At 34.4% G+C, this 72,089-nt stretch overlaps 2 protein-coding genes and 1 long non-coding RNA gene across 3 annotated transcripts; 1 reads left to right on the forward strand and 2 right to left on the reverse strand.

Annotated features, from left to right (window-relative positions):
• Positions 1-12,318: 12,318 nt before the first annotated feature.
• On the reverse strand, positions 12,319-18,427 carry LOC117685289 (fucolectin-like). The gene is made up of 3 exons (XM_066087477.1): positions 18,286-18,427; positions 13,032-13,259; positions 12,319-12,688 (listed from the first exon to the last, which is right to left on the reverse strand). Exons 1-3 carry the CDS (start codon positions 18,425-18,427, stop codon positions 12,474-12,476), a joined length of 585 nt encoding a protein of 194 aa, XP_065943549.1. The 3' UTR covers positions 12,319-12,473.
• A 6,912-nt stretch (positions 18,428-25,339) lies between these two features.
• Positions 25,340-32,149, reverse strand: LOC136274064 (uncharacterized). Its single transcript, XR_010712350.1, has 4 exons — positions 31,801-32,149; positions 29,498-29,552; positions 26,575-26,688; positions 25,340-25,453 (listed from the first exon to the last, which is right to left on the reverse strand). It is a non-coding gene; the product is annotated as an uncharacterized lncRNA (long non-coding RNA).
• A 10,284-nt stretch (positions 32,150-42,433) lies between these two features.
• Positions 42,434-42,913, forward strand: LOC117685268 (uncharacterized). Its single transcript, XM_034459593.2, has one exon. It carries the CDS (start codon positions 42,434-42,436, stop codon positions 42,911-42,913), a length of 480 nt encoding a protein of 159 aa, XP_034315484.2.
• The last annotated feature ends 29,176 nt before the right edge of the window (positions 42,914-72,089 follow it).

A 72,089-nucleotide genomic window follows, 5' to 3' on the forward strand; every position in this document is an offset into this window, starting at 1 on the left:
TACAGTAAAATGATTATTCAACAAGTTGAACCACTGCTATGTGAACTTGAGTATTCCCTCAATTAAGTACAGACAACCGTGATCGTATCATGGCACATTTTAGTTTAGTTTAGTTTTAGTTTAGTTTTACTTGGCATGCATACTAAACCTACTATAAAGATGGTGAAACAAATAAATTAAACATCCAGATTACACCCTTTAACGCCCCCCCCCCCCCCCCCCCACACACACACACATTCAGTATGTGCATTGGTAGAGTACCCAGGCCACGTGCTGTAAAGCTTGATTAATCCTGCATTGTCTGGCCAGCGCTGTCGATTTCAAAGTAAGTTGGGAAGTCAGTGTGTTTTTGCAAGCTGATAAGAGAATTCCGCGTGAAAAAAGTGTAAAAACATTTGACAGAATGTACATGTATATGTACGGGGTATTACAAGATCTACCGTCGTATATTATTTTAGATTTAGCTTTAAAGAGATATTACAGCGAATTCTCTTCATCTTGGATATTTCCCTTTTTACACATAGTTAGATAACAGAACAGAAGTCGCGCATATACTGAATGGATGAATCTTTTTACAGAAAAAAAGCTCGCAATTGCGTGTTAAATATTTTCCCGAAATTCTAAATTTATATCTCTAAAATTTTGTTTACACCACAAGTAAAATCTGTACAAATTCGTAATATTTTCATCCATTGCAGAAAGTCACAACGAAATGTTCACAGTTGATGCGCTAAGCTGTTGATCAAAAGGCTGAGCTAGCAATATTTACTTTTTGGACCGCCTGAAATGATTAGGTCAACGGTAATTTTGAGCAAAATGAGCTGTAGCGTCTCTTATATATAAATATTTCATCTCCATAACTTTTTGAAACGCTTAAAAATATATTTGATCACTCTACAATCGAAACGTACATTCTGCAAGAGAAAAAGAACAACAACTATGCGAGATTGAGATCATGCATGGATTACCTACATGTAACATTAGGGATTTTTATGCAGGAACGATTTTTTTCATATGAAAAAAGTTCACTGTTCAAAAGTTTTTATTGATTATATATAAAAAATTATAGTATATATTGTGAATCATTAGGTATAGTACTAACTAACAAAATATTTTGGTTTTTAGTAATTTTGTTTTTGTATATTCCATAAAGGAGCATGAATATGTTAGCAAAGTAGTATCTGTCCTGTAATATTTAGTATTGCAAACAATTAATACTCTAAACCTTCTATACATTAAAATTTGAAGAAGAAAAGCCATTATTATTCTTGGGAGTTGATTTTTATCAACTCTCCTATGCAGCCACTCTGGCAAACCGGAAGTGAAACTGTGTTTGGACCTAACCACAGATCATCGTCGCTGACAAGACCTTGTTCTCGAAAATAATAGATGAATTCGATGTAATGCATTCTGAAGCATTAAATATCATTATAGTTAAATATTGCTTGGATCCATATAATTTTCCAGAAATATTTACATCACTGATACATAGTTTGATGGAATTTATGTTATCTTAAAATATTACGCAACATGATTCATATTATGTTTTCCTAGAAATCTTAAAATCGTTCGGAATCATTAATGGTGTTTTTACGTTAACAATATTGCATGTGCGGTAATCATTGTGACGTCATTAAAACATTGAACCCCGGACAAGCAGTATTGGGTCCCCAGAACATTTCTTTTATTTGTTGCCTGTGTTTTTATATATATGATCACGTACATTAATCAGACATTAATTATGATATATACAAATGCACAGACTTCGCCTCAGCAATAGAACATATAAGTCGGCAATTAATCCATCTGTATAAATGAAATCGTTAGAAAAGATATAGATCAACATAATAGTTTTGATTGCAATATACTTTGGATAACTAAATTACTTTTTTTCCATAAATTATACGTCATATTTATGAATAGTTCTTTTTCATTGCTAAAATGTCCCTAGATTGACCAAACTTTGAGAGTCTCAAAGGTCTAACTCTTATTACATTGAAACTACTTTACTTAAATGTCACCGGCAATAAAAATTGAACTTAGATTTTTCGGTGAAAAATAGTGGATTGTACTTTAAATAAGGTGTTTACAAGTTGCCAGCGCGGTATCTCGACTACACACGGTATGAATAACCTGTACAAACTCGAAAGGTATCAAAAAATAGAAAGAGGAGGTGTGGCTGATTTGGAGCGATCTGTTTGGTCGTTTAACCTGTGACGTCATATCTACCATAACCTAAACTAGACAATCGTGAACGAAGGCGAAAACAGCGTTAATTTTATCGTTATCATGGCTGGAATCGTCGTGAACCCCGACGGAATCCAGTTTAAAGTTCAACCTTACCAGTTTGAGCCACATCGAGGACCAAAACAACCCCCGTCATCGTCAGAATCTTCAAGTGAGAGCGACTCTGAGCGAGATTCTGACATCGACGCTGTTGCGACTGATGAATGGTATGTATTGTTTCTTATTTATTTATTCGGCAATGAAACTTTAGAATAATAATACATTTAATTAAAACCTTTTATTGACTTAAACAAAAAATAAATAAATCGGTTAAATGAATCAATGTAAAGGAGCTATTCTTAATCCCATTTTTGGTCCACATTTCGCAAAAATTCCCAATTGAAAGTTGAATTTAATTTAAAAGTACAATCAAAGATCAAAGATCTATTTAATAAGTCCATGGTTGTAGTAATAAAACTGATAGTTTACATGCTCAAGCTAGTTAATTACTTTAATTATACCAACCATTTGCGTAAGATAGATACGCTGATTGTATAAATATGGACTAATTATATTTGATAAAAAAAACGGACGGAGAAATGAGCAGTTGGAAGTGGCTACAAAGAAATAAAATTATTGCATACCGCCAATTTTGTTTGTATGTGTTTTGAATATTGTCATTTGTTTTTAGTTATGAATTAGTTGCAAAATTGGTCAGAAAAAATAATTACCGAACTTTAACAACTGTAACGCAAAGTCACACCAACTCATACAAATTGTTTTAAGAACATTGCACATTTGTTAAAAAAATTAAAACATTTTGTGTAATTTTGTGTCTCAACCATTTTACTGTTTTCTTAATTTTTTTTTACAATTATTATTTTTAGGTGCATCTGTAATAACTGCGTTGCTACAATGTATGCATACTGCAACAGAGAGAAGATGCTGCCAGAGCTTTGCAGTTTGCCAGCCAAAACTAGATGAAGCCAGGATAACCTGCATCACAATGCATGAAGCCTTACAAGTCAACTGCTTGAATCACCACGTCCTTGAGCTCTCCTTCTACGAGTACCTAGATTACAATGGGCCTATTGGAGATGAAGAACCAGTCCATGAGTAAGTTTGATATTTACTGATTGTCAGTATACAAGATAACTCTGTATAATTAATTGGTAAATGATAAGTAATATTTCCAAGAAAAATGTTCTATAATGATTTTACAACAATAATCTATATTTGTTAAACTTATTCAATGTCATTGTGTTTTTTCAGACTCTATCGGTACATCGCTTATCGCAGATATACCAGATGGTTGTGGCATCGCCTGGGGAAAAAGACTAGGAAGGTTATTCCATCATGTGTAGTGAGTGCCATTCGCACCAGATTTCCATCTGACGAGTACACAGGATTTATGTATCTTAGAGACTACTGAGAAAAAAGAATTCATCGTAAAATACCACGAACGAAGAAATGTGACATGTCTCAATGGATTTATTTTGTTCTGAACAATATTAACTATTGACTACAAATATGTTTGTGCATAAAAGTATATCAGGACATTCAAAATGTCTATATGCATCAGTTGTTAATTTAAATAAATATGAAAAACATCAATCTTGTTGTAGTTTTATACATGTAAATACATAATATTGATTTATATATAAACATATATAGACAATTAAAGGAAAAATACCCGGTACTGCATCTTATTGAACCAGATGGCATTTATAGACATATACAATGTATGACATACATGTACAAGTTTGCAAACAGGTCAATGGTTTATAAAACTGCAGATTTTTACATCACTTAAGTATCACTCGTCAATGTTTTCACTGTTTCTGATGTCAGCGGTTGAAACGTGTCCGGTATCTCCTCACTGCTTCACCTTTGTCCACTCGATTCCCAAAAGCAGCCATAGGTGGTGGGCATTCTTGACGGAAGGTCTCTTGTGCAACTTCATATGAAGGATATCTTCTCCTAAATCCAAAGATTTCCTCCATCAATCTGTCCACATGCTCTAAAAAAACATAAATAAATTACAGAAAATATTTATTACGCAAAACTTATTTCATCTTTTTGTCAAAGATTACCTTTTCAGTGTCTATGTGAGAATTACATGGAATTTTTTTATATGAAGGATTTTTTTTTCGTAATGAAACAACTATTACTATAATTCAATGCAACATTAATTACCATATGAGCAGGTATCCATCACAGCTTTTAGGGTGTGGTCCCCTTCTTTGGTTGAGGATACAAAACACTTTTCTTCTGGATAATAGAGTATAGACTAAGATATGAGACCAATGAGATAATGTGTAATGGTTCAACTTACAATAACTAAGAGCAGCTTTGTAATTTTTATAAGAATATAGATGGAAGAGTTTACCTTGCAACTGTAGTTTCCAAAAGATTTCTCCGAAATTTTTGGTTCAATCTATATTTGTGGGTAACGAACCCGATGATATATTGTGAATCTTAAAATTTCGTTCGTTTTTAACATAAACATACGCACACACACAAGAATAGTAATAAGTATATTTTTGTACAAATATTCATCTTATCATTGATAACAAGCTGGCGAGATATTAATTATATATGCTTAAAACTTCAAAAAATATATTTCTCCGAGATTTTTTTGGCTCAGTCTGTATTTGTGGGTAACGAACCCGATGATATTGCAAAGTAAATATTTTCCCACAAATAAATTATACAGTCAATAGTTAAAATTTTCAAAATTGTACTGAAAAGTTGCTTACCACAAAGTAGGTCCAGAGGTTTGCTTGGGTGAATTCGCACGGCGCTCGGATCGCCGATTATTGTCACTTTCTGGAGGTGACACGCAGTTACGTAAACGTCTCTCACCTCAGCAGAACGAACCTCTATTTCTCTGCAGGGGAGAGTGCATCTTCTTATTGGGATGGAACACGTTAAACAAACCGTAGAAAGGCAGATAAAACATATGAACATAACTTTGGCCATGTTTGACTTCATCATCTGGGGTTCACAATCTCCAAATTAGTGTCATGAGGGTTGACCAATAAAAATCACGGTTTTATCACCCCTTTACCATAACTTTGAGCCCTTTTTTACTTTATCTCATCTGGGGCTCACAATCTCCTAATTTGTGGCGTGAGGTTTGACCAATAAAAATCACGGTTTTATCATCGTGATGCTGAGGACTATGTTAGGTAATAATAATACAGCGGTGGATCAAGGGTTTATTTTTGTAAAGGGAGGGCCCGGGTTCCAGTATTATTATTTTTTGGTTTTCAAGGAGGGTGTGGAGGGCTTCACTCTCAAAATACTTTATTTTTATCCTGTTTTGGTAAAATTTTGTATATAAATGTAGACACTAAATCTGTGTTTAATTAATAGCTTTGGACATGTTCAGACAGTAATAATAAATACAGTTGTTATAAAACAGTATTTATCTGGTCACATTATACTTCTGCGCAGGTATGTCGTGACAGAGCGGTGTTTTTGAAGTCAGAATAAATTTACCGGGTTAAATTAAAATGAAACCTAAGTCATATGAACATGATTAATTAGGTTAATTACATATGCATTGTACATGGTGTACCGTCACTTAATTAATGTCACCTCTTAAATTCTAAGGATATTTTATTTTTAACATATCAAATTTAAAGGTTACCAAAATGAAAAACTCATGCAAGTTATTTATTACCACCTCCCGGAAAACCCTTTTCCTCCAATCACCACCTCGAGATTTTCCTCTTTGGAGGGTATAAAGATGTGAAGGACTGCGGTCAATACACATCAATGACCGAGATTAAAATCAACATGGGTGATGAGTACCTTGCGTTTTCGTCAGTTTCTTTACTTATTTATAACAATCGTTTTCTGTTTTTAAAAGCAAAATTAGTTCAAAATCTGAATTCCTTCATTTTGTTTTGTTGTAAACGCATTACATGTAGTTTGATGCATAGCAGATATCCGTAGCTTAATATGTGCACAGAAATGCAAAACCCTGTCGTTCTTATAGCCCTAGCGTCCACAGCTGTCATTCCAATCAAATGTATTTTAAAACAATTTGACTAGTTTTATTAGCTTCGCAGGGTAAAATATTTTGTTTATCTAAATTTCATTTAGGGGAAATTTTAACACGTTCAATCGAACGTCTATTCAAAAAAAAAAATGAGCGCCCATGACGAAAATTTATCGGTTACATTATTCGATTGGTGAATAATGTAAAGTAAAGTTAAGTTAGGACAGAAGTCTCAGTTCTATACGAAAATCAAATGCCTGAAGGGCCACAATGGCGTCGAGTTGAAGTTAATTTGAAGAGTACAAACCTGAACAACTTTTTTAAAAAGTCAAAATAATTCATAGTATTCCATCATTGATCACACATACACTTGATTAAAAAAAATCCTTAAACAAATTATGATTCTGTAACTCTTAAGAATTGTATGTACAATAACATGAGACCAACTTTTCTTGTTGTTTTGCTGGAGATTAATTTTTTTTTTAATTGAGTCGGGCGGTCAATTAACACAAATAAAATTTAATATAGATTTTAAGCAGTCAACTAAAATAATAAAAATATCAAAATAAACTGCGATTTCTTTTATTATCAAAAACCATTTTAATTTGGTTATTGACCATTCATTTAAAAATTGGTATCAATTATACTTCCTTTTTAAAAACAAATAAATTAGACAAAATACATCTGTCGACTACTTTCTGATAAATAAAAATTATGTTTTTATCACAAAATTAATCAAATTTCAATTCATTACAAATTGACTCACCTTACTCCTAAAAAGTTTTGAATGTTACTTTAAAGTTTTAATAGAAATATCCTTGGAGTTAAAACAATGTAGATATTTTTTTTCTCTATTCAAATAGAATTTATAAGAATTAAAAGTATGATTGTATTTAATTCTATATATTGTACATTGCTGATAAAAACTCTGTCTCTTATTATCAATTGATTTAAAAATCACATGGGTCCAAATTACCGGACCGAAAAGATCAGGGGTAGATATAAGAAGGCACCCATTCATATCGTTTACAGTTAAAACTGAAAGTAGACTAGTTGGTTTAAAGTTACTTTTTGTTGTAGATATAGTTCTGTGCAGGAAGTTTTTTGTTTCTAAAAGATCAAGCATGTGTACATAGTCAACATTCGATATGGAATCAAATTAATCTGTTTGGCAGGCAGGTATATTTTATAAACAAATTGAGTACTGAGGCCTAACTATCGCAAGTGTGTGAAGTATTCATCCGCTGAAACCAAGACATATTGTTTACAATAAAATATGAACATTGTCAAAGACATCAACTATTTCTTTGTCTGCCAACTTGTTATATTGACGTACAGTTCTGTTCTAAATGGGAGCAAGTCTTCTTTTATTCCTCAAATACGAAAGAAAACGTTGCACTAATTTTTCGCGGATTCATTGATAGCATGTGTTGTTCAGCTCCTTACACTTCCGGTGGACGTACGATCCCTAGATGGCTTTCGAGTTTCGTTCGACGCCATAAAAACCATGATTTCAAGGTTTTTTAGAAATTAAAAGAAATAAAAATATAACATTGTTATGATGATAACAGGATAGAAATAAAATAGTTATTTTCATTTTATTTTGCTTTGATAGTAGTGATGAAACAGATTTTGAGCAGCTATTGGGCAGTTTTGATGAATTTACAGCACAGTAAGTATTTTGTAATTGCATACCTACTAGTATGTTGTAAGATCTCACTTAATTTGTGTGTGTTTAAAACGTTCTTTTTTTATACGCTGTTTTCAAATCACTTTTTTCTTCAGTAGAAAAAAAAGTTAACTTATTGTAATTTTATTATTAACCTTTTATCCTTTATATTATTTTTTTATCTTAAAGGTCTTCCTCTACTTTTTTTTAAAAAAGAAACACCATCTGATGCAAAACCTACATCAAAAGTGGAGACTTTACCCACACTTTCCCTCACTAAAAATAATAGCGAGGGAATTAAAAAAGAACTACCTTTCAAAAGGTTAGGATATCTTTACTCTTTGTTTATATTTTACTTAAAGAGTATCAATGATAAAAATATTTATTATTTGAGGTAATATATCTTTGAATATATATTTAATATTTAGTTACGCAACAACTACAAGTACCTTTAGTGGCTCAACATCGGGACCGGTGTATGATGAAAATTACCCCCCTCCTCGACCAGAAAAAGACACAGTGATTAATGTAGAGGACTCCATTCTTACTACACTTCGGTAAATCATATATATATATAAAAAGGATATACTCATGCTTTCACTCCCATATATTCCTGTTTTGTTATTATTTTTTAACCAGTCTTCTTTTGAATTTCTTTTTTTTTTTTAAGACAGAAAAATGATCAGAAGTTAAGAGCATTGGAAAAAGATTATTTGAACCAAACGTGGCTCAGGTAGTTGCGTCCACGGAGTTCAATGTCCTACAAAAGTTGCAGAGGAGGATGGCTGATGATATGGAACAGAGTGAGATAATAATGAATTATCTATGGTGAACCAGAGAAGAAACGCGTAAAATTTTCAACTCTGCAATAAGGACAAACTATTCATGAAAACAGCGCCTTGGAAAAATAGATTTACCCAACGACAAATCGTTTGAGAGTACTGGAGAATGACTTACATCACGTTTGCTGGTTCAATAATACAATAAATTTCGTAAAGAGTTTTGTAGTATTTTGTTAGTTTCTCTGTCTTTTAAGAATTTTGAATGACTGATATGAAACCGCCTTATATCAATCTGTACAGTATTGTTGACACGTATTCGTGCGTAAATCTCGTTGGACTGCGGGTATTTATCCACATATAGACAGGTTATAGGGCTATCTGAGTTGACGTTAGGTCTCAACATGCATTCCATTTGATCATTTTTTCTGTTTCTAATGCAAAACACTCATCACAATACACAGAGAGGCTATGATTGTCTTTTAAATATAATAATTTAAAGATAGTAAAACAGATACCTTAACAGTATGGTTTTCTCCAAGTCTCCTTTGGATCTCGGATGTCCCTTACCTCGGTTTTATATGTATGAGACTAATAATGACCTTATACTGTCATTGGTACTCTCAGACTGTTTTGACCTCAAACGGTTTGCCCTTGTTGTATTGACCTTGACGATTAGCCCTCAGACTGTTTTGACCTCAAACAGTTTTGACCTCAGATGTTTGTGACGTGACATTGTATTGAGTACATGACCTACTTTAAGACCTGACCTTGACCTGATTTTGACCTTGACCATGCCCTGACCTTGTGGGGGTCTGACCTTGACTTGACCTTGTGGGGGTGTGGTCCATATGACGTCACTGCCCCTATAGCCCACAGACTATACCCCTTACTACTCTTATCGCCCATCGTATTTTCTATTAACTGTTCTGTGAATACCAGTTTAGGATATTCACCGTACGAAATTGTGTTTTTAAGAAGACCAAAGTTTCCCTTAGTAAACTACCACAGTGAACCAGGACTTGACAGTTTTCCAAAGCAATAAACTCCGGGAAATGAACATAATTCGTACGGAAATACTCGACAATGCTCAGAGAGCAAAAGACACTATGGTTGAAAATGCGAATTCAACTCTACGACCGTTGACGTTACAAAAACATGATTATGTTTCCTTCATAATGAAAATGTGCATAAGTTGCAGAATCAATATTCTGGACCATTTGTTGTACACAACATTCCAGTGCACATACAGTTCTTTTGAAGGATCCAGTGACTAACAAAATATTTGACAGCAGTGTTCACATCAACCGAGTGAAAAAGCTATTGTTAGAGAACCGACCCCATCGGATTTCTTTAACGTGGTGTCATCGCGCCAGATAGCACAAAAAGACCAAAGTTGTCAAACCAAATCCGTTCAATTGCAAAATCAAACATGTGACTCAAAAACACGACCTCAAAGACACAGACAACCGCCGATTCGGTACCGAGATGGTAATCATGTAAATCCAACAGATGTTATTGTGTGTGATCGATCATCAGACTCTGACGATTGTCACAAAATTAAAAAGGTGATAGGACAAAAATATTCACCCCAGGGATTGCAGTATCTAATACAGGTTGTCGATGAACCTGCAGATAATGCGTTTTGGGTTACCCCTGCATACCTAAATACCAAAGCTCGCGAATCCATTAGGATCAGACCCCCTCCATTTATTCATGGGTATCCCAGATTTAGATAATTATCTTTTCTGTAAATATACACGTTTAATTTTCTTTTATTTGCGCATATTATTTTTTTAGGTGGTGATTTTTAATTTGTGGCTGGTTTTATGATTATCTTTTGCGGCAAAAGGTGTTTAACATGCAATGTTTAGTGCAGCTGTTAGTTGCGAGATAATTTCAAGACCTGTTTAATTAGCGACAGTGAGCCTCGTGTGCTGAATACTAAATACGTGGTCAGTCTGTAATCTGAGAATCTGTCTGTTTACACTTTGTGCGGCTAATTATTCAGTAATTATCTTTTGATAGCATCTATGCAATGCTGAAAGCTGCTGTGTATCAACAATTTTTTTAATGCATTATATGGTATGATGCAATATAGGGTAAACTAGTTCCGAGATAGTAACTGTGTGTTTACTTAGGACATGTTTTGTTACAAACGTGTTTCAATATGTATTTGCTTTTGTAAGCACATTAATACGGAAACCGTATGTCTCAGTTTTTATCTGATGAGTTTTTTGTAGCAAGTGTGGTTTAAATGTTTTGTCATGTGTTATTCTGTGTGTTTTATTTACATATGTGAGGTTAACAATGTATGCCTTTATAAGCACAAATACATAAACCGTATCTCAAGGGGTTTTTTTTATATGATGAGGATTTTGTAACAAGTGCGATTGGAATATTTCGTTATGTGTTTTATTGTGTTTTCAAAATATTTTTTTTCATTAATTAACCCTTGTTAAAAGGTACACCTGTTATTTACTACGGACGGATGTCATGTTTATGTGTAATAGGGTTTATAAATGACAAAAATTATTTATTATAATTTGTAACATCTGTACTATATTATGCATCGGTCTTTTCATTTAGGAAATTCTAAAGTTGTAATTGGAAAATAATTAGTTTACTCTGAACTACGGAAAGTTGCATTCACATATGTTAGTAATTTCATCTTGACATCTCCCTTCCCTGAATCTTGGTATCAATGTCATTATTCTTTAATTATTGTCAAATTAACGGTCAGATCTGAGAAATACGTTTCTTTGATTTATTCATGGTTAAAATTACGGTTTCCTGTCTTCCATATGTGAGCGTTGTAAAAGTTTGCCTGCTGATGCAAATTTATCTGAAACTGTTCAATTAATTCTATTGGTCAGTTAAGGTAAGAGTAGGCGGAGTTGTCAAAGATGAAAAGCATGCGAGTGAAAATTGTGTCTTCTTCTATTCCCGACCTTTGTTAAATTGAGTTGTTCTTTTGTATGTAATGTGATTACTGATTTTCGGACTTAATAAATTTTGGAAATTTTAAAAACGGTATTTATTATTCAACATCAAAGTGAATACGTTACAAGATAAGAGATGTTTTGAATGTTTAATTGGATTTTAACGTTAGTGCCTTTCATTCATTTACATGTATTTTGGATTTATTAAGTGATTTACATTTGGATTATATCTTATCTACTTTTGGATTTTAATAATTATATCATGGGAAGGATTTAATTACTACCGGAATATTATACTGAGCTTTACTTTACGCTACATAAACATAAGAAATTAAGTAAAATCGATTAAAACTCGGAATCGCGCAGAGCTTAGAAGTATCTTTAACCTCATAATACACTTGTTATGGAAGGAACTCTGAACAATTTGTTGTTTGGATTTAATAAGATCCGCAGTTCCTGTAAACAACACGGATTCGAGGATATTTGATGACGCATGGAAGCTCACTCGATCATTGTCGATTAAATAAACGTACGACGAATATTTTATGAACGAGTTAATAAATTGTAACTGGAAAAATTTAAACTAAATTTTATTAATTGACACAATTTTATTAATTGACACAATTTTATTAATTGACACAACATTAATAACACAGAAGAAGTCATATGCAATCTAACCACCAAGTGCATATATGTGGTCACAGCTGTATAACACAAAGTTTTCACAAAGGTTCATAGTAATGTGATTTAGAAATGAATAAAAAATCAATTTTCCAGGATGCGCAAACATGTTTCTATATTCTATACATAGGATAATGATCCAGCTAAGTATTCATTTTTTTTATTTATTAGATGGCGACGCCAAACACGTCCACTTCACAAAGAGTAAGTGCCTCAGTTGTCTTGGAGATTCTTACGAATCTCCCGTTTGGTGATGTCGGACAATCAACGACGACCAGCTGTGACAGAGTACCGGGACCAGCAAAGAATCCACAGGGAGTGTTGATGTCTGATTCTTTTAGACCTACAGTGACGGTAACATCCCGCAGCCAGTGTGACACATCTAAAACAAATATCAAATATTATAGTGTTAATAAGATATTGTAAATAAAACAGCACTTATTAATAGAACTGCATTTTTTTAAGGATCATAATAGATTTTGTATGCATAGTGCTTTTGTACATTAATCAGAATATGAACTACTCCATACCGAAATATATTTACGACTAAAGAATAGTTTGTGTAAAGTAAATTTTATTTGGGAAGATAAAAGAGTAACAAATCAGATACTTCGTTTAATTTCAATAATTAAGTCAACTTTATGGCTTAGAACATCAAAATTAAAATAACAGTATTGTCTCCACTATTATATTTCAATAAAACTGTGGTTACTTTGGACGCTTACCTATTCCATTTCTGTCCATCCCTCTATTGAGTATTCTGACAGATGTGATGGAGTACACAGCCACCAGATCCACCATCCACCAGGGATTGATGTCGTTTCCTCCTGTGTGTGCACATTTGTCTTCAAAAAGGTCTGTACCTCTGTTGCCATCTACTGCATACTGGGCATAGTACACATCAAACGTTGATGACTGAATTGCCGGTTTATCCAATGCAAGTTCAAGCAAAACTGTCAATGATATTACCGAGCTTTGAGGTAATACAATATAGCTTAGAGACTTTAGATGTCAACGATATTAGAAATTTTAAACATGCAAAGTTATAGTGATAATGCAACTGAAAATGCAATAGTCATCGCAAAAAAAATCATTGATAGCAAATAGCTCTTTTTTTAAACTATACTAATCTCAATTAGAAGACGAATCAAGTCCGATCATGAATAAATACATTATTTTACAAGGTAGAATCTTTCACAGTATCGTTTATTTACCCTATAGGCACTAATGATTTACAAAAGAAATTGTGCAGGATCCAATCCAGTTGATTTCAACATCTATAGTTTTGAAATTTATATATGAAATAAAGTATTTTTCTGATAACGTATTCCTCTGCTAAAAGCAGCAAGAATCATGTTTAAATGTGAAGAGTTTATTCGGCGTATATTTCTATGATACGGATGTTTATCATCAAGGATTGCTATTATTGAAAAGTTTTAAAAAAAAATGTACACACTGTAGTAACAAGATAAAAAAAAAAGAAATCCCAAAACACTAAAGAGTATATAATGGTTATTGGGACATTAACATTCTTCATTTAATTGGATACAGGTAGATGAATGATATAGATAACACGGTTTTTATTTAAGCAAACTGCATTTCTTGGTGTTTAATGTCGAAATTGTTGACATCACCTCGGTAGTGGGTGATGTATTTTTGTTTTGAAGAATTACACCTATTTTCAGAGCCTGAAATAAAAAAAAATAAAGTTTTTTCTGTTTGTTTAATGTTAAATACATTGTTCAAAATGGAATAACTACAGGCATCAATATTGTCAATCGTTAGGATCCACAGAAGGAGCAGCCCATTTTCCTACACGTTAAGATATTAAATAACTAATTTATGTAGGAAGTTCAAGTTCAGTTTTTGTCATTCTTATCAGATTAGGCTTGAAGACTGAGTCTTTCAACTTTAAAGAGACAGTACGGCGCATCTTATCAAAAACCCGACTTGAAAAAAATTTCCGATCGGGATTGGTATTTTTGTACTACTCATGAATGTATAAACTTTCAGAAAATTATTGTCAATCAAAGTCCACGTGGTACAAATAAACGATATAAGATTATTCCGGTTAGTACGACCCTTGAATTTCCGAAAGCTCTTAATTACGTTAATTAAGTGAAAGGGATTTTCATGTATTTCAACTACATGTATTACAATAGTGTTATTTCTTACTTCCTAACTATACAAAAGGTAAATCTGATGTTATTACAGGCACGTAGCATCGTTTTTGAAAGTGGGGGGGGGGGCAGACTCATCCAAAAATCTTGACAAGCAAAAAAACAAAACAAAACAAAACCAAACAAAAAAAAAGTTACTTTCCAAAATCCTGAAAATCCCCCTGGCCCCCCCTGATGCTACGTGCCTGTATTAACACATGTGTTTACAGCTGTACTGTCTCTTTAATTTCCAAACGGGCTTGAGAGATGTGATTTTATTTGCAAGGAAGACAATATGGAGACATGAATATTGATAAAAACAGTTAAATTTGACGTAAAATTTACCAGATGAATGAATTAAGAATTTATCGTATGTGTTAGGGTAGCTTGGTAAATACTTTGTTGTATTTGATAACCTTTAGTTGACAATTCTGCCCCCCCCCTAAAAAAAATAGTCTTTTAGTTTCAGTTTTTGTTTTAAAAAATACTAACTGATCTATAACAGCAAATGATAATAGGCTTTGTTTGTTAACAATGATGCATGTCGTAGAAAATATCCGTTCAGATTGTATTGATGTATCTGGTATTGATAAATATTGTCTTACTAGTCCAGCGAAATTTGAGAACAGAACTTAATTTTTAAGACTGCCATAGTTTTGCATTTCTTTTTTAATTCAATATTTTTACATTTCACTTTCCGATTCGCTTAGCTTGTCTTGAAATGCTGCCGGAAAGTCCAACGTTTGTTTAGCTTAATATTTTTTTGTTAGGTGGAGGGGGTTGTTCCTTCACTAATGGTCTCGAGCCACACGCGTTCAATGGTAAATCATCCAGCAGAAACGGGAATGTGATTTTGAAACTGTCAGTATATATCTAATGTTCCTTTCACACGTAGTTGTATTGTGTGGTCTATACGATGTGGACTTGTAAGATTTTCAGATTTCAAGAATGAAGCATCCACATATCTAGCATTATCATATACAATAGAAACGAATTTCCCTTCAAAACAGCGACAGGAAGAATATTTATAATATCAAATAGCGATTTCATAATCATCCACGCATGATTAAAAAAAGGTGTACAGTAATGACAATTTTGAGGTGTTTAAACAGTAATTTTCACATTTAAAGCCGCAACATCTATACTACTATATTAAAACGAGATGTTTGTGAAACACTAGCGCATATAAAAGCGCAGTCTCAGAATATGCGCATTTATCTCAGTATACTTTCCATGCTCATTCCGGATTTATCCGGGTTGCGCATGCTGAGTTCCAAAATAGTTTTTTACTAAGTGCTTTTCTATATTACGTCATATCCTTCTTTTCAATCTTCACGTCATACAAACTGGTAGGTTAAAATTTTCTCTGTTGAATTATCATTATTTGCCTAAAAATTTCTTAAAAACCCACCCACCCTCCCCTTTTGTTTTTTAAAATTTGTATAATGTTATCATTGTTTTGTTGAAATCAGATACTGCTGTCTCTTTGTGTTAAATCTTCGGGTGAAATCCCAAATCTGGACTTGCAGCCATTCAAAGTCGCGGTGAACACGTTGAAACCTGGGGGTGAATGTGAACCGGCGCTTTCGTCAAACCCCACCTCAAATGGAACAGTGTTTTCTAAACCGTGTATCATTTTTGTGGCGCAAATAGCGCTTTTCATCATTGCAACTTTGATACATGCAAATTATTATGTTTAATTATACAATTGTGTATTAAATGGGATATTGACCCATTTAACCTTATTGCACTTTAATGCAGCTTTGATTGAACTTTGAACTCTGATTGAACTTTGAACTTTGACCATATTGCATTTTAAGTGGCGTTGTGCATTTGTGACCTACCCAGTGCACAATTTAGCCCATTTTGGGGGCGCCACACTTGATTGTTTGTAGTTGGGGAGACGACCCTGCGGCCGCTCCCAAATTTTGTTCCTTATGTCACCGCGACCAAATAAGCCAATTACATTAAAATAAATCTCACCCAAATTTTTATTTACTTTGTGTCTTATATCTGTGATAATTTGGATATACCCCCTTCCCTTGGAAACATCCACGAAGAAAATGAACGTAAACTGCAAAGAATTTTTCTATGTCCATGAGCCATTACTCTAAAGAAAATTGCTCGAACGTACTCAATATCGAACTTGACCTAGATATTATCATGATAAACCTGTATACCAAATTTCATTTCAATATGTGCATCTTCTGCGAAGAAAATGAGCGGAAACTGCAAATAACTGAATTTTTGTACGTTCAAGGGCCATAACTCTCTTGAAAATTGCTCAATCGTACCAAATATCGAACTTGATCTAGATACTATCATGATTAGCCTGTATACTAAATTTCATTTCAATATGTTCATCCTCTGCAAAGAAAATGAGCGGAAACTACAAATAACTGGAATTTTTCTAGGTCCACGGGCCATAACTCTGTCGAAAATTGCTCGATCGTACCCAATATCGAGCATGACCTAGATATTATCATGATAAACCTGTATACCAAATTTCATTTTAATATCTTTATCCTCTGCGAAGAAAATGAACGGAAACTGTTGGTGGACCAACCGACAGGCAGCAGCAAAGCAATATGCCCCACACACCCCATTCTTCGAAGGAGGACATAATAATAGCCTCGAATTTTTGGGCTTTAATACCGATAAATCGGAAGAGTACTGTCTTTTGTTTTATATATTTTTAACATCATTGGTACTTTAAGTTTACCAATTTGTTTTTGTTTCTCAATTAAGCTTCGCTAATTAGTCAACAAAAATTCCTCAAAAGATCCCGGAATTCATCTGGATTTTTCGGATTTTACAGTCTTGCGCGTGCGCAATACATTCATGCTAACGGACTTTTTAGTTTATGTTTCCAAAATACCATATTTCCCAGAACAAAACTCAGAAACAATACGCATACGTGAACATTTTCGTTGGAAATGTTCTTTGTTTTCTGTTTATATATATTTATGATTTCTTATGAGAGATATTATAAAATAAAACTATATAAATAGTGCCTGTTTAGGGGGGGGGGTAACATTGAAATTGACACCCTGAGAAAACCATTGTCAACCGACGCGAAGCGGAGGTTGACAAAGGTTTTCGAGGGGTGTCAATTTCAACTGTTATCCTACCAATCAGGCACTATTTATTTTATTATACTGAATGTCTTAATTTTAAAGAAAACTTTTCTGCTTTTACATAGGAATAACGTGAATTCTACGGTGAACCGTACGCGCATAATTTTCGCGCATGTAACATTTTGTAATGTTACCCGTTGCCAAGTGCGTTGCTAACGCTGTGGGTAATAGAATGGATTATGATATGCGTCTAAACCAATCACATTTCAGTATTTAACATGAAAGTATAACAATTATACATATCAACTTAGAACTTACTTTAGTCTTCGTGATGGCAAAAAAATAGTTGATTCTATGCAGAAAAATTCACATTGTATTTCTTAGGAGTGAAGATAGAATGTTTTATCGTTAAAAAGATAAATATCCTACGGACCTGGTTTTAAGATAGAATGCGTTCAGTAATTTGTCTCTGTTGCAAATAAAATACGTGTACCTTGGTGAAAAGGTGTAAAATTCTTCCATTATATGGATTAAAATTTTAGATGAAAGGTATTTACAATCTCAAAAAAGTTTGTCATGATAAATTTGACTGTTATTTTCAATGCAAATTCAATTTTCTGTTACATAACGGGTATATGGATGGAATTCTAACTGTGGTGAGGGCCTTTCCCGAGCCACATATTATTCTAACTGAGGACAGTGTAGTAAAATTTATAGTGTGACCGTCAGACCGGTTCGAATACCGGTGCCAGATAGCTCAGTTGGTAGAGCACCTGACTTGAGATTCAGTGTTCGAATCCCGGTCTGGTCCGTCATTATTTTTCCCATCCCGTTAGATTTGGTGCCGTGACCAACCCCTGGAACTGACAGATTAAATCCTGCCATGGGAAGAGCCTAGGGTGATCTTCAAGGGCAAAGATCATTTAAAGGGGAAGGAAAATAACGGTCAGACCGGTTCGAATACCGGGGCCACATAGCTCAGTTGGTAGAACACCTGACTAAAGATTCAGGGGATCCGGGTTCGAATCCAGGTCCGGTCCGTCATTATTTTTCCCATCCCGTTACAATAGCATTATTTTAGGTTTATAGCTTATGTAGATGTCAACAATACGGTGTGTCGCGGGTAGATACTTGGATCGGACATCTATTAATACAAAAAAGGTAATAAATAAAACGGAACAATTAATGCGATTTTGGGATTAATGGAAAGAACTTTCCAGAATGAGGTGGTCAGAAACGGGTTGACTAATTGCCATCGTGGCGGAATGTGTAGGACGAGTTAACCATCGGCAAGATACTTTAAATCTTAAAACTTTGGTTAAAAATATGCATGTAAATTGATGATAATTCAAAACATAGCGTGTTTTAATTTCATGATACTTTTTTATACCAAGACAGATTAGTTGTAAACCTTAGACATTAAATTATGAACAGATAATTGTATTCTACGTCTATGAGTTTAATGGTACCCCCCCCCCCCCGATTGTTTTTTTAAAAAAAGTTCACCCCCTTATGAAACCTATTGATCTGTCTCAAAAGAGTACGCATTAACTTTTGTTATATAATTGATCAATTCCTAGCTGTCTGATTGGCTCAAATCCAACTATGTCGAAAAAACAGAACGTTAATTCACCTGCACGTAACCTATGAGGTCAATATAACATTTGATGTTCTCTACATTGGACTAAAAAAAGATAGTCCAATGAAACATCGCATTTCTCAATTTGTTCTGCTATGGTTTAAACTAAAACTTTGCTTGATAACAATCCATTAATATATGTCTGTATCAGTTCGTCGATGAATTATATAAAAAATGATTATTGCTGTTTTTTCGATCAATACCCTGATTTAACTTCCCGAGAAGTACAGTATTCACCTCGCCTCCGGCTCAGTGAATATTGTACTCAACTCGGTGAATATTGTACTCCGGCTCGGTGAATATTGTACTTCTCGGATAGCTAAATCATCGTATTGACCTCAAAAACAGCAAAAATATAATGTTCAAGTTTACAAGTCATTTTTTTTAGAAATACGATATTAGGGATTTCTTTTTAACCCTTATCGTACAATACCATGATAATTATATTACAGAAATCAGCGCATGTGTCACATCGGAAAGGAATTTTATATACATGGTTCAGTTTAAATTATACCTCAAATATTTTCTAAAAATAATGCCGGTATTTTCAATAGAAAAAGTTTCGTTCATTAATAACTTAGTGCAACAGTTTAGCTGAATATAATTTTTTTCGTCCATTCTGGCGAATACGGCATGTCTTTTCCCCGCAGCAATGCAATTGCCATGCAAGGTCATGTCAAAATTCGACAAACTTGTAGACTTTACATTTGTCAACTTTTATCACATCTGATGTGTTATTGCCGAATATGAAGTTTCAAATTCAGAAACTATGGATTAAATGTGTGCAGAGTTGAAGGTTTAATTTACTAATGAAAACAATAAAACTGCGAAATGTGCATCATCTCGTACGTAGGAACCGAGTAAAATCTTCCATGTGTTTATGCCCGAGTTTTATAGGTTACACGATCAGAATTACACACATTCATACTCAGGTTTACACACCAACACGATTGCAAATTCGGATTTACAAGTTAACATCTCTGGATTATTTTGCCTTCCATATTTTTTTCAACGAAGCCAGGGTTATAATAAAATGTGTTCAGTTTAAATACATGTGTACTTATAATAAAAAGCATGCATTACTGTTAATTAAGGAAACAATTGAACATAATTGATGTATTGTTTGAAGTTTTAGTCAAATGATTTAAATAGTTTTTAGAGCGAATAATCTCCGTAGAGGTCAAAGTTAGGGTCAAATTAGTCTCAAGTAATTCAAAGTAATTAAATTCATGTGTTGACAACATTTGTGTTTAAATAATGAAATGCCTTCTGTGTTGTTGATTACAGTGTGTTGTTTATTACGTGCTACTTTCCCAATTGTTGGTGCGTTTAGAGTGCTCTCACCACGCTCATCGGAACTCCAAAATGATAGGATCGGTCTTTGCTAGTCACAGCAAATGAGAAAAGAGCCCGAGCGAAAAGGTGGAAACTTACATTAGACATAAAACATCATTTTAAAAAGAATTTAGTAATAAAGTACACATTTCTGAGCAGGCAATGTCCGTTTTTAGTTGTTATTTGTTTATGACTTTAAGAATTAATACTTCAATATGTTTGTTATCATTCCAATAAAGAAGTCATTTAATATATGTTTGAAGAAATATAATGCGAATAAATGATAAAAAAAGAAGACAGGAACGTTTTCTTTAATTAATACATTCCTTGACAATGGTATTCTCGGGATGTCAACTTCAACTGTCACCCTCCCAAACAGGCATTATTTTCATGATTTTTGTCGATTCGAAAATGGCGTATGTATACATGTTGACAGTTACTGTGAAAATTTTAAATTACACAATACATCGATAAATTACTACACAAATATATTTATTGATTCATTTAAAGACTCCTATCGTTCAAAACGGAAGAATTCAATCTACGAACGATTCGATACATAATAGACAAAATTATGAATAAGAAACGGGCGTTGTATTTGTGTACTTTTCACAATTCATTTAATTCATCTTATGTCCGAACACAAACATATCCATTCTCGACAATATACTGAACAGATCAACTTAACAAATGTAAGCTTACTAAAGATGCGTGTAAATTTATAGATTAGCAATAAATCCAAACGATTTATCTGTAAATGCGATGTGTTCAAAGTGATTTATAAAGTAGTAATAATTTACTCGAATCGTGTTTACATAATTTACCGAACAAATCAGTCGATTACCGTTAAACTCATTTAATTACTATAATTAGGGAAAAAATGATGTAAATTTTGTTTAAAAGATAAAGGAAAGTCCTGCTTTATTTGTTATTCAACATTTATTTAATGTAATTGCTTATTTGTTAATTTACGTAATGGTTTACACTTTACGATTTAATATTCCCGATGCACAGATGTTTAAGTTACCTCGTTCAAACTAGTAGTAATTAAACATTTTTATTATTACATTACTGGATTATTCGTTGATAAAATTATTATTGTCTTAAAGTTGGTTTTATTTAACTATTTTATTCCTAAACATAAATGGTATCATGGTGTAAGATAAAGTAGGATAGATATTATGTGCAGGATAAGATGTAAGATACAGGGTATAGGATATGTTAGGATTGTTTGTCAACATAGCAGCACTTTACATATAGTTTAGTAGCAATTTCTTTCCTGATTAGGGACGAAATACAACCTAAGGATAACCCGGGGCACTCCAAAAAATTCGTTAATCATGCTTTCACAAAGCGTTAATAACATATTGTTCACCGTGCGTTCACCGTTTACTTTCCGCTCCGCGTTCGCTCGTCGTTCACCGTTATTAGTGCTCACCTAATTCCGTTTAGCGTGCGCTTACCGTTCGCTCAGAGTGCGCTTACCGTTCTCTCAGAGTGCGCTTACCGTTCTTTCAGAGTGCGCTCACCGTTCATCCACCGTTCAAGTGGGAAAGTAGAACGTTTCAGGGACTGTAACGGTCTTTGATTCTACCCATGTTTGAAAACCCTTAATCATCCAGATTTTTTTATTTGTACCATAAATCTGCCTTTTATGTAGACCGACTTTTTTAGTCTTCTAGTGCTAATAATACGATCAGTTATTCAACGAAATGATTGGCAATTGTTCCACGGAGATCGACTACAAATAGATAAAGGGATCCGAGCCGCCGCCGGATTTATATACAATGTCTTTATTTGTTTATGTGATCGCATTATATCCATTGAGAAAATTGCAATAATTTTATAAAATGCTTATGTACCATTTATATATATCTTAATTCGATTTCATTTATAATGTGTGAAGGAAAAATTTTAAAAAATAAAATGAAAAGATACTGTGACTAAGGATCTATCAACAGTGTAGTGACAGCAGAAGTAAAAACGATTATTTTTTAACATTATAAAACATTTTACTAAATGATTATTTTGGCATCGCATTCAAAACCATTTGACAGTTACGGTTAAGGGCTTTATGGTATTTCTAATTATAAAGGATATATCTACCTAGGGTCAGCGAACGGTATTTAAAAAAAATAAGCATTGTTATACCCCCTCTCCGAAGGAGAGGGGGTATACCGTTTTACCCCTGTGTGTCTGTCTGTCTGTCCGTCCGTCCGTCTGTCTGTCCGTCCGTAACAACAATTTCTGTCGCATTTATCTCAGCAACTATTTATTGCAGATGCTTGAAATTTTAACACAGTGTTTGTTAAGGCATGCCATATTGTGGGATATATTTTTGTACCAATCGGACGTCATCTTCCTGTTAAATGACGACTTTGTTTATTTTTAGCCAAAATTTTCAAACAAATTTTCCTCAAAGATTTCTCAGCAGCTATTTATCGCAGATGCTTGAAATTTTTACACAATATTTGTATAGGCATGCCATATTGTGGGATATATTTCTGTACCAATGAGATGTCAACTTCCTGTTAAATGACGACTTTGTTTATTTTTAGCCAAAATTTTCAAACAAATTTTCGTCAAACATTTCTCCGCAGCTATTCATCGCAGATGCTTGAAATTTTAACACACTATTTGTTTTGGCATGCCATATTGTGGGATATATTTTTGTATCAATTGGACGTCAACTTCCTGTTAAATAAGGACTTTGTATATTTTTTGCCAAAATTTTCAAACAAATTTTCGTCAAAGATTTCTCAGCAGCTATTTATCGGAGATGCTTGAAACCTTTACACAGTGTTTGTTTTGGCATGCCATATCGTGGGATATATTTTTGTACCAGTCGGACGTCATCTTTCTGTTAAATGAGTAGTTTTTTTTTTTTAGCCAAAATTTTCAAACAAATTTTCCTCAAAGATTTCTCAGCAGCTATTTATCGCAGATGCTTGAAATTTTTACACTCTATTTGTTTAGGCATGCCTTATTGTGGGATATATTTCTGTACCAATCGGATGCCAGCTTTCTGTTAAATGTCGACTTTGCTTATTTTGCATATTCACATCAGAGCGGGGGTATCACTAGTGAGCATTGGCTCACAGATATCTTGTTTACACTAACACTATCTTCATGTTTGTCTTGCCCCGGAATTAGAATCTCTATCCCGGGGATCATGAAATTTATAATTGTCTTGAGTGCTGTATAGTCTTTCTTAATGGGGCAGAGTCACGATTTTGGTGAAATTCTATTTTTCTGTTTTTATTAGTCTATTCAATGCTTTAGGGATGCATTTTCATAGACCAAATAAAATTGGAGAGTCAGTAGTGAAGTTGTAAGCAAAATACAGGGCTCACAATTCTTTGTCATGTATACAAGGCTCGTGCCCTGTTTTTGTTTACAATAGTTCAATATACCGGTCAAGCTGATTTTTCCATCTTATTATTCATTTAAAGCATGAATTAAGAGATCTTAACGTTAACTACATTCGTTTTCGGTCTAAAACTGGAGTTTTCACTTCAACGTTCAAAATGTAAACAAAAGCTATGATGTCATAGCAAAGAATTGTAAGCTCTGTAGCTTGCTTATAACTCAAAGAATGACACTTAAATTTTGGTTGCCTTTAAAAATGCCTTACTGAAGCATTGTAAACTTTAAAATCAGGAAAATAATTTTTGACCAAAATCCTGACTATGCCCATTAAATATGCAGTCAGTTTCTACTTATTGTCAGCAGAAGAAGAAACCGATTTTTTTTACATTTAATACATGTATGAATAAAATCATTCTATATCAGCATTTTACCCTGACTTGGATTATTAACCCTAAACCCAGAGGTCATAAAATGTTAAAAATTATGTATAAAACTTTGTAGTCTTTCTTAATATACAGTCAGTTTCTACTCAGTGTCAGCACGTGAAAAGGAGATTTTTCAACAATATATGCAACGATACTACACTAGCATTTTGCATGGACCTAGAGGTGAAACCCATAAATTTGAACACATGAAATTTACAATTCTGGTAGAGATATGAATGCACTATTTTAAGTAGATTTTCTTAGATACACAGAGAAAAAGTAAAATATTATAAATGGTCAAACTTAGCAAATTTGGTCCTGCCCATAGGCAATCGTAGCAAAGAGTCATAAAATGTACAATTTATGATGCATCATATCACATTTTAATAGAAACGGCCAAAGTAATTTTTATTACGAAGTTATAAATAGGCAAATGTTAACGCACGACGAGCGTCGCATTAACACGGACGGCGACGGTGAAATACTAATTCTAATAAGTAATCAGAGTGCCTCAAGTGACCTAAAATTGAAAATACCTGATGTACTTTACAACAGTTCCTTTTATTGGAATGTTTGAAAATAAGGTATAATTACAAATACGTCAACATCAAATAAAGCATATTAATTTGTAAACCTTCAAAAAATTAGATCTGACTTCTTCTTTGCAAAGAATATAAACGTCAAACATCCCTGTATTGATATAATAAAGAAACTATATCCAACAAAAAGAAGCTACAAATAACAGTTTATTTCTTTATACAAATAGAAAAGATATAGTTGTAATAACATGTTTGTATTTAAAAATACGAACACTGTAAAGATAAGTATCCATTTAGAGAGATAATGACAAACATGAGAGAGGAAGGCAGATACACAGAAATAGCAATCAGAGTAGATAAACATCAACTTAAATTAAGTCGGAAAGAAACACAGAAAAAGAGGAGCAAGGCATACATATTTATATTGATAGAGGGAAAAGAGAAATATACATTATTATTGATAGAGGGAGGAATAATAATATATTTTTACCTTCATTACAGAGTGCCCCTGTGAATCCACCAGCGCATGTACACGTGAAAGATCCATCGCTGTTGCTGCATGTTCCTCCGTTTTGACAAGGATTGTCAAGACATTCATTGATATCTAAAAGTTATGATTTTTACCTGTTATATCATCCATAATAAATACTAGAAAAACAATATAACATCAAAACTTACAATAAAAAAATACAACACAGCAACATCAATTAATACATTAAAATGCATGTAATAGTCCTCGTATTTAAAGCTGACATGAATTCATAAATACGCATTATTTCTCTTTTATCTCCGACTACCGCCATATTAGTTGTGTCTCATCGATACACACCCCCTATATAACTGCATTCAGGCATTTCATACACCCGAACCTTGGACGAAAAGACGTGTAGAAAAACGTATTGAACAAAAATAATATGACAACCACTAAACCCGCAAGGTATATCTAAGCGAACAACGAAGTAGACGGACTGAAACCAAGGCACAGATACTTAAAAAATCATCGATAATTGTAGACCGCTTCCTGTGATGTTTCTGCTTAAACATCGCATGTGCGCAAACCACACACTATGGCAGATCGAGCAATATCAATAACAGGATGGATTTTAGAAACTGAGCTTTTTGTAGAAATCGATGGAACGATGTTACGTGTTACTTTCATGGATTTACTATTATTTAGCTACCGATTTGGATGTAGTTCCGCCAGGGTTTTCAAAAAGACGCATACGTTATGCATTCGTATGAACGGCAGACATGTTCGATATGCATAAGGGAGCGCAATCTGTGCAAAATGATACCTTGATACCTGGAAAATTCGTTTGAAGAATAAATAAAACTTGTATTTTATTGATTGTTGTTTCCTTTATTCTTTATCACAAACATTTTACTACAATGTGTAGTTCATGCATTTACAAGTCCGTGCAACCTCCATGCCTCGATCGGAAAGCAACCGACCGTAACTTTCTCAACTACTGTAGATACCCCAGTGGCAGTAGAGGAGCGATCGAAACTAATATGGCGAACAAATGTTTTATGCATTCATGTCAGCTTTAACGTATAACAATTTTGCAAAGGAGAATTTGGTTTTAAGTTGGATTTCAAAAATTATCCTTATTTTAACGGAAGGAACATTTTAACATTTGCTGCCTCCACAACTATAGACGTGCTTATTTTACATTTGATTTTAAAAAACAAACGTGAAAATTTACGCATTTTATTGTCGTTTACCTTCATCACAAACTATCCCGGTCCATCCGGCGTCACATGTACAGTTGAATGAGCCGGATGTGTTCGTACACGTGGCTCCGTTAAGACATGGGTCATTCTGGCACTCATCAGTATCTTGAAATGTATGAATGTTGAAATTAACTGGACGTGATTCATTATAATCATTTTGTCTCTTTTAAAAAAATAAATAAATAGGCCCATGGGGCCACATTGCTCACCTGAGAAACAATGGGCGTTAAAAGATATTGTGCCATATAGCCCATCGGTAAAATAACAAACAAAAAATATTGTAATGTATTGGAATTTTACACTTATTTTTGCATACACGTAATATTTGACATTGTACCTTCAATGAATACCATTTTTACACAGAATAAGAAAATCCTACGCAAGAAATAAAACTTAACATTTGGTAAGGGTTCACCGTTAACTTCATATTCACCATTATTTTGTTCTGCTCCCCCTCCCCCACTTTATAAAGCGATCAGAATATACGAGAGCAAATGTGACCATTTCTTCCTCAACTACTAACTAGTTATTGCATTTTTAAAAAAAAATATAATATAATAGTTATTGTATTTCATTTTTTAAAAATCCTATAAATGTAAAGAAGAAAATTGTACATCAATTCCTCAAATTAAAAACATTTAAACATTTAATTTGTCTTCTCTATTATAATTAAATGACTGTTGTTTACCTCGAGTAAACTCGTGTGACTTTTATAACTTTATTCACACTTGATTGATGAATACATTGGAATAAAAAATGTTTTCACGTGACATAAAAGGACCATAAAAATCAATTTTACAGTATTGACAGGCACATCACTCTAATTTACTAAGGCCCATCTATTATTTTCATCCTATTTCATAAAAAACAAATGGTTACAAACCAGGATAATTTTTCGCTGTAATATTTTCTTAAGAATAACGATAATTCCTATATCCCCGCAACAGAAATGTGTCAGAACTATGGAAACTGTTTTAATGGTGTCGTTTTTATTTACTCGTGTCTGAAAAACTATCAAAATTATTGTAGATTTTACATTATTCATTGTATAAAGATGGGCTCCAGAGAGAAGTTATATATACAGCATATCATCCTTTAATTTTTTTGTACAAGTATTTTATATACTATAATTCATATAAAATGTCTTATGATCAACCAAAATATTAGCGTCAATCGTAGAATTATAAGCAAGATACAGAACTCACAATTCTGAGTCATTTTGTTCACATGAGTTGTTTACATTCAGTTTAAGATTTTTAACTTGGTATTTCCTATTCAGCATTTAAAATTGGAAAAAAAGAATGGCCTCAGATCTGTGTACAAACATAGAATTGTGAGCAATTATCTGCATCTTGCTTATAATTTGAAGCTTAACACTCGAATATTGTTAGTAAATAGAAATTGTAAACAATTAAACATAAGAAACATGCACTATAATAAATAAAGAGAACAATTAATTTTTCAAAATGAATCAGATACATGTATATACCTACATATTTCTGTCAGCGATATTAAACTCTATTTCAACCGAATAAACTGGAGAAAATCTCTATTTAAACTGAAAAAAAACTGGAGAAAATGCAAGGCATCTCAACAAAACATGTTGCATTAGTCTTCCATTATGCAAAAGATCATACCGATTTATCGATAGAATGAATTGTAGTTTAGTACTTTTTAATACTTGAGATTTTGCTTAAATTTGCGCAGGTAAACTTCTGATTTACCGAAGTTTAATTTGATACGTAAAAATCACAAAATACAGGCGATAGTTCCCAGGTTACATATCATAAATAATGAAAACGGAACGAAAAAAAAAAAGCTAACACCACCGTCATATGTGAAAACTGTCAACGCATTATACTATTTAACCTCAATTTACTTGACAAAATCGACACTAATGTATTTTGCATGTTTCAAAGATTCCTTTCGTACGCGAACTGTTGCACAACAATATCAAACAAATTCATCATTTTCTGATCGACCATTTTCGCATTATTGTCATGGCTGCTTTGAACAAAGAACCTCGTTTTAGAAGTATGGAATACGAGTCTTGGTAAAATTGATAAGCAAAACCGGGCCGGGGCAAAAAAAAGCCGGGGTAGATCGGCAATCGTCAATTCCAAAATACGCTTTGTTTTGCAGTAATATATACAGCGAAAACAAATATACTGGTTCTTAAAATTTCCTGAAAATTTAAATGAGATTGGCAGCTTAATAACTGCCAATTATTTGTATGCCCCGGGTCAACTGCCATTTTTTGTTTTTCCGTAAGGATGCTTTGTTTTAAATTTGGTTGAAATTGGCCAAACGGTTTTAGAATGAAGTTCAAAATGTAAAAAGTTTACAGACGAACGATGGACAAAATGTGATCAGAATAGTTTCGAGTTTTGAATAAAGATCGGTCTTTTATTTCTGCACTTATATTTGTCTTTCCGTAAGGATGATTTGTTTTGAATTTGGTTGAAATTGGTCAAACGGTTTTAGAATGAAGTTCAAAATGTAAAAAGTTTACAAACGAACGATGAACAAAATGTGATCAGAATAACTCAGTTGAGTTTCGGCTCAGGTGAGCTAAAAAGTATGACTGGTAAATCTTATAAATTAAGACTTTTTGCTTATAAACTAAAAAATGCTAGAACCAGATTAACACCTATGGCATTTCTATAATATGCTGGTATATCAAAATGAAAGAGAGGTGAAATATAAATTATATATACATACACCTGACACTAATATAAACCGCTAAACCTCGTCTTACCAGAAACGGCAACCCCGATAGTTTATTATTCAGCTAAGATATATCTTAACTATATGAAATACAGACACATTGTTTTTTAAGGTGTTGTTGCTTAACTATATGAATACAAACACATCACTTTTATTATGGTGTTGTTACTTTGTGGCACCCACTTACTGATTTTGCATATTCCTTGAGCTCTTAAGAATAATCCATCCGGGCAGTCTTTGCTCTGTAAAAATAGAAACAATGCCAATACATTAAACATTAATATATAAACGAATGAAATACTAACTAATTAATCAGAATTCAATGACAGATAAACGTTTAATCACTGTTTTTTGAAGTAATTGTTATCAAATATATCACTGAGATATATTACAGTTATTTGTCATATACATGTAAATTGAGTTTAGATATTAAAACTGATTCATGTCAGGAAAACAAACTTTGCAGACAGCAATTGTTTTGGTTACATATTGTTTGGATGTCTATTTAAAAAAAGTATTATAAAACTTGATTTTAGAGAGTAAAAGGAGAAAGATTACAGTGTATAATGTAGTTGGCCTATGTATTGTACTACAATTGTACTACATCCGCGACACACCCTGCTGTGGCTACAAGTTTAGACACCTTTTTATGTCAGGATGTTGTTATCATGTGTATTTTGTTCTGAAAACATCTAACGTCCCTACTACAGCAACTGACACAAAAAGTAGGATTTAATAATCAAGTATAATGATTGAGAAAGTCGTTAACACAGTATAAATGTATGAAACTACACTTTAATACTCTGTTAAATGCTTTCTAATTGTACAAAACATATATCAAACACCCCAAATTTAATTCTATGAACGATTTAAAGAAAAGATTTTCATTCTAGCACCACAATAGATGTCATTTCAGCTGTAATCATTCAATTTTTTGAGGGGGCTTCAACTCCATAGGATCCCACTGCTTAAGCGAATGACTGAATTGTATCGCGCAAATGATGAATAAATTTCATAGCTTAGCATTGATTACATTAGATCAAACAATGTGGTTGTAAATGTGTAAGATCTGTCTTGATTAAAAATATCACGAATAATTAATGTTAATGTCATTTTTGCGTATGACAACATCACAAATTGAATTTGTACGCCATGATTAAAAAACCTTGATCCAGTCGTCGACCCTTTACAGAACTTCCGATAGAGCTCTGTTACATGTAACACATCAAATACTTTAACCTCATGGTATATCAAGAAATCATACAAAATGGCGTAGCTTCTTATCGTTTTAAGAACTGGTTCGACAGTCTTGAATGTTTTTCATTGGTTTAGGATCTTTATGTGGTTGTGTGAAAGTACAAAAAAGGAAATGAGACGTTAATGATCCCGTTTTAGCTTGTATCATTGAGTTTAGTTCAAACACTTAGATAATATATATATATATATATATATATATATATATATATATATATATATATATATATATATATATATATATATATTATCTACGAATAGCGGTAGTCATAAATGCCAGAAAGGCCCGAGAAAGTGAAATTCTCCCTGGTCGATTTTAACTTGAAACAAACAATGAAAATTCAGGAGCGGTACATGAGCTTGTAATATAGAGCCACCCCCTTTTTTTAAATACCAGACTTACAAGCAAAGCTCAAGTATGTTAAGCCCAGTATGGACTACATTCACTTAGCGATCGCTCTACGAACAATAGTGATGTGCTAAATTTTAGTTTAGATATAAATTTGAGTTTAACAAACGAATAACATTTGATTGCTTTATTTTAAAAAAATAATAATAAAAACATTTATCGCCAATAGGATCAAACAGGATTTATGATAATTCAATATACCCTTTAGTACTTTAAAATGTTTAAAAAGTAACATTTCAAATCAGGTTACATTCTTATTTTCATTATTATGGACACAAGGCCCAACCGAACATTCTGATTCTTTAGTTTTCCACTCCCCATTCTCTATTCCCTTTCAAAAATGTTTAACACGGAAAAATAAATACTAAAAAAAAATTTCAGCACATTTCAGCACATTTTTTCTTTCACTACCAAATAGATATAAAGATAAAAAAATAAAACATATTTAGATATGCATTGTCGCTGAAAATTCTAAATTCATTTTTTTCTATCCAACGGTTGCTTTTTTAAAAGTTTTTGAGAGAGAGGTCTGCAATAAAATGAAGATTTTTATTAAGTCAGAATTTCTTTCCTCAGATTTAATTCCTCTTATGACTGAAATTATTTTATTTCTTAATTATATATTAAAATAAAAACGTTCAAAATATTTCTGAAGATTTTTATGTTGAATGATTTTTTTTTAATTGAATGGCTTAAACAATAAGTTTTCAGCAGATTATTAACATATAGATACAAACTACGCCAAATTCAAATAATGTGAGTAAGGTGTACTTAATCTAAAAAATTATCTATCTATGTTCTAAAACCCTTAATATAAGTGTACTTACAGCTGTGTTTTCATAAGCCTCACACTGTGTAATGGTGTTTGAAAGGTTAGCATGTCCATAACGGAATCGGCAGGTGTATAAACCATCAAGAAAGCAAAAGTCCACAGCGTTACAAAGTAAATTCATGCCACAACGCAATGCACACTCTACAAGAGACTTTATTTCCAGGATGTGTACAGCAAAAACACCTTCATCCATGCTCTCGGACACATAGCCTTGCTTGATAAAGTCCGAAGTTAAAGGTAACAGTTGTCCATAACTATACATCAAGATAAAACAAAGTAAATATGAACTCGCTGCAAAGACGTTCATTGTGCAACCGCTTATTTCGTCATAGTTTTGAACGATATTTGACATGAACATAGAATTTATACAAAAGTTTGATCAATCATTATTCCAGATCAACCAATCCGTACACACTTGTCATTTTCATAATAACATGATGATAAACAACTCATGATATGGAAGGGATGGTACACCGACTTAATATTGATTTGTTGTTTTAAAAATCAATTTTAAAATCTAGATTTTAAAAGCAAGAAAAACATAGCAGTTACAATCATAAGTCTTTGATGCATGTTATAAGATATTTTATTTTAAGTTATTGATGAATTATTTCCGGAGATAATATAAATCAGTATCCTAAATCTAAATTGAAATTTCTATATACAAGTTAATCAAAAATAGACGCATAATAAACATATTACATGTTACCTGCAAATGTATTGTAGTGAAGTTATTGTAGAATAAAGGTTTTTCATTTTTCTAGACTTTTTTTTCTTTAATCAGGGTCACATATTCTTTAAATGATCTTTTTGAAAACTCTGATTATGAAAAAAGCATCACTGATATATTGATTGTTTCAACACATCGTTATTTTGTAATGATGAATAATTGATACATGTATACTTTAAAATTTTAGCGACTATGAGAATATTTTTATTCTAATTTTGCAGTATCATCTCCCAAAATTATCACTCAAAAAACAATTGAATAAACCTAATAAAGTAAAATATAATATAAAAGGGACTAAGACACGATTTGAGCTCAAAATTTTCAATTTTGGTTTTCCAATTTTAATGTTTAGAATTGTTCATATGGGTATTTTTAATGCCTTGTCAAAATTTCAAAGTCATTCATTGAGTTTTAAGCAAGATATATGGATCTGGAAATCTGTGTTATGTAAACAAAACTCGATCTAGTCTTGCTATTGTTTACATATTTGTTTTATTGGTATAAGTTTCAATCAAATGCTGCTTTCTTTTGTTGATAATAATATTTATAAACACATTGAATCAGTTAACCTTGTTTGCCATGAGTCATTTTGTAAAAAAAAAATGGTAATTCCACATCTTTCATTATTTGTAAACAAATATAAGACTCGAGCTAAGACAATGAATTTTTACTTCATTATCTCTCTTCTAACTCGACTACGAACATTCAAAGTTTGGTCAACCATTCAAAATGTGTATGTAAACCATTTTATACATTAAAATCGAAACTAAAATGTTGATCTAAAATCGTGTTTAAATCGTCCTTTAAAACCTGTGCAGACCTTTACCTTTTTAATCTTTCGTTTAAAGAAGCTTTCCAAGTTGTAAGTTAAAACAAGAGGCCCATGGGCCCCATCCTACCCCTGGGGGTCAAGAGTTTCACAACTTTGTATCTACGCTACTTGAATATGCTTCCACACAAGTTTCAGCTTTCCTGGCTGATTAGTTTCTGAGAAGAAGATTTTTAAAGATTTACCATATATATTCCTTTGTTAAACTTTGACCCCCATTGTGGCCCCACCCTACCCCTGGGGATCATTATTTTCACAACTTTGAATCTACACTACCTGAGGATGCTTTCACACAAGTTTCAGCTTTCCTTGCTGATTAGTTTCTGAAAGGAAGATTTTTAAAGATTTACTCTAAATATTCCTATGTTAAACTTCGACCCCCCATTGTGGCCCCACCCTACCCCCAGGGGGTCATGATTTTCACAACTTTGAATCTACACTACCTGAGGATGCTTCGACTCAAGTTTCAGCTTTCCTGGCTGATTAGTTTCTGAGAAGAAGATTTTTAAAGATTTACCATATATATTCTTTTGTTAAACTTTGACCCCCCATTGTGGCCCCACCCTACCCCTGGGGATCATTATTTTCACAACTTTGAATCTACACTACCTGAGGACGCTTCCACACAAGTTTAAGCTTTCCTGGCTGATTAGTTTCTGAGAAGATTTTTAAAGATTTACCATATATATCCCTATGTAAAACTTTGACCTTCCATTGTGGCCACACCCTACCCTCGGGGGTCATGATTTTCACAACTATGAATCTACACTACCTGATGATGCTTCCACACAAGTGTCAGCTTTACTGGCTGATTAGTTTCTGAGAAGAAGATTTTTAAAGATTTACTCTATATATTCCTATGTAAAAATTCGATCCCCCATTGTGGCCCCACCCTACCCCCCGGGGTCATGATTTTCACAACTTTGAGTCTACACTACCTGAGGATGCTTTCACACAAGTGTCAGCTTTCCTGGCTGATTAGTTTCTGAGAAGAAGATTTTTAAAGATTTACTCTATATATTCCTATGTAAAACTTCGACACCCCATTGTGGCCCCACCCTACCCCCGGGGATCATGATTTTCACAACTATGAATTTACACTAACTGAGGACGCTTCCACACAAGTGTCAGCTTTCCTGGCTAATTAGTTTTTGAAAGGAAGATTTTTAAAGATTTACTCTATATATTCCTATGTTAAACTTCGACACCCCATTGTGGCCCCACCCTACCCTCGGGGGTCATGATTTTCACAAATTAGAATCTACACTACCTGAGGATGCTTCCACTCAAGTTTCAGTTTTCCTGGGCTTATGGTTCATGAGAAGAAGATTTTCAAAGATTTACTCTGTATATTCCTATGTAAAAATTTGACCCCCCATTGTGGCCCCACCCTACCCCCGGGGGTCATGATTTTCACAAATTAGAATCTACATTACCTGAGGATGCTTCCACACAAGTTTCAGCTTTCCTGGGCTTATGGTTCATGAGAATAAGATTATTGAAAATGTCTCGAAAATTTTCATAAATTTCTAATTATCTCCCTTTGCAAAAGGGCGTGATCCTTAATTTTCACAAATTTAAATCCCCTTAGGCTTAGGATGCTTTGTACCAAGTTTGGTTGAAATTGGCCCAGTGGTTCTTGAGAAGATGTTGAAAATGTGAAAAGTTTACAGACAGACGGACAGACGGACGGACAGACAGACAAACAGACGGACGACAGACAAAATGTGAACAGAATAGCTCACTTGAGCTTTCAGCTCGGTGAGCTAAAAATGCATCAAATAATGGTCCATATTCAAACTTGCATGGTTGATTAAACTTATTAAATAACTCATAACTATCTTCAAATAAAAGAGTGATTTTGATTATCAAGATGCTAAGTGTAAGATTTAAGACTCAATTCGTGTAGTACTTTTTTTGTAACATCCAGATAATTCTTTCATTGCAGTTATCTGCATCTTAATTGAGTTATTTTATTGATCATGATTAACAGTAAATGTAACATCATGAAATAAATATTTTATCTTGAAAACGTGTTGTTGACATTGAAATTCTGAAAATAATTTCTTTACAATTCCCCGAATTATCATTTATTCCGATTGCTCCTAAATGAATTTTATATTTAATTAAAAATGAATATTTGAAAGACTAACAATTTCAGAAAATTCTGTACAAAAGTTGAATGGGTCATTTTTACGCTTTTGGTCTTTATTTTTTTGTTTTTACTGTCCGTCGTCGAGTTATAAGCGAGATACCCAGCTCACATATCTTTGTTATGTTAACAAAGCTCGGACCATGTTTTTGTTAACTTTGCAGTTTGAATTGGAGGACCAAACACCATCATTATGTTAAATAACATGTTATCCGGGTTTGCAGAGTGTGACCCGTAGGGTTCTGTGTTTATATTTTTGTCCGTCATTCTCCGCCTGTTTTCCGGTTTAATAAATGCTGCGTTAATACCTGTGTGTTTGTTGCAGTGTTGGATATACATTAACTGGCAGCGGTCATTTACGAACCCAAGCTATTGTTCATGCATGTTCAACTCTCCTAGAAGCGGACAGCAACAGCGTGATAAAAGATTCACCCCGGACACTCAGGTATTGTCGTATTTTGTACAACACCGTGAACAACATGGCGAATAGGGCGCCAAACCAGTGGTGCTTGACAAAAGTAGAAACTGTTAACTCCTACGAAAACTGGAGACAAAATTTATTATACACTCTCTCCCTGGACACTAATTTCTTACCATATCTAGAGAACGATGCAACTTGGGGGAAGAAACCCGCGCTAACCCAATAAAAATTCGTGGACGACGATGAAAATGTCCCCGAGGCCAATCGCAAGACCCGCGCACAGAAAGTCAGGACACTCGAACTCATGCTCGGTCAGATAGCAAATTATACACCTATTATTTCGAGGAGCACCATAATAAATAATTCTACGACACTTAGGAACATATGGCAGATTATTCGCCTACACTATGGATTTCAGTCCACTGGTGCCCATTTGCTGGGACTTTACAAACATCCAACTACAGCCAAACGAAAGACCTGAGGACTTTTTTCAGAGACTCATGGCGTTCACTGAAGATAACCTCTTGAAAACTGAACTGGGTATCACACACACTGGCCAAGAAATCCAAGAGGATGAAGAACTTACCCCTACACTGGAGAACTTTATTGTACTCACTTGGCTTACCCTCATCCATCCCGATCTTCTAAGATTAGTGAAACAAAGGTATGAGGTCGAATTAAGATCACGTCCACTAGCTACATTGAAGCCTAATTTCCTAAGCCCTTGATTCGCTACTAGAAAAAACTACGAACAACAGAGAATGCCAGAGGTATGCGCACTCAGTTTTCGTCAGTGACAAAAAACTCATCACTGCAAGTCCAGAAATCATCCCCTTTGTGTAAAGCTTCTGTTCGTCCTTACAATCACTACCTTAGTAATTGTTCATACCTATCCCAAAGTGACAAAATGTACTTTGCCAAGGCAAGACAGATAATGGGTACAGACAATAACCAGTGCAGTGATGAAGAGGAAATGTCATTCCCTCAGGTTGCCTCTGTTTCCAGGGTACAAATCCGCCAATCTCCATACATTGATGCATTTCTGGCACATCATTCTGTTCGTATTACCATTGACAGTGGCGCAACTGGTGACATGATTCGATCGGATGTTGCCGACAACCTACAAGCAGTAGTCACCCCTTCTTCACAATATGCCCACCAGGCCGATGGATTATCACCAATCGACAATCCTCGGCTGATTCCGCTACGCTCCATACAAACCTCGGATGTGATTGGTGTAGGAATATGCATCGAATCGATGAATTTCTCCGCCGGAAACTGCCTTTTTACTCAGTTGATTTACGAGTAAAAATGGCTGCATCCAGTATACAATGTGATTTTGATGAAGCTCTGGAGTTTGCAAAAGAATGTGTAAATATCAACTTCGAACTGAAGGAAAAACAGATACAGACATTAAAATCATTATACGAGGGCATGATACAATGGCAGTTTTACCCACTGGGTTTGGTTAAAGTATTATATTTCAGCTCCTTCCCTTCCTGTTTTAGAGGAAACTCGGTCAACAGCAACCCATGATTAGTTTGATAGTCACGCCTTTAAATTCTATCATGCAGGATCAAGTTCGATCGCTATCAAAACTTGGTATCAATGCCTGTTATCTTAATATTGAAGGAACAGGTGTTAAAACCTTCGATGTGGTCAAAAGGTAGGTGTTGATTTGTATCAGAGACTGGTTGTACAATGAACCAAAGTTATCAAGTTTACATTAGCCTAATAAATTTATATATCGATAGTTATTATTATACCTGCGACGATCTACAGAAAAACCTTCATGCATAAAACATATTTGTTCATAGTTTTATAAATTTATAAGAAATATATGCAGGTCCAGAACAATCACAAGATTTAGCTGCATAGCTTGATTTACCTACATAGCTTTAATTACCTACCTAAAGTAGGTTTTTTAGCTACTCAATCATACTTTTGTTTTAATTGGGCATAAGTACTAAACGTCGCACTCGGAAGAAGCTATATTTTTCAATAATTTGACTTATAGCAGTTGTCAAGTTTATACTGAACAATTAATAATTAATAATGTTATAATTTCTTCAAAACTTAAAATGTTTAAATAACCTTTATTTGCAATTTGTCTATTGCATGTATGATTGATTTCGTGTAATTAATTCTGGATGGGCAATTTTTTCTATTTTTGGGTCGGGTAAAACTTAGCGTATTATGTAACTTCCGCCCAGCATCTCTGTGCACATGGTTTGACGAGAACAATAAACGAATCGTAACACTTAGTGACTTGGTCAGGAGAACAAGTTCTTACTGTAGCTGGTCATCAAATCGAGTCAAGTCTCAGATACTGATTTTGATTATTTACTGACATTGATTAGTAAATATATAAAATTAATGTATGGTTGTTATGTAATTACTAATAAACGTTGTATAGTTTACAGTTCTTAATATGTTGAAGAACCAACATTGAAGAAAAATCTTCATCAGTATCAAAGATTTGATTCGATTCGATGACAAAGCCAGCTACAATAATCAATATCTATTAGGGAGGGTATCGAACCCTCGTACATAGTCATCGAACTGAACTACTTACAAAGATCTCTCTCTCTCTCTCTCTCTCTCTCTCTCTCTCTCTCTTAATTAGATCACATAATCACCAATAAAGCTGATATGGTGTATTCGAGCACATTTCCTGTTACCCCCCCCCCCCCCCCCCCCCAGGAAAAGGAGTGGGTTCAATTACCGCTATCAACAGAAAATAAGTGATACATGTACAAGCTAATGGTTAACTTTTATCAAACAAAGCACTTGTTCTTATAGCTATCTATGTCATTTTCTCTAAGTAGCACTTTGAATGTTGTAGAAGCAATTAATTCTATCGTTTTGTATACAGCTCTGACTATGCGGGGCCACTAGGCTATCTGCCCGCTTTGCAGCAGCTTGTTCCATTTTGCCTAGGGAGAAAATCGAACCCTCGTACATAGTCATTGAACTGTACCACTTACAAACAAAGATCTCTCTCACTCTTTCTCTCTGAATTAGATTTCGTAATCATCAATAAAGCTGATATGATGTATTTGAGCACATTTTATGTTATCAACCAGGAAAAGGAGTGGGTTTAATTCCTACTATCAACAGAAAAAAAGAATACATGTACAATCTAATGGTTAACTTTTATCAAGCACAACACTTCTTCTATTTGTGTCATTTTCTCAAAGAAGCACTATAAATTTTTTTGAATCAATTTATTCTATCATGATTATAATTACAGCTCTGACTAAGCGGGGCCACTAGGCTCTCTGCCTGCTTTGCACCAGCTTTCTGTTCCATAATGCCTAGGGAGGGAATCAAACCCTCGTGCATAGTCATTGAACTGTACTACTTAAAAACAAAAAATAAACGGTTTAAGGTTATTAAGCTGATAATCCTTCAGCATATGGAGAAAACCATCTCAGTAGTGTACCTGAAGGGGTGGATACTGAACTTATAGCTTAATGCATTAAATTTCATCCTGTTTCTACTTTCAGGTAACTGTACTCAAGATATAAATCAAGATAAAAGAGAGGAATTTAAAGATAAAAATACCAAAGCAAAGTGATTAAGAATATAGATTTTTAAATGATAAATTCATAACAATGGCTTTTCTACAGGGGGTGTAAGTTCAAAATAATACGATTATCCTCTTAACTAATGGTCATCACTTCTTTGTATCAATGTAACTTAGGATACATAAGGATATAAATACTGATCTGTTAAGATTAAGGGGGTTTACTTAGTGGTTTACAATACTGATTTTTCAATGATAAAATGAAAATTATGGGTTTTCTGCTGGGGGTTTAATTTCGAAATAAAGGGATTTTTCCTGAAGGTAAAGGTGTTTATTACTTTGTATTGATGTGATATAGGATAAATTAGGGAACAAATATTGATCCCAAAAGATTTAGGGAGTTTCTTAAGTGATTAACTATACCGATTTTCAACAATAAATTGAAAATTATGGATTGTCTCAGGGGGGTATAATTTCTAAATGAAAGAATTTTTCCTGAAACTAATGCTGATTATTTCTTCGTATTTATGTAGTTAATGAGAAATGAGGGTGTAAGTCTTAATCCCAAAAGTTTTTGGGGGTCTACTAAGCGTTTAACTATATTCATTTTTGAACTTTAAACTGAAGAATATGGGTTCTGTCCTGGGGATGTAATTTCTTAATTAAATGATTTTTGATTTAACTAATGCTGTTTAATTCTTGGTATTATTGTAATAAAGGATAAATGAGGGTTTAGGTAACAATTCTGAAACATTTATGGGGTCTCTTAAGCGTTTCAGTATACCCATTTGTTAATGCTAAAATAGAATTTTTTTTATAATAAAATGATTTTGCCTTCAACTATTGCTGTTTATTTTTTTGTATTCATGTAATGAAGAATAAATACGGGTGTAGGTATTCATAACAAAAGATTTAGGGAGTTTCCTAAATGATTTACTACACTGATTTTTTAACGATAAAATGAAAATTATGGGTTTTCTCTGAAGGTGTTATTTCTCAATAAAAGAATTTTTCCTGAAACAAAAGCTGATTATTTCTATGTATTAATGCACTGAAGGAGAATTGAGGGTGTAAGTCATAATCTCAAAAGTTTTAAGAGGTCTACTAAGCGTTAAACTATATCCATTTTTTAACGTTAAAATGAAGAATATGGGTTTCTTCATGGGGATGTAATTTCTTAATAAAAAGATTTTTCATTTGACTAATGCTGTTTATTTCTTTGTATTCATGTAATTAAGGTTATATAAGGGAGTAAGTATTCATACCAAAAGATTTAGGGAGTCTCTTAAACGTTTAATTATATCAGTTTGTTAACTTAAAACGAAGAATATGGGCTCCTTCAAGGGGGTGTAATTTCTAAAAAAAAAAGAAAAGATTTTGCCTTAAATTAATGCAGTTTATTTCTTTGATTCGATGACCAAGCCAGCTACAATAATCAATATCTATTCAACAGGTCCAGTTCTATCTCTTGATTTATCTATATAACTTAAATAACCTAACTACTATAGCTTTTTATATATGTAGTTTTATTTAGCAATTATCAATAGCTTAAAAAGCTTTATATCTAATTCAAGTTATCAGCTAAATCAAGATATTATTCTCAATATTCTGGACCTGTTCAATTCATAATTCGATTCATATTTTAAATATTACCTAAGAAATCCCCCACTGTGTTTTGGTAGTTCTCATTTTTTGCCTTTTGTTTTGTAAATGAGTGTAGCCTTCTGGCAGAAGACGCACATAACAAACAGGAACTTAATGGAATAAGTTTTAGCGGAGTCTCCATAAGAATAACAAAAAATGTGACAAAAGTAAAAGTGAAACCGAAACTAGGTTAAAAGTAGTTCCTTTCCCAACATTCAAAGCGTGCTATGGATGCCATAGCATGACGTCCGAGGTTAATGTCGAGTTCGCGAGACATCCGAGTAGTTCCGAGTGGAATTATCACCGCTCCATGTATCTGGTGAGACTCGACTTACCTTAAATCATGATGGGCAAGAGTTAACATTTAAAAGACTAGTTGTTGGCAATCTAGACACCCCCATTTTGGCTGGAATTCCAATGACATTACAATTAGACCCGCCCGACAGGAAGTCAGAATTAGTGACAAGTGTGTATTCCGGTATGGCACGAAAACTCGAAAAGGACGTCACTCCATTCGGCTCACACAAGTACTTCGAGCTCCAGTGGCACACACCACAACTCTGAGGCCGGGAGAATATATTGAAGTCAACCTTCCCGACAATATGACTAGTCCGGTTGAGTACAACACATTTTCGCTGGAGCCCACATCATGCCAGAGTTCTACAACAAATTGGCCTCCTCCTTCATCTATAGAGAGTGTAGCAGGAAAAGTACGGATTGCAAATTTGTCAGATGATCCTTGTACCATTAAAAGAAACCAGCACTTGTGTCTAGTGAGATCCACTTTCTCCGCGGATGTTTCTCCACATGAAAGCACTACGCCTGACCCAAACACAAAAGACAGCAAAAAATCAACCACACATTCTGCTGCAGTCAACCTTGACCCTCATAGTACCCTTTCTCCCGAAATGAAAGCACAGTTCAAACAGACTCTCGACACATACGATGAGGTGTTAAATCCGGATTTTAAAGGTTACAATTGTGCCAGTGGTCCACTCAAGGCTGTTGTTAATATGGCGCCAGTCCAACCTCCTCAAAGAAAGGGACGCTTACCTCAATACAATAAACAAATTCTTTCAACACCTCAGGACAAATTTGACGAGTTGGAGGCATGTGGTGTCTTCACTAAGCCAGACGTTGTGAAAGTCAATGTCGAGTATGTAAACCCATTAGTCCTTGTCAAATGTTGGGGGATACAGCAAGCCCCAGCCATCGCTTATGCCTGACGTAGATTCGACTCACCGACAAATTGCTCAGTGGAGATATATTGCAATTACAAACATTACACAGGCATTCTATCAAATCCCTCTGGCAAAAGAGTCCATGAAGTACTGCGGTGTGGTAACCCCCTTTCGTGGCGTCAGAGTTTACGCTCGTTCAGCAATAGGTATGCCTGACTCAGGGACCATTTTAGAGGAGCTGACCTGTAGAGTTCTGGGTGACTTAGTCCAGGAAGGTGTAGTTGCTAAGTTAGCGGATGATCTGTACTGTGGTGGATCTACCCCTATAGACCTCCTTAATAATTCCACAAGGACTCTTCAAGCTCTACAGAGAAATGGCCTTAACTTATATGCATCAAAAACCATGATCACTCCAAAGGAAACCACAATCTTGGGGTGGATATGGCGTGAAGGCACCCTTCGTGCAAGCTCTCACCGAATTGCTGCGTTAGTCAACTGTCAAGCCCCATCTACTGTCACTGGCTTGAGGTCATTTATTGGTCAAAGTCCTTGGACGTGTCTTAAAAGGATGCTCACAGGCCATTTCTCCTTAAGATACCGCCACTTCTGGCAAGGACTCTAATGACAAAATTCAGTGGACTGACGATCTCCATAACCACTCTGAAAAGGCCAAGAAAAATCTCTCATCCAATCAGACAATTACTCTACCACAAGCTTCAGACCAGGCGACCATTTCACTAACAATTCTTAGATTGTAAACGTACGAGTACACTTACGATTTCCGGACGTGCACGTATCCGAGCGTTTCACTAAACCTATCGTAAACGTAGCACTTACGATTTGCGAGGCACGTCCAACTTTGCGGAACTCTTCTGTCAAATTTTTCATCGTATGATTTTTTTTTTCTGTAAATGTAAATATCTGACAATAACTTTTTTTCCATTGATATACAGCTCAGTTAAAATTTAAATAAAATTTAATAAACATTATTATAATTGCTTAGTGACAAAATAGTGAATGAAGATATCAATTAAATCATGGGCACTGTGTATTAATTTTAATATTGTAATGTTTTGAATGTATGCATTATACACACACACTCTCTCTCTCTTTTTCTTTCTCTCTTTACTGCATACCTAATCATCGAGCGAACATTGTCATTGTGTAATTTAATAAAAAAAAAAAAGGGTCAACAAAATTAAAAGTATATAGATTTTTTGGTGAGTAATGTCTATGTACAATGTATCATAGTAGTTGACACTAACACATTTCTGTGACTGCATGTTGTATTTTTCCTCCGTGTGTACATTTAATGGAAGATATAACGGCAGATAACTCTAAATATACATGGTTTAAGTCGGACTCGGTCTTCAGTAAATTTATTCACCTGTGTGCAAGCTGGCAGTGCATGGCTCCTGTGGGTGTCCGGCTCAGCGTCCTCTCTGACAAGATCTATGAGGCGGAAAAGAAATTCCCTTGGTAGACGATACCGCTCGATCACCTCCGTGTCATTCAGAAAGTTTAAGGGGTTTGTCCTATCTCGAAAAACACGTTCTCTTCCTATTAATTTTCTCTGCTCGTCGTCTGCTAATAAAAACACGGCGGCCATATTTATTTGTTTACGTGCACGTAAATCAATTTACGAGTGTCTCTGACTGCTTGTAGACTTAAGAGCAACTTCCATCGTAACTCGCAACTAGCAACTTTTAGTGAAACGCACTTACGTGCTACGTTCACGTTTACGTCTACGTTTACGATCTACGATACGTTAGTGAAACGGTCGCCAGTTGTGGATAGTCACTGACGGTGCTCTGCGTAGTGGAGGACTTGGGGCTACATGTACACTCTACATAAAACGCAATGACAAAATTTACCTCTCTGGATTTTTCAGTGCTAAGCTCCGAGCTAATCAGCATACATGGCTGCCCTGTGAGGTCGAAGCACTTTCAATATCAGCAGCTGTAAAGCATTTTAGTCCATACATTGTACAGTCGTCACTAAACGCCTGTGTTCTCAACGATAGTAAGCCATGTGTGCAGGCCTTCGAGAAAATGTGCCGTGGCGAATTTTCTACGAGCCCACGTGTATCAACATTCCTGTCAACTGTGACCAGGTTTTAAGTATCTTTTGCGCCATGTGTCTGGTCCGGCTATATTACAAACAAATTTCAGCAGTCGAAATGCTCCCGCTTGTGTTGATCCCTCATGCTAAATCTATTCCTTTGTTAACACTACCGCCCAGTCTGTTGTTCAACGAGTAACCACCGAGGATATAGAGGAGGGGAGAGCCAATATGCCATTTACCACAAGAACCTCGTGGCTTGCCATCCAACAAGACTGTCCAGACCTGAGACGGTCACATGCACACCTTCTGCAAGGCACAAGACCATCCAAAAAGTTAACAAATGTTCGGGATGTCAAGCGTTATTTACAGCATGCAGTCATTGCCAAGGATAGGTTATTGGTAGTCAAACATAATATACCATTCCACCCAACACAGGAGTGCATTATCGTTCCTCGCAGCGTTCTCGACGGCCTCCTTACTTCTATACACATTTCATTTAACAATCCATGTCCTAATCCACTAATAAAAGTGGTAAATAGGTTCTTCTTTGCACTTGACATGGGCAAAGCTATTAACAACACCGACAAGTGTCATCAGTGCACTGCATTGAAAAGTACACCTAAATTTCAACTAGAACACTCTTTAAGTCAACCACCTGACAAAGTTGGGTATCTGTTTGCAGTTGATGCCCTTAAGCGAGAACGCCAACCCGTACTGGTTCTGCGTGAGTACATTACTTCCTATACACGGACGTTACTCATTGAAAATGAGCGCCATGAAACACTTCGGGAAGGACTTCGCATTTTGTGTTTAGAGCTACTACCGGTAGATTGCCCATTTGCTGTAATCCGGACAGACCCTGCACCTGGATTTATGCAAAAGTCAACGAAAAACTATAAGCCAAGCATCGCATATCCATTGAAGTGGGACGTATAAAGATCATCAAAAAAATAGAAAAACCCGTAGCAGAGCGAGCAATACAGGAACTAGAAACGGAAATCTTGCGTTATGATCCAATGTGTCGCACAGTTACTCCATTGTCTTTGTGTTTGATTTCCTCTCGACTGAATACACGAATTAAAAGTAGAGGACTCTCTGCCAAAAAGATGTAGACCCATCGTGACCAGTTCTCGCATGATCAGATCCCTGTGGACGATGAGCTCATTAAGCTCGATAATCACCCGCACAGTCAGGCCTCTAAACAACCCGGACAGAGCAGTGCCCCTGGATGTAGGAGCAAAATTGGTGACTTGGTGAACGCATATTGTGACCGTAATAAATCAAAAACCAGAGACAGGTACATGTATATCGTAATATCTTGCGATGGCGACTGGCGACACATTAGTAAGTTTAGTGGCTCCCAGCTCCGACGAACAGCTTATCGTGTTAAAGACAGTGATTGCTACTTAGTACCATCGCAGGAAATACGTCAAGACAGTGTTCCGATCAACCTACCCTCTAACGATGAGTGTGATGAGTCGCCTCGTGAATCGATTGACTTGGAAAACAACTTAACCAATCCACTCATCACCACCAATCTCCATTTCATCGCTCATCACCTGCAGATAAACTCACAGAACAACTTAGCTGCAGGTCTGTAGCTCCCGGTCTGAAAAAATTCGGATGGACGACCTGGGAGCTACAGTGCCTACCATAGTAAAAATCTGAAATTTACGGCGCAAAAAAATTGCGCTAGTTTTGGACTGATTTACCTTATTTTCACACAAATTCTTTGAAAACAATTAGTACCATTAAATTCTTCAGACAATTTACTACTGATTTTGTTACTTAACTTGCCTCCGACTTTCTTTGAAACATGCTAACCGACCTCGAAAATAAAGTATATTAATTCACGTCGAGATCGAGAGTCGCCATTTTTACATGTAAACAAACTGCACCACTTCACTTTACAGGGCTGGTGATCGTGTTTAAAAGAATATCAGAGGCAAGTAAAGTGACGATATTTGTAGTAAATTGTCCGAGGAATTTTTTAGAATCAAGTATTTGTACAAAATATGTTCGAAAATGAGATAAATCGGTCCAAAACTAGCGCAATTTTTTGTGCACCGTTAATTGTAGTTTTTTACTATGGGAGGCACTGTAGCTCCCAGGTCGTCCATCCAAATTTTTTTCAGACCGGGAGCTACAGACCTGCAGCTAAGAACCACTAGTTTCTGAAATAGCACACCATGACAGTGCCGCCGCTTTACCACCTACTCGCAACGATGATGACCTGCAACCTAGACCCACCCGTGAACGTCACCCATCGAAGTGGTAATCTGATTATGTTTGTGATTAAACCGTTTGATGAAACCGTGTGATTTGTGTGTGGGGCGTAATAATCCCCTTTTAAGTGTTAATTCTTGACATATGTCAAAATTCAGTTAACCTTGTTATTGCATAAAGAATTTTGTACGATTAACAGTACCATTATTGCATATAGTATTTTTACATTTGTATAAAAGAAAGAAACAGATAAAAAATGGTTACACCATTGTAACGTGCAAGGGGGTCACTGCCTGTGATCCCCACGGGCCCGTACCCGAGATATAATCGGATAGCCCTGATTGCTGCCAATATTTACAAGTGCAGACTTAAATCACCGCTCCTGCACATATATAGGGACTCAACGTTACGCAGGCAGGGATGACCGCACACCTACGCAACTGAACAGGTACCAACGTTAACGCAAGCAGGGATGACCGCACACTTGCGCCAACAACGCAAGCAGGGAGTGCCGCACACTTGCGCTAGAAAGGCCAGAACACCAGCAGGGATGACCACACACTAGTACTCCGCCGTAACCACCACCAATACAAGCAGGGATGACCGCACACTTTGTATCGTGAGTTAGAACACACGAAGATTAGATAGAGCAGGGAAGTCCACACACTCAATCTAGCCGTACCTGCTCAAGTTTAACCCCAAACAGTCATTTTTTCGTAACGCAATAGACACTGTCCCTATATATAAGCCGGCCTAAAATAATTTGAAGTATCTTAAAACACGAAATCAAAAATAACCCAACCTAATCCAAAACTACATTTGCACAACACCTTAGTTACATTAAATATTTATTATTGTATAAAAATAATTAGCAAACTCATTGGTCATTATTGAAAACATTAATTAAATTATCAGAAATCAAAGGGGAATAACTCTTGCTACAAAATACATAAATAAGCTGCCCGCTTCACTACCCCCACCTCAGAATTTTGCGTCCTCGCAAAACTAAAAACTAAAACCCCCAACTTCACAAAAAGGTGAAGTGGTATCACAGGTAAAAAAAAATACCCCCCAAAATTAGTTCTAAAAACTCGGCCCTTCTTTCCTGGGCCCAAATTTCATCAATGAATACAAACAATGCTAGGTTTTGTTAACAATCAGGCGTTTGCCTATTATTCTGTCTTCTAGACGTTTTCTGTCAGTGGAACTTCTGCAGCTGATTTTCTTTAAAGTCAAGACTTTTCAACGCTGCTTTACCAGGTAGTATTGCCATTACCTGCATGCAATTGTCATTTGCATATACACCTTGGGGTCTCATCAACATTTTCTTAGGAACACGGCGCATTCCTCTCTTACGTCTTCTTTCATTGTTGCAGCATCTGCACGGGTTCGTGCGCTCTTTTCCCTCATCAAAATCATGACCATGACTTGGGTCCTTGCAATTCACAAAGGTTCGCTCAATCATCGAACTAATGCTGTCTGTAGCAAACTTCTCCTCAGACCTCCAAATTTGGCCTTCTACCATCCATTTTCTGTCATTGCAATTTGATATTGCAACTACGCGGTAGCATGCATTGGTTTTCCCTTTAGTCAGATTTTGCCCCTTTTTGTCTCCATCAGTTCTATCTGATTGTTCGGGCTGTTCTGAATTGGCAACGCATTTAGCTCGCTTTCTGACCATGCAATCTCTCCGCAAGTGCCCTGGTTTTCGACAATAATAGCATACTCCTTACAGTGTGTCAACTTTCCGCCCATTATCTGTAATTTGTTGCTTGCTAAGACGTTTCACGTTTGTCTGAAGAGATTCGACTTTATCACTCAGGCGTTTGATCATTTCCACAACCTCTGTATATGAAGAATCTACATTTATATTGCGTGCATAGCCATTGCTCTCCGCTCTTTGGATCGCTTCCATTCCGTCTCTCTGGTTTCCATATCCACTATACTGGGCATCGTTTTCTCTCGGCCTGTTCTGTCGGTAGGCTCTACAGTCTCTTTGAATATGTCCTGGCTTTCTGCAATAATAGCACAATTTCTGCTGCTCCTGCGCTCTGGGCCTTAACTGCGCATCGCCCCCACCTTGTCTCTTTAAAGACTTCACCTCTAACTGTAGCGAGTCTATCTTTGCGTTAAGAGCATCTATCGTCTTGGCCAATGTATCATTTTCTGGATCTGGGGCAGTGGGACGAGCATAGCCTTTTCTCTCAGCTTTATTGTACGCCTCTAGCTCCACGGCCAGTTGAATTGCATCATTCAGATGCCTGGGGCGGGACTGTTTTATGCGAATGCGCATCTCTGAATCAACAAGTGCGTCTACGAATTGGTCTTTGGCCAACGTTTCCCTAATCTCCGCAGAGGCAGTAGGGTATGCCAAATAGGGGAGCCGCTGGATGGCTTAGCCTAACTCGAGAAGAGTCTCACCCGCTCTCTGACGTCTTTCTCGCATCTGAACTCTATAGAGCTCGGTTTGGCTGGCGGCGCGAATCGATCCTCCAAAGCTTGAACGAGGGAATCAAAATCAGGTTCTGTACTTCTTTGCATATATCCCAAGACTCCCTGCGCATTGCCACGTAAGGAAACTGCCAGGTATAAACCTTAAGTGGCATAACTCCAGCCGTTGATGTCGGCGCAGGCTTCAAAATGCGCATGGTAATCAAGCCAAGGGCCGCTTCCATCATATGTAGCTGGCTTGATAGTTTGCTTGGCAATGGCATTGTCTGTCTCATTTCCTCTTGCAGGGCTTTCAAGTCTCACTCGGGATCGTCTGCGCGTCACGCCGGGTAGGAGCGAATCGGCCTGCCAATTCAGATCTGGCTTGTGCGTGGCACCAGAGCCGCTAGCAAATGGCCTATGCCCGATGCTGTCTTCTACTTTCCTCTCTGACTCTTCTTAGAGCTCATAGGAATCAGAGAACTGGTCGTTGCTGCGCGGGTGCGCTTCTGTTCTCTTTTTAGAGCAAGTCCCGAATAAGCCCCCGTCTCATACGACAACTCTCCTTTCTTCTGAGACGTATCCGAAGCTTTGCGCATAGTGTCTACCCCAGAATCTCTGCTTGCGGTAGGTCTTGGCGTTGAGGTCTTCAGAATGTCACTGCGCTCACGCATCTCGGCGATCTTCTTCTCTAAGAAACATATTTCTTTGTCGACGTCTTCCATTCTTTCCGCAGCAATTGCAGGGTATCTCACCGCTGCCACCAAATTTTATGTCACGTGCAAGGGGGTCACTGCCTGTGATCCCCGCGGGCCCGTACCCGAGATATAATCGGATAGCCCTGATTGCTGCCAATATTTACAGGTGCAGACTTAAATCACCGCTCCTGCACATATATAGGGACTCAACGTTACGCAGGCAGGGATGACCGCACACCTACGCAACTGAACAGGTACCAACGTTAACGCAAGCAGGGATGACCGCACACTTGCGCCAACAACGCAACCTAACGCAAGTAGGGAGTGCCGCACACTTGCGCTAGAAAGGCCAGAACACCAGCAGGGATGACCACACACTAGTACTCCGCCGCAACTACCACAAATACAAGCAGGGATGACCGCACACTTGTATTAATGCGATACAAAGCAGGGATGACCGCACACTCTGTATCGTGAGTTAGAACACACGAAGATTAGATAGAGCAGGGAAGTCCACACACTCAATCTAGCCGTACCTGCTCAAGTTTAACCCCAAACAGTCGTGTTTCCGTAACGCAATAGACACTGTCCCTATATATAAGCCGGCCTAAAATAATTTAAAGTATCTTAAAACGCGAAATCAAAAATAACCCAACCTAATCCAAAACTACATTTGCACAACACCTTAGTTACATTAAATATTTATTATTGTATAAAAATAATTAGCAAACTCATTGGTCATTATTGGAAACATTAATTAAATTATCAAAAATCAATAAATCAAAGGGGAATAACTCTTGCTATAAAATACATAAATAAGCTGCCCGTTTCGCCATTGTGTTAAATAACATGTATTCCGGGTTTGCAGAGTGTGACCCGTAGGGTTCTGTGTTTATATTTTTGTCTGCCACTCTCCGCCTGTTTTCCGGTATAATAAATGCTGCGTTAATACCTGTGTGTTTGTTGCCGAGTTGGATATAAATTAACTGGCGTATGGCACAAGCCTTTTTTACTTAACAAATAATTATGAGCTCTGTATCTTGCTTTTGACTTTACGGCTGACTCTCAAACTTTGGTTTATCTTTAGAAATACATTTTTAAAGTATTGTAAACAATAAAAAAGAAACAAATCCTGACCCTGCCCCTTTAAAGCAAAACTCTAATAATGTTGATATACATGGAACGTTGCATAATGAAGTCATTGCTTTATAAAGAAAAAAATATATATTTTGCAAAATGTGAGATGTATTTTGATTTATGTACACGTAATGGTTTATAGTCAATAAAGAAACGTGATAGCTTCATTTACCATTCAGGGACATATTGCCTTCCAACCCTTTCCATGCTTCATTGGTTATTTAATTTAATTGATATACAAGGAATGGTGGTTTATGAAATAAATATTTTTACTGTTTTACTAAACATTCAGAGAAATCTTTTACTACAATTTTTCCAACAGGTTACTAAGGTTGAAATGAAGGCCTTATGCAAAAACAAGTGGGTTTATATTAAGGTGGCTCACAACACATTGACAAATTTTCTCAAATCAACAGAAAAGTGCTTAATCATGATAAATATCATAATGGATAAGAAGATATTTCAGTCAAATAGGCAAAACATGTGCAATATTTGATGAACAATTGCTTTTTTGATAATTCAATTTAGTAAACCTGAGCAAAAGCTCCAGGCGGATTCGTATTCATGATTTGCGGTTCAGAAGCACAATACTTTAACCACTGAGCTACGACGCAATACTACCCAATCGAACGGTATACATGTAAATAGTTTAACTAAACATTTAAATCGCCATCGTATGACTTAGTGTCTTAAAAGGTACAAGTCTGGGTGTAGTGAAATACCTTAATACATTAATTTGGGTTTTAAAAATGTGAAGATTTTTGTGTTCTGTAACAAGATAAGGAGGTGGATGTAGCGACATTGCAGAAAAAATACCTAACGCCGGTTATGTAATTTTTTTTTGCAATGATCGCTACCTTCATAACCCGAATAAATTATCAAAGAAAGTATTTTATTGTTTATATTAACATTTTTCTTTTTGATAATTGATAATTTGATTATGAAAAGTAAGTAAAATAAAACACTGTTTATGTAGGTTTGTACGTTAGCTAATAGAAACGGCCAAATCGTCTTCTGTTAGAATTTAAGTCTAACATCGTCATGATTTTTTCGTGCAGTCCGTGATTTTTTTTAGGTCGTTGAAAGTTTGGACTAATCGATAAACAGGGCGTGTCGATATCTGTCCCATCAGTTTCTTGTCAGTTTTAGCCGGAGACGTGTAGATTTCAGTCTGGCTGTTTCTATAAAGCTATGAAGTACCTATAAGTTTCCGTAAGAAATAGAGGAAGTAATACTTGATAGATGTAAATATATCTCATTAAGCTTTCAATTCCAAATTCTTCAAAGGTTCTAATACGAGTTGAACAACTGCTCTCAGCTGTAAAACTTCCTGAAATGACTGATAGTTCTTGTGAATTTTTAATATGAATATTAATGCATGTCTTTTTAAAACTAACAAGAGGCCCAATGGGCCACATCGCTCACCTGAGCAACACTTGCTTTATATGGGCGTTCAAAGGTAACTGTGCCATGTGGCCCCTCGGTAGATTAACCATAAATGAATATCCGAATTTTACACTTATTTTTCCATATACTTAAGGATGACGTTTACTCAAAATGAAAAAAAATTCCACTGATGATAATGAAACCCCATCTATTGTATGTTATAGACCTTTGATTGTAGTGTTATTTTTCACTTTCAAAAAAGTAGGTCAATGACCTACTTTTTGAGTAAATGGCCATTGAATATTTTTTGAAAAATCAAGAAAAATCCCATAAAATTTTACACTACAATTGAAATTTTCTTAATTGTAAATATATTTCAAATAATAAAGCACTTTAAAAAGTGTAATACATTTTATGAATGGCAGTGGCACTAAATAGGTACAAAACATTAAGATTTCAGCTACAATTTGAAAAAAATATTACAGTCCGAATTTCCTCTATCAGTTTTCAAATTCCTACCCAGTTTTGATCTAAGTTTACAAAAAATTGAATGATGATAATACAAAAACACTTATAGCATTGAACTACTTATATTGACCTTATTCTGTTGGCATAAAATTTATATGAGGTCAATGATCAAAATTTTGAGATATGGTGTCTTTTATCGTTTTTAAGCGTTTTTTAATACTTTCGCAATTCGTGCCATACAATTATTTTAATGAATGAGTGAGGTAAAACCAGCAGAAAATATGAAAAATTTTATAGACTAAAATATAAAATCTTAACTTTCATTATTAGAGTACTGCCAAACTGTTTTAGCGGAAAACAAAATCTGCAAAATTTAGTCCGAATTTCCTCTGTTTGGCTAAAAGTCTATTTTTGTTTGAGCCTAATTACGTAATAAAGTAAAAATATCAAATGTTTTGTCAATAATAATTCATTTTATTAATACTTTTTTTGTTTAGAACAAATTTTACTCATTACAGTGAACTTTATAACAATCTGAATTTGAGAACCCAAACCCTGAGTAAACAACACCCTTAATCTTTGACATATTTACATTTATGGAATACATGTACCATTTTTACCGAAAATAAGATCATATGCAATATTTATACTACTATATTAAAATAATAGACTCGAACTTTTGGGCTTTAATCCGAGAAATCGGAAGAGTACTGTCTTTTGTTTTTCATATTTAAAACATCATGGGTACTTGAAGATTACCAATTTGTTTTAATTTTTTCTAAATCAAGCTTTGCTTATTAATAATCAACCAAAATTTCTTTAAAAATTCCGGAACTTATCTGGATTTTTTGGATTTTACAATATTGCGCATGCGCATTACATTCACGCTAAATCACGGGAGGCTAAGTTTACGTTTCCTCAATATCACATTTGCATGGATAAACTCAGCAACGATAATACAAATACGTGTAAATTTTCATTGAAAATTTGCTATCTATTCTGTTTATCAAGGAAAATACAAGAGATAATTCTCAGTGCGTTTAATATGAAAATTCCCGAAAGTTCCGAATTTCAACATGGTGTGTAAATTTGAAGCGAGTAAAAACGTTGGTGAAAAAGTGTTGAATTCTTCATTAACATGAATTAATTTTTTAGATGAAAAGTATTTACAGCCTCAAAATGGTTTGTTTTGAATAATTTGACTGTCATTTTGAATGCAGCTTCATTAATTTTCTCCAAAACTGTTTCGGAGCGATTCTGCAATTTTTTGCTACATTACGGGTATATGAGAGGCATTTTAACTGCGGTGAAGGCCTGTCCCGAGACACAGATTATTCTAACTACATGTATGTAGAGTGTAGTGAAATTAATAGCATTATTATAGGCTTAACAGCAGCTTAAAGCTTGGTTATGTAAATGTCAACAATAAGATGTGTATCTATTTCGTGAATGTTCGATATCATATGCAATATGAAAAAAAAATTCGATATGTGAAAGAAGAAAAGTGTACCTCAATGCACCGGAAAGATTGCGCTCAATTCCTCAAATTAAAAAAAATTAATTGGCCTTCTCCATTATAAAAGATTTTTGTTTACCAGGCATGAATTCATTTCGTATGACGTTTCATATCCAAACTCACTTGACTGATGAATAAACATAACTGAAAAATGTTGTCACATGTTAAAGAGTTATACTTGAAATTAATGTATTGGCCGGCATGTCGATCTTTTGTACAAATTATATTCAGCTTTATTGATAAACAACAAATGTCCACAAACAAACTTAAGATGATTTTTCGTTGCAATATTTTTTTAAGAACATCGATAATGCTTTTATCCTAAAAATAATAATGTGTGAGGACTACGGAAACTGTTTAAAAGACGTCGTTTTCATTTACTTGTGTTTGAAAAACTATCAAAAAATTGTGTTGATTTTATGCAATCTATGTTGAAGAAGGGGCATCAGAAAGTAGGTTCAGCATATCATCCTTCTATTGATCAACAAAAATTTCAGCGTTAATCGTAGAATTATAAGCAAGATAGATAGCTTGGTTTGTGTCATGTTTTTGTTTACACGAGTTTATTTCATTAAACTTAAGATTTCTAAACTTGGTATTTCCTATTCAGCATAGCTGCATTTAAAATATAAACGAACTAAAGCATGACATATGCTTTGTGTACAAACATACAGTAGCATTGTGCGCAAAGCTCTGTATCTTGCTTATAACCCGCAGCTTAACTCCCAGGTTAGTAAATAGAAAATTGTAAATAATTAAAACAAGAGAAAAATGCACTAAAACAAAGAAAAAAAACAACTAAATACGGTGTTGACTATTGACCCCCCTCCCATCTTGATCTGGGAACTAGTATGCATCATTAGTCTTATTCCTGAATTGTTTCTCTTCTCTCTCCCGATCTGTCCTTTTCTCTGTCTGTCCCTCTCTCATTTGCATTAATCGAACATCTGGAAGGCAACATTGTATATTGTTACATATCAGTGAAATATCAAGATGATTGATGCTGTGACCTGGAAAATACTGAAATGCTGCTTTAAAAAAAGCAGCGTGATTTTATTTTTTAAAAAACTAGACTGTCTCATTACATTTTGCATAATAAAAAGAGTTTACCCAATGTAAAATCGGCAATGACTATTACATGTATCAGAGAAAATTAAATAGTTTTCAAAATATTAGCATATATGTAATAAAAGAAATTCAATTGAAACAAAAACAAAAATGAAGGAATGCTTGTAAAAAGAGTTTCTTAGAAATAACCCAGACTAACATACACCTATAGCAACCATGCCATACCAAATTTGAAACGTCAGCATCACATGTTTCTTTAGGGTCATATAGGCAATAATATCAAAATGCAATACAATGACAGAGGCACAGCTGTATCTTTTTAAAGCTACAGCACAAAACAAAAGTTAAGAAAAAATCAAAAGTTCATTTGATAGAAAAATCCATAAATGTCAAGGAAGGATTAGGATTTTTTTCAACAAAAAAATGAGCTCTCAAAAATAAAAAAAAATCCCTGCAAAAAACAGCACCAATTAAAACTATATTAAAAGATCCCTACTAATGCAGGTCAAGTTTAAAAAAAAAAATAAACAACATCAAGCCAAATTATTACATGTATTATTTTTAAAGGGGACACTTATAATTGTAAAATCTAAAAAGGAGGGCTTAAAGAGACATGGTGACTCAAACTTACATATTGTTTTCGTAAATGTATTTCATAAAATTGAAAGATTGTAAAGAAAGATGACCATAGCCAATTTTTTGTGCATTCGTCTGCACCTGAATGCAGACGAAACATGCATTTTGAATGCACCGGGAAAACGAAGATTGCATGATCCGGAACGGTTTTTAGTTTACGTTTAGCGTCACGTGACATTAATTGACAAGCGACAGAAAAGGATGGAATCGGAATACAACGAGGTAAGACTTGCAAGTACAATCGCATATAGCATATATATCTGTTTAAACGGTTTGAATGTAAATATTTTTTAAACATTATAACGGTTTTGTCTGGATAATCACCTCAAAATAATCATAAATGGTAGATTTCATTGTGTGGGGCCCCATGAAGGGACACGATATACCGACAGTTCGGCGGGAGAATTAGACTGAAATTGCTTAATGTGTCAATTAATGCAAAACTGTATTTCCTTTTAAGAGTACAGACGATGAATCGACCGAGGAGGAGACAATTCAGAGAAGGTGTCTGGAAGGGGGAGAGGGCGACCTCGAACGGTCCGGGCTGAGTCGCAACGGCCGCGGGATACCAGGCCTGGTAGCAGAGCCAGCAAAAGACAAGTGAAAAGCTGTCAATGTGACAGCAAACCGGGTTTTCTTTTATGTAAACTGTATCCATAATCCATGTCAACCCTTATCCAGTGAAATGGAGTACCCTACATGTATATGCAACATTTTGCCAAAAAATGACTAAGTTCAAAAGCTAGTATTTTTTTCATAAATTATCGGAAATCAAAATCCTAGCAATATGCACACCTCTGATATATGTATAATTGATCTGCAAAAGAACAACTTCCTATCTTGAGAACTGTAGGAGGAGTTATCCGTACAATGAGGGTACCCTATATGCAATATTTTGCCAAAAAATGACTAAGTTCAAAAGCTGGTATTTTTTCGATAAATTATCAGAAATCAAAATCCTAGCAATATGCACACCTCTGATATATGTACAATTGATCTGCAAAAGAACAACTTCCTATCTTGAGAACTGTAGGAGGAGTTATCCGTACAATGAGGGTACCCTATATGCAATATTTTGCCAAAAAATGACTAAGTTCAAAAGCTGGTATTTTTTCGATAAATTATCAGAAATCAAAATCCTAGCAATATGCACACCTCTGATATATGTACATTTGATCTGCAAAAGAACAACTTCCTATCTTGAAAACTGTAGGAGGAGTTATCCGTACAATGAGGGTACCCTATATGCAATATTTTGCCAAAAAATGACTAAGTTCAAAAGCTGGTATTTTTTCGATAAATTATCGGAAATCAAAATCCTAGCAATATGCACACCTCTGATATATGTACAATTGATCTGCAAAAGAACAACTTCCTATCTTGAGAACTGTAGGAGGAGTTATCCGTACAATGAGGGTACCCTATATGCAATATTTTGCCAAAAAATGACTAAGTTCAAAAGCTGGTATTTTTTCGATAAATTATCGGAAATCAAAATCCTAGCAATATGCACACCTCTGATATATGTACAATTGATCTGCAAAAGAACAACTTCCTATCTTGAGAACTGTAGGAGGAGTTATCCGTACAATGAGGGTACCCTATATGCAATATTTTGCCAAAAAATGACTAAGTTCAAAAGCTGGTATTTTTTCGATAAATTATCGGAAATCAAAATCCTAGCAATATGCACACCTCTGATATATGTACAATTGATCTGCAAAAGAACAACTTCCTATCTTAAAAACTGTAGGAGGAGTTATCCGTACAATGAGGGTACCCTTTTGGCAGCCGCCCGCCCGCCCGCCCGCCATCCGCCCGCCCGCCCGCCCGCCCGCCATTTTCACCATTTTAATAACCGGATTTTTCCGTTGGAAAACCCGGTTAAAAACAACCCGCTGACGATGCACTTGCAGCACTGGAAGAGCATAGGCGAGACATTAAGGTATATACTAAATACAATTTTAGTTTTTTATTTCCATTTTGTATTAAGTCGGGCATGTAATTTCAACAGACTGAATAAAGTCCCTCTAGCTACAGGAACATGTACAGTACAGAATAATACACAGAAACAATGACAATACTGGTATTCATAAGTTTGAATATAATGAAATTGCATACTGCATGGTTCCTTTTGCAAATATAATGCATCATTCCTTTTGCATATATAAATTTTGAAGAAATGTATTAATTATGCACTAAACCCTTATTATCGGCTAATATGTAATAATGTAAAATAACATACAAAATTTATAAATTTGAATTAATATTCTTTCATTTAATATTTTTTAGAGAAGTGTTGATGCACTCTCCCCTATTGAGATGAAGGAAACTCCCATAGGAGTTGTCGAGGAGAATCCAGAGTACTTGTTTGCTATTCTGGGCTCCAGCAACAAGGAACCACAGCAACCTGAAGGTCCTGGGCCTTCGCAGTCACAACCGTCTTGGTGTGTCTGCAATTTTTGTAAGGAAATGCCAACTCAAAGGGAACGACTGTGTTGTCAAAAAGATCCGGAGAGTTGCATTTCTAAACTACCAGTAAGTGGATTATTTTGTCACCAAAATGAAAAAGTAATGAAACTTTTTACAAGTTGTTGCTATCATAAATCATTCACATGTATCAGTATAATGTTTTATGTCATCAACAGGATTTCAGAATTCTTATGCTCGATGAGGCTGTCCTGGCTGTAGCCAGACTCTACCGGCAGGATATCCTGGCCATGCCAGAAGACGAGGACAGGAATCAAGTGAACAGACATACAGCCTACCGTCAGTTTGTTCTTTGGTACCATGGTAGGCTCGGGGCAGGAGACAGACGTGTCATTCCAAGTTGTTGTGTCTGGCGCATCAGAGAAAAATTTCCCGACCCACTTGGTCATTATGTTGGGTTTAAAAATGATCCATTGCAATAAAAATGTATAAATTCATTTTGCTGTTGTTTTGCATAGCCCGGTAATGTTCACCAAAATAAATGACAATTCAGATTTTATATTAATTGAATAAATTTATTGAAAACTTATTTACCATGTCTTGACTAGCATATTAATTTGAATAATTTTCAACATTGTATGAGTATTACTCAAAAGTCTATCAGTAACTTAAGCAAAGGATGGAATGGATAATTATGGAATTGAATTATGGATGGAAACTGTTAATTTTCAGATGTCATATAATATCAATAGTTTTATTTCCAAATTTGGGCATACAAGATTACAATTACCTGTAGCAGAGAGAAATTCCTGAAAGATTCTACCTTCAAAATAGTCCATACCCATACATAAACATGTAACAGTCAGACACATTTACAGTTTGTCATATTAATAATATACATACATGTATCTATGTGGTCAGAAAAAAGTAGCTTGTACAAATACAAAGATGGCGTCATGCTCTGTATAAGTATTTCACTAGTTCACTTAGGTCTCAGAATTGTCGTTTTTTAGTATAAATTGATAGATATAATGAAAAAAACCCTCTTCCTTCTTTATATAATTCACAGTAAGTAGGAAAGTGACATTCATCTTCTACACAATTTTGGTTACATAATAAACGTCCTTTTGTTTCTTTCTAAAGGAATTTTTTGACCTTATATCTACAAAGAGACCATTTAAAGTCTTTAATACTGACTTCTCATTCTTCTTTGGCAACATTAAAAAGAAGCACAAAATCAAACTGAACAAGATATACATGTAGTATGAAAATTAAACTAGTACTCCAATGCAATGAGAATATAGCAAGGTAGGGTGCATAATTGCAAAGTCAATCACTGGAACACACATAATGGTTTGGTCTAACTTTTTAACATTGCTGTGTATTTCTTAAGTATACCACATATGTACACATTTATTTCAGTCATTAGAATCATTACAACTCAAACATCTTTTTGTTAATGACAGATTACATGCTCAGTCTTCAGTCTTTCTTCATAAATCTGGAGACTTTCTCCTCCTGTAGCAGGTACTGTTGGTTTGGGCTCCACGGGTGCGATGGTCCTGCTCAGGCGTCGTGGGTCAGTGGCAGCAATGACTGCAGGGTGACACATCCCTTCCTGGTCAGTTAGCCGTGCTTGAACAATTCGTTTCTGAAGAATCTCCACGTGGATATAACTCTTCTTAACCTTTACAGGTGTGACGCTCCAGCGGCCACTCTTCTTGTTGAAAGTTCTATGCTGCCTATATACATGTATTACAAAGGAAAGAGAATATATTAACTTTCAATTCCAACAATTGTTTTAACTAACGGAAACAAAAAAGTTTATTTAAATTTGACAAAAAACATTAAATGAATTACATAATGTTTAAAGAATTCATAATAAATATATTTTAAAAGTATAATTTCTTACTGTACTGATCCATCACCGGGAGATTTCTGTTAACTTCCCTGTCAACATTGGCATTGAAGTCCAATGCTGCCAACTGACATCGTGCATTATATACGGGGGGTGAAAAGGCAAACCTTTTCCCGCTGTACATAAGAATGAGGTTGTTGAAGTTGTCCAACTCGGCAGAGCTCCTAAAATATAGATCGAATAGTGTACATGTATACATACACAGGTAAAATATACTAAATACATCCCCCTATGTTACAAAATGGTATTTAAAATTCTACATTTACATCATTTAAAGAAAAGGAAGAAAATTCAGCAAGACTACACCTGATATTCACATAATAAGGTATCTGCCGCAGAAACCTTTTATTGAACACAATCTGGATTAAAGCTGTGTGTGCAGGACTGCCTTTTATGATCAAGTCTTTGTGGCCTTCCTCCTCCATTGGACCATGCATACATCTGTTGTTCCCAAAGTAACTGCTTGAGTACGACATGCTCCATTTTTGTTCATTTACGACATGGTGGACAACCCCACACCACACCTCCTGAAATCAAAAGGAGCAATCAACAGACATATTAATTTACTGTAAGATCTGATTACATACGGATGGATGAATGAAGTAAGAAGCATATTTCAATTCCATTCAGAACAACAACAAAGTAGATATACTAGATGCAGTACAGATATCTACTCACCATGAAGCTGTCTACATCTGTGGCATAGGAACACGAGTACCAAAAGTGGTTGACAATGTCTTTGCTCCATTCTAAAAGTTCTCTGCATTCCTTGTTCTGGACAGCAGCTACAATCTTCTTCCCTAGGTTTTTGGCAGCATGCCATATATCATGGGAATGCTTGATTTCTGGGAATCGGTTTTCTGTTAAATATTGTCATGTTTCTCATTCAGTACACAAAGAAACAATGAGAGCAAAAGCGTAAGCATTAAATTAAAGTGTTACTCACTCATTACTGCTCCAATTTGTAAATGAGCGTCTGTCACTACTTCTGACACAACCACACCATTCTCTGCCAACTCTTCCATTGCTCTTACAAAACATGCTTTCTCCATGTTTGAACTTTTTTTTTCCATTTGTCTTTTGTCCATGGTGATGAGTGACAGTATTTTTTTTTACTCGTTATCCATCATTTAGTATGTGCAATACTGTGCACTGTGTCCATCACCTAATAGAACAAATAAATTAAATGTTATTCAATGTCATACATGCAAAATATCATACAAAAATAGACAATACCACAGCATGCTAATGTAAGTAAAAATTATGAATATTATTTTATAATTTAAAAATATAGAAACCCAGAGCAATAACACTTTGACCTTGCAAATTCTCAAAAATTTCCTGTTGTTGTTCTTTGTAGAAGGCATCAATGGTAGGAACAAGGTAGTTTCGTTGTATTGCTGTGAATTTTGAATTGCTTGGGAAATACAACTCTAGAAACTTTGCAAACAATACACACTTAGCAAAGTTATTTCCTGATGAAAGGATGGCTGAGGCAATTAAGAGATCTCCTCCATGAAGTCTCCTATTTAAAACTGGTTGGGAGCACCACCTATGGACCTCATGTTTATTGCTACATTCCTATATATCATTAAAATAAAAAGGATGTCAGATATAATATATTTATTCCCATTGCGTTCAAGGTATAGAAGTTGGTTTTGTTGAAAAAACAAGCTTATCCAGAATATGTAGAGTGCTGATCCTATGTTTTCTGTCCGATGACTGACTGGAGAGGTACACCCTGTCACCTTACAACTGTTTCCTACATTGCAGCTGGCTAGTTTCAGAATACACTTCTGGTAAACAAGGCAGGTCTTATCGCTGGTCAGCAAATGGATGTCTTTCTCGTCTTTAATCTTGGTGATGCCAGACCCCCTGTTACCCTGTGTCTCCTGCTCATCCTCTGCTTCTCCCGCATTCTCTGTCTCCTCCGCTCCAAACTCTTTCTCCTCCATGTTCACTTCTGTTAGTCCAAGCATGTTATTGGTTCTAAGAAAAATAATAATTACATATTAGTTATATACCTTTTCTCAATAAAGAAAAGTGTGTTGTAAAATATATTCATACACTAAGTTTAGGTTAAACTGCAAAGCAAATCTATAAAGCAGTATGTTATTACCTTAGAGTTATATTAAAGTTCGGGTCGTATTCCTCATCTGAATTTACGTCATCACTGATACTGTCTTCAGTTACATCTATTGTAACGCTGCAAACAAAAAGTTCATAATTGAAGCATTTCTTTGATCACATCTTAAAATCAAATTACTAGAGACATACTTGATATCAATGATAACGTATTAATACAAGTTTCATGGTATATGTATAATTTAAGGTGCATTTAAAATTAAGCTCACCAACCAAATATATCACAATAAAGGCAATTAAGTTCGAATTTACTTACTCGAAAGGATTAACAAATGATGATGCTTCATCAGCATATAACTTTCTTCTCTTGTGACTTTGACTGTAATATTATAATTGATTGAAAGTTATATATGATATGTACATGTACAGATATACATGCATATAGACAAACTGTATGTTCCAGTACAATTATATGCATATCTTCAACATATTAATAGAAGTTCTGTGATCATGTTTATATATCAAAGGTGTAAATGGGTACGTAAACCAACCTATTAAATCCCGCAACACTCTAACTACATGTACTTAGCTACTGGTATATATTTAGTCTCCATATAAATTGATTGATGGACAACTGTTAAACAAAACGATTACAATATTTAATTCAGATTTACCCAGGCGATTCTTCTTTATTGGTTGTTGGTTGAGGTGATGGTTGAATGGATGGTCTTAAGACTGCTGGACCTGCATCTGTACTTGTGTTCTCACTTAAAATATAAAAGAAAAAATCAAATAAAAGTGTTCTAAAGTAAAAACAAGAATAACATCATTTACAATAAATTAATCATATCATAATGAGAAGTATCTTATACATGTATATAAAATGCCCTGGGAGGCAATGCTACTAGAATTAGATTTGTCCTTTAGTGCAAGGAAAGACAACGAAATGCTTATAGTTGCCCTCTGCCTTTGACAAAGTGAGACAACATTACATATTAGCTTTCCTACCATTTTTGCCCATTAATTTGCATGGTTTGATGCCAAGCCAATTTTCGGGTATAAAATTGTACTACAATGTAGTATTAACTATTTAAATAAATCAATTAATTAAACCAAACATAAGATTTGTAATAAAGTAAAAATAATAATCCAGCAAACCTGTCGAGCAATATCTTGGCAAGTCCAGCATGCGTTTCGCCGAGTTCCTCTTTCTTTAACATCCATCTCTGGAACTGGTCTCCAGGGTACACCTTTGTTCTGAACACGGCTGCCCTGTTCCTTTCTCTGGCAATTCTTTTCTTTGCAGAATCCGTCAAAAACCTCGGTCTACCTACTTTTCGTTTCTCGTGGCTAGACTCCATTTTTGTTTATGTTGTTTCTGCGCATGCGTATAATTGTTGAAGGAGGAGCGAACAATATTTACGTGTTGGGCCAACGAGTAATTATATTTTTATCCGTAACAATTTAATTTTTACTTAATAAAACTTGTTATTTTCTGAAACCTCATATTTTCAAGAACTGAACAAAATTTACAGAAGCCACCAAAAAATTCTATTTTATCCAATTAACTAGTTTTTGCGTCACCGTGTCTCTTTAAAGATTTAAAGAACATATGTACAAAAACATGAGAAATCACAATGTATCACATCATTAACAGATCAACATGTATAACTATAAATGAACCACTCTAATGTAAACTGTATGATGTGTCTTCCACCACCCCTTAAAATTATGTGTGTGTGTATATATATATATATATATATATATATATATATATATATATATATATATATATATATATATATATATCAAATCTCAAATAATTGTGAATATAATGCGTTCTAAAATTTCATGTAAAAATTAAAATCGTATAAACCGAACTCAACCTTATCTTAGAAAATATTGTGTTTCATTCATCTAATAAGTTATTTTTAAATTTGTCCATGTACAAAACATTTTGAAGCAGTTATTTATAACGGGAGTATTACTATTACTACGAGAGAGAGTAGGGGTTGCTAGGGATACTTATTGCAAAATCTATAAGGAAGGATAAAATGAGAGAGAGAGAGAGAGAGGGGGGGGAGAAAAAAGAGAGATTATACACTGAGGATTCTTTTTCAAAAATTTCTTTCGCAAGCATGCGTTAAAGGTGCGTGGTCACGATTTTGGTCAAATTTTATTTTACTTTTTTATTAATTACAACGCTTTAGGAACGTATTTCTAATTATCAAGTGAAAATTGACAGTCAGTCGTAAAGTAATAAGCAAGATACAAAGCTCACACTCTTTGTCATGTAAACAAGATTCGTGTCCTGTTTTTGTTTACACCTGTTCAATATAAAACAGTAAAAAATCTATTTCAAGCTGATTTGTGTTTCTTCTTATTCATTTTAAGCATAAATAAACAGTTCCTAAAGGTTAACACATTCATTTTTGGTCTGAAAATGGAATTTTCACTTCAACATTCAAAATGTAAACAAAAGCTTTGTTTTACATAGCAAAGAATTGTAAACTTTGTAACTCGCTTAAAACTCAACAAATGATACTTAAGTGTTGGTTGCCTATTAAAAATGTCTTACTTAATTGTAAACACTGAAATCGGATAAATAATTTTTGACCAAAATGCTGACTATGCCCCTTCAAGTTCAGTTGATTAAATGATAAGTTTTGTTGACATTTATTTCTACAACGTACAAGTAGATATTTTATTATCGAAATTGAGTCAAAATATTTTGACTGACGCTTGTCAAAGCCGAGTGTAAAAGGCGCAGGAAAACATTACCGCTTTTAGACGAGTAAGAGAAAAAACAATACGAATAATAAATCTCAGTTGATTATAGCTGTTAGGTAAAAAAAATGTTCGCCAATAAATTACCAAAGGTCTGCTCCAGAGTAACTGCTTATATCTTTGATGTTTCAACACACGATATAAAAAAATCATAATAAATTTGCAAATAATTGAATGTTATTATTTCCCAATGTAACCTTACAAGGTTATGTGTTTTGAAGTCAGTTGATCCTGAAAAAAATCACAGGATCCACAGGCGCTTTACATCTAAATCGAATTTTATTGATAGTAAGAAGATAAAAACTTTACATACTGATTTTTAAACTAATTAAGGTAGGGAACGCCTTAGGCAGAGGGCTTAAACACACAATGACTAAATATTTTGATGACGTAATATCAACATGGTACATGTTGAATTCGTGGGTACCTTTCATCCACAAATAAACATCCTCCAGGAATTAATAAATAAGGGTAATAATGTCATATTTCATTTATAGGTTTAGGCAAATACACAAAATTACGTCCCCACGAACCTGTACAATTTAGGCAATCTAGGAAAATTCGCCCCCACGAAAATTAGTGATTCCACAGTATTGATATCAAAACGAATATCACGATGAATACGTACAAACAATATTTAAGAAATGAACTCAATATCTACCAAAGTTATACTCTATAACCTGTGTTGGGGCAGTTTACGCTTTATAATCATCGCAGCAGATTATAAATAAACATTTCCATTGTTCTAGGACAATAGAAGTTTAGTTGGAAAGTGGATAACTTTCATTAAACTATACAGTTAGAAAGGATTTATTGGAACAGTATTACGAGACAATAATAGATCGGTTGCCATTTAGTTTTATTAATTGATGTTGGTTTTTGTTTGGGTCAAGTTAGCCTTAATTAATCGTTTTTTTCTAAGGCTTTAGCCTAGCGATAAGCTCGAATTTATTATCCTAGTACATGCTTTTATTATGTTATGCTGAATTGTCTCGTAAATATGTACCTCTAAATTACTGAATGTGAAATTTTCGTTATCGGTACCATTTCAAAGTTTTTAATTTCCAATTCTGAGCAAAACGTTATTTATTTATTTCGCGAGCTGTAATCTGTACTTATAAAAATAATGACACGTTTACTTTGTATTAATTGTAAAAAACCTGCTTTATCAAAATAGAAAAGTCAACTTTTCATTGAAATGTTTTCCAGCTTTTAGCATATATTTCTTTTTAATAAGTAAGAAGAATCAAACTTTGGAATATTTTATTCTTGATAGTTATATTTCAATTTACAGAAAATTACCTTATCAATCTAAATCAGATTTTTGTCTAGGTAGTCATCTGCATCTTTACTGATTCATTTTATTGATTTACAGAGAATGTTTCTATAGGAGACGATTTTTGCCCCCCCCCCCCCCCCCAAAAAAAAAAAAAAGAACATCGTTTTACTTAAAATCTAAGTATCAGTGCAAGTACCTGAACTAATTATTTTTTTTATCTAGTAAACCATCGCTTTTGCAAAGTTTTGATTGATATACACCAGATAGTGTATATTAATCGATATTGAACCCTAATAGTTTTGTTCATAATTCATGAAATCTTTAATTGAAACCCTTATCGTGCTTCGTTGTGATTTTTTAAAATTGATATACAGGAATGGTACATTATGAAAAGACTCTTTTTATAAATAATACATTTTTTAAATTAGATTTCAGAGAAGTCTTTTTCTTCAGTCCCTTGATTCATTTAGATATATTTACACGAAATGTAAACAATTTTATTGCCAAGGTGACAAATGTCGGCAATGTTTAACATATAACAAATCATTTTACAAGGGACGATTTATCACGATCATCCCCTCTTGCTTAAAAAACGACACTTATGTAATTATAGAAATCAATGCCACGGGTTGGTCTCTTGCATGTCGTTTCAGTGTAAAACTTACCAAATCATAAATAAAAAATTGTTAGCTTTATTAACCTAAGTATAGATCGTAAAGGTTTTATGAATAACTTCATGATAGCCCTGGCAAAATGCAGTAATTCGAATCAGGCTGTTTCAAAAAAAGTTGTTTAAATGTAACGGTGGTCTGTTATTTTCCACTTTAACTTTCCCGGATTATCACGAGATGCTAGTTCATACTCAATTAAGAACAGCAGCAACAACATCATTCTAATGAACTCCTTAACAAAGTCAGAAAATACAAAAATCGCAAAACGGGTAAATCAAAAACTCACGATTAAAAATGAACCCCCTTTTTGTATAATTAATAAACATGTTATATTTACTCTCAGATTAGAAGAAAAGAACATCAACGTTGAAGTTTTCAGCTAATCTGAGCTGAAAGTTCCAGTGAATTTTTCTTATCACTTTTTTCCGCCGTCCATCGGTCTGTCCGTATTTTAGGTGTTTTTTTTTTTTTTTTTAAATTTTCGATTTTTTCTACAGAACCACTGAACACATTTCAACCAAATTTAGCACCAAGAATAATTAGTAAAATTAAATCCAAGTTTCTAGGTGAGGTAATTAGAAATCTTTCAAAATGTGTTTTTATATTTCAAAAATATTGTTTCAAAAACAATTTGGTAAGAAAAGCTGAACTTTTTGTGGAAGTATCCCCAGATAGTGGAGATTCAAGTTTGTTCAAATCATGATTCCCGGGGTAAGGTCGGGCCACAGTGGAAGGGTGTAGAATTTTTACACAGGGATATCTTTCAAGATCTTCCTTTCTGAAACTGATCAGTCAACAAAGATGTTATTTGTGAAAATTTGCTTTATTAAAAAGATATAGCAGTCAACTTTTCTTTTAAATGCTTTCCAGCTTTTAACACATTTTTCTTAAGAAAGTAAGAATTAACAACCTTTAAAGAAGTGTATACATTTATTTCAGTATGCAGAAAACTACCTTTTAAATTTAATTCAGATTTTTTTTCAGGGAAGTCATTTGTATCTTTATATTGATTGATTGTATTGATTTACAGAGAATGTCTCTATATGAGATGATTATTTTCACCCCCCCCCCCCCCCCCACGAAAAAAACCCAGATCGTTTTACTTGAAATTCTAGGTATCAGTGCAATTACCTGAACTAATTATTATTTTATTTAGTAAATCAAAGCTTTTGCAATGTTTTGATTGATGTACTCCTAGTAGCGTATATTAATCAAGATTGAACCCTAATAGTTTCGTGTATAATTAATTACAACCCTTATGGTGCTTCATGCTGTTTTTTTTTTAAATTTGCCAACAGGAATGGTACTTTATGAAATGAATCTTTTATAAATAATACAATTTTTAAATTAAATTTCAGAGAAGTCTTTTACTGCAGTCCCTTGATTCATTTGGATATATTTGCACGAAATGTAAACAGTTTTATTGCCAAGGTAACGAATGTCGGCAATGTTTGAATCTATTACAAATCGTTTTAAAAGGGACGCTATATTACGATCATCCTCTTTTGCTACAAAAACGACACTTATGTAGTTATAGAAATCAATCCCACGGGTTGGTCTCTTCGATGTTGTTTAAGTGTAAAACTTACCGAATCATCAATTAAAAATTGTAAGCCTTATTAACTTAAGTATAGATCGTAAAGGTTTTATGAATGACTTCATGTTAGCCCTGGCAAAATGCAGTAATTCAATGCAAGCTGTTTATTTAAAAAGTGTTATAAATGTAACGGTGGTCTGTTATTTTCCACTTTAATTTTCCCGGACTATCACGAGATGCTAGTTCATACTCAATTAAGAACAGCAGCAACAACATCATTCTAATGAACTCCTTAACAGAGTCAGATAATACAAAAATCGCAAAAACGGTAAATCAAAGACTCACGATTAAAAATGAACCCCCTTTTTGTGTAACTAATAAACATGTTATTTTTACTCCCAGTTTAGAAGAAAAGAACATCGACGTAGAAGTTTTCAGCTAATCTGAGCTAAAAGTTCCAGTGAATTTTTCTGATCATTTTTATCCGCCGTCCAGCGGTCTGTCGGTTTTTAAGGTGTTTTTTTTTTTTTTGTTTTTTTTTTGTTTGTTTGTTTTTTTAAATTTTCGACTTTTTCTACAGAACCACTGAACCAATTTCAACCAAATTTAGCACAAAGCATCATTAGTTAAATTGAATCCAAGTTTGTTAAAACTAAGGGCCATGCTCATTTTCTAGGTGAGGTAATTCAAAATCATTAGAAATGTGTTTTTATATTTTACAAATATTGTTTTTTAAAAAACAATTTGGTCAGAAAAGCTGAACTTTTTGTTGAAGTATCCTCAGATAGTGTAGATTCAAGTTTGTTTAGATCATGATTCCCGGGGTAAGGTCGGGCCACAATGGAAGGGTGTCGAATTTTTACACAGTGATATCTTTAAAGATCTTCCTTCCTGAAACTGATCAGCCAAAAAAGATGTAACTTGTGAAGTACTTGCTTTATTAAAAAATACAGCAGTCAACTTTTCTTATAAATGCTTACCAGCTTTTAACATATTTTTTTTGAAGAAAGTAAGAATCAACAACCTTTGGAGAATTTTATACATTTATTTCAGTATGCAGAAAACTACCTTTTAAATTCAATTCAGATTTTTCTTCAGGGAAGTCATTTGTATCTTTATTGATTCATTGTATTGATTTACAGAGAATGTCTCTATATGAGATGATTATTTTGACCCCCCCCCCCCCCCCCACGAAAAAAACCCAGATCGTTTTACTTGAAATTCTAGGTATCGGTGCAATTACCTGAACTTATTATTATTTTATTTAGTAAAACAAAGCTTTTGCAATGTTTTGATTGATGTACTCCTAGTAGCGTATATTAATCAAGATTGAACCCTAATAGTTTCGTTTATAATTCATGAAATCTTTAATTGCAACCCTTATGGTGCTTCATGGTGATTTTTTTTGTAAATTGACCTACAGGAATGGTACTTTATGAAATGAATCTTTTATAAATAATACATTTTTTAATTAGATTTCAGAGAAGTCTTTTACTGCAGTCCCTTGATTATTTGGATATATTTACACGAAATGTAAACAATTATATTGCCAAGGTAACGAATGTTTAACCTATTACAAATAATTTTAGAAGAGACCCTTTGTCACGATCATCCTCTCTTACTACAAAAACGACACTTATGTAGTTATAGAAATCAATGCCACGGGTTGGTCTCTTGCATGTCGTTTAAGTGTAAAACTTACCGAATCATCAATTAAAAATTGTTAGCCTTATTAACCTAAGTATAGATCGTAAAGGTTTTATGAATGACTTCATGATAGCCCTGGCAAAATGGAGTAATTCAAATCAAGCTGTTTTTTTTTTTAAAAGTGTTATAAATGTAACGGGGGTCTGTTATTTTCCACTTTAATTTTCTCGGATTATCACGAGATGCTAGTTCATACTCAATTAAGAACAGCAGCAACAACATCATTCTAATGAACTCCTTAACAAAGTCAGAAAATACAAAAATCGCAAAAAGGGTAAAATAAAAGAGTCACGATTAAAAATGAACCCCCTTTTTGTGTAATTAATAAACATGTTATTTTTACTTTCAGTTTAGAAGAAAAGAACATCGACGTAGAAGTTCTCAGCTAATCTGAGCTGAAATTTCCAGTGTATTTTTCTGATCACTTTTTTCCGCCGTCCATCGGTCTGTCCGTTTTTTAGGTTGTTTTTTTTTTGGTTTTTTTTAAATTTACGACTTTTTCTACAGAACTACTGAACCGTTTTGAACCAAATTTAGCACAAAGCATCATTAGTTAAGTAAATCCAAGTTTTTTAAACTAAGGGTCACACTAATTTTCTAGGTGAGGTAATAAATCATTTAAAATGTGTTTTTATATTTCAAAAATATTGTTTCAAAACAATTTGGTCAGAAAAGCTGAACTTTTTGTGGAAGTATCCTCAGATAGTGTAGATTCAAGTTTGTTAAATCATGATTCCCGGGGTTAGGTCGGGCCACAATGAAAGGGTGTCGAATATTTACACAGGGATATCTTTAAAGATCTTCCAACCTGAAACTGATCAGCCAAAAAAGACGTAACTTGTGAAGAACTTGCTTTATCAAAAAAATACAACAGTCAACTTTTCTTATAAATGTTTTCCAGCTTAAAACATATTTTTTTTAAAGAAAGTAGGAATCAACAACCTTTGGAGAATTTTATACATTTATTTCAGTATGCAGAAAACTACCTTTTATTCAATTCAGATTTTTTTCAGGGAAGTCATTTGTATCTTTATATTGATTCATTGTATTGATTTACAGAGAATGTCTCTATATGAGATTATTATTTTGACCCCCCCCCCCCTTCGAACAAAACACATCGTTTTACTTAAAATTCTAGGTATCGGTGCAAATACCTGAACTAATTATTATTTTATTAAGTAAAACAAAGCTTTGCAATGTTTTGATTGATGTACTCCTAGTAGCGTATATTAATCAAGATTGAACCCTAATAGTTTCGTTTATAATTCATGAAATCTTTAATTGCAACCCTTATGGTGCTTCATAGTGATTTTTTATAAATTGACATACAGGAATGGTACTTTATGAAATGAATCTTTTTCAAATAAAACATTTTTTTAAATTAGATTTCAGAGAAGTCTTTTAATGCAGTCCCTTGATTCATTTGGATATATTTCCACGAAATGTAAACAGTTTTATTGCCAAGGTAACGAATGTCGGCAATGTTTGAATCTATTACAATTCGTTTTAAAAGGGACGCTATATTACGATCATCCTCTTTTGCTACAAAAACGACACTTATGTAGTTATAGAAATCAATGCCACGGGTTGGTCTCTTCGATGTTGTTTAAGTGTAAAACTTACCGAATCATCAATTAAAAATTGTAAGCCTTATTAACTTAAGTATAGGTCGTAAAGGTTTTATGAATGACTTCATGTTAGCCCTGGCAAAATGCAGTAATTCAATGCAAGCTGTTTTTTTTAAAAAAAGTGTTA

This window comes from Magallana gigas, chromosome 1 (genome assembly GCF_963853765.1).
Source record: "Magallana gigas chromosome 1, xbMagGiga1.1, whole genome shotgun sequence".
NCBI classification, from domain to species: domain Eukaryota; kingdom Metazoa; phylum Mollusca; class Bivalvia; order Ostreida; family Ostreidae; genus Magallana; species Magallana gigas.

Excerpts from the sequence above, each read along its gene's own strand:
- LOC117685289 (XM_066087477.1), bottom strand. The coding sequence starts at position 18,427 with ATGGCAGGATTTAATCTGTCAGTTCCAGGGGTTGGTCACGGCACCAAA. Across the intron at positions 13,260-18,285 it reads AACTGAGCTATCTGGCACCG|TTTTGCTTGAACTTGCATTG; the intron begins GTATTCGAACCG and ends TATCATTGACAG. Across the intron at positions 12,689-13,031 it reads GATGGACAGAAATGGAATAG|ATGTGTCACACTGGCTGCGG; the intron begins GTAAGCGTCCAA and ends TATTTGTTTTAG.
- LOC117685268 (XM_034459593.2), top strand. The coding sequence starts at position 42,434 with ATGAAGTACTGCGGTGTGGTAACCCCCTTTCGTGGCGTCAGAGTTTAC.